The sequence below is a fragment of the Zootoca vivipara genome, chromosome 7, assembly GCF_963506605.1.
Source record: "Zootoca vivipara chromosome 7, rZooViv1.1, whole genome shotgun sequence".
NCBI classification, from domain to species: domain Eukaryota; kingdom Metazoa; phylum Chordata; class Lepidosauria; order Squamata; family Lacertidae; genus Zootoca; species Zootoca vivipara.
In genome coordinates this window covers 8,024,350-8,094,605 of record NC_083282.1, presented here as the reverse complement: position 1 = coordinate 8,094,605, position 70,256 = coordinate 8,024,350, and the positions used below count along the sequence as shown (strand labels likewise).

Sequence of the window (70,256 nt, the reverse complement as noted above, 5' to 3'; positions counted from 1 at the left end):
GCTAATCATTGGAAGCTCCTATAAAAACTTCAATTTCAAAGTGTTCAATTCAGTTCAATTCAAAGTGTTGGTGCTGACCTTTAAAGCCCTAAACGGCCTCGGTCCTGTATACCTGAAGGAGCGTCTCCACCCCCATCTTTCTGCCCAGACACTGAGGTCCAGTGCCAAGGGCCTTCTGGCAGTTCCCTTGCTGCAAGAAGCAAACTTACAGGGAACCAGGCAGAGGGCCTTCTCGGTGGGTGGTGGCCCCCGCCCTGTGGAACGCCCTCCCATCAGATGTCAAAGAGAAAAATACTTTGCATTTTGAAACGCAAGTTTCTCAAAATGTGAATCACAGAATAATATTTTGCAGATTCTGAGTATTTGTTTTGATGAAGCTAGTAAGATACAAAACAATGATATACACATTGCGGGTGGCACTGTGGGTTAAACCACTGAGCCTAGGGCTTGCCTATCAGAAGGTTGGCGGTTTGAATCCCCGCAATGGGGTGAGCTCCCGTTGCTCGGTCCCTGCTCCTGCCAACCTAGCAGTTCAAAAGCACGTCGAAGTGCAAATAGATAAATAGGTACCACTCCAGCGGGAAGGTAAACGGCACTTCCGTGTTTGCCAGAAGCGGCTTAGTAATGCTGGCCACATGACCTGGAAGCTGTACACCAGCTCCCTCAGCCAATAGCGCGAGATGAGCGCCGCAACCCCAGAGTCGGTCACGACTGAACCTAATGGTCAGGGGTCCCTTTACCTTTACCTAAGCTCCTAATTTAAGACAAATTGCTTTCATTTTTAAATCTCACTACGGGTCTATGGTCAAACAGGTTTTTGAAGCACTATGGAAATCTGGAAAATGTGCTAGATCAGAAACCAAAACCTGGAGCCGTGATCCAACAATATCTGTACTAAGTACCTGGAGAAAAAAAAACATTATCTATGCTCAGCTTTAGAAGCCCTGTTCTTAATTCTGCAATTTCCTTCAGGAGCACGATATTGGGGGCCAGGCCAGCATTTATAAATCTCTAACCATCAATACCTCAAAGGAGATGATGAGCTACAGTGATTTCCCCATCCCTGCTGAGTACCCAAACTACATGCACCACAGCAAAGTGCTGGAGTACTTCAGGATGTATGCAGAACACTTTGACTTGCTCAGACACATACGTTTCAAGGTAAGAAGCCGGACCTCGTTCTTTGGCTACCGAGGCAGCACCGAGCATGATCACAGAAGGGATGGTGGAAAACAGCTGGGGACGGAAAACAGAAACAGATTCTCCTTTCCCCCCTGCCTCCCACTTTCTTACCTTTAAATGATTTTAAATTTAAATGATGCTTTTAATAAGATTTTTTGTTTTATTTAATTGTGTGTGGGTGTGTGTATCTTTTGTGTGTTTTTGAACTGTTTTCGTGTCACGAGCTGCCTTGGGGAAAAGGCAAGATATAAACAAGCAAACAAATAAAATGCTACAAAGGCATTTTTCAACATGTTTCAAGGGAAATTTGTAAAAACAACACAAATTATATACTCTAAAGAGACACAAAGTTACAGGCTCTAAAAACAGTTTTATTACAGAAAAATTTCAGAAACAGACAAGAAAGAGAAATTGCTGAATTGGGACTCATTACCAAGCTTAAAACCACGGAGCCACCTGGGATGAACAGAGATATCAGATTCTTATCTCATTATGCATGATCTAGCTTTCTTTTGTGCCTCATTATGCATGATCTAGCTTTCTTTTGTGCCTTGCTCCCCCCCCCCAGGACCAATTGCAGTCATCAGCAGTTGTTAATAGCCATCAACAGGTTCACCACTCCTATCAGCCCATCACCCATTCCCACCCCCCCACCCCCCACCCTCTGAATATAAATAAGGGTCTGGTTGATTCTGTTTCAGTGTATCTGACGAAGTGTGCATGCACACGAAAGCTCATACCAAAATAAAAACTTAGTTGGTCTTTAAGGTGCTACTGAAGGAATTTTTTTATTTTGCTTAGGCTCTAAAAAGACAGTCTCTGATATAATAAACTAAAAGCACTTTTGGAGTGGTTGAGGTGGGGACATTTTGACACCCCACCACAACCTCCCAGATTTGTTTGAGGTATGAACTTGATATTTCAAGCCATTATATTTTATTATACGTATATGTTTTATGATTTCATCATGTATGATATATTATTGGCCCATCCAGTTCAGCCTTCTCATCAGCTCTGACTGGTAAGCAGCGCTCCTTCGGGCGGGAGCTTCGGGCGGGAGCAGTTTCCCTCCCCTCCTGGAAGTGTCAAGTAATTTGCACCGGGGCCTTCTGAATGTGCACAGCAACTACAATCATGCTTTGTAAACTCCCTCTAGTATGGGTCGTACCACTTGAGATTGTAGCTGAGGGCTCACATGATTTTATGTGGATGTTCGATCTTTTCTCAAGTGGTACAGTCTTTATAAGGCTCCCGCACATTGGAAACTTATAGAATGGCTGTTCTTGTTTTCTGTGCGGACCACAATTTAGCCATGTAAGCTCCCACCTGGAACCTGATCTGGTCTTATCCAAGAACAGGTTTATAACACCTCATTGAGGAGCCGGGGGGGGGGGGGAGCCTGTATGTCTAGACAGTGACAGATTTACGTATAAGCTAAACAAGCTATAGCTTAGGGCCCCACTCTCTTGGGGCCCCCGAAAAAAATTAAAGGAAAAAATGGATGTACATTTCCAAAATATAAGATAAAAACAAATGAAATAATACCTACATACCGCAACAGTGCTTTGTGTTGTGTAGGCTCCTATGATGTAAGTAATGGGCCCCAGCTACTAGCCTGCTCCCTAAAATATCACTGGTTTGCTGATTTCTATATATAGGGTGCCTACATTCTGCATGTGCAAATGACTTTAGATACCTATTAGGTCTATAAATTACCATATAGCATATATTCAACACAAGAAACAGCGACAATTTGTTGTTGACAAAGGACAGCTGGACATATAAAGGGCCTCATTACCTTCAGTAGCTGAGGGCCTCATCAAACCGAAATCCGGCCCTGCGTCCAGATATTCATTGTATGAGCAGTTCCCAAAATGATTCAAAGGAACGTCATCAGGGCCGTCTTAAGCGCCCCTGGCGTCGTGGAGCGACGGATCCCTCCGGCGCCCCCCGCCCCATTTCCCAGCGCGGCGGGCGGGCAGGTGCAGTGCGCAGCGCGGTTGCCACAGGCGCTGCTGCGCAGTGGGCGGGCAGACACAGCGCGGGTGCCATGGGCGCAGCTGCGCGGCGGACCGGCGGACCGGCCGGCCAGCGGGCGAGCACAGCTTGCAGCGCCCTCCTGGCGGGCCAGTGCCGTGGTGCCCTGCGCCACCCAGCCTGGCCGTAGGGCCGGCCCTGAACGTCATCCCCGCGACCGCCCAACCTGAGGGTGCAACATCAATGCAACCCCACCCACTGGCCTTTGTGAGCATACTTTTTAATTCATGTGCTTCGTCGCTGTGAAATGTGCATATAAAGCCAAACATAAATCATTTACCTTGTCTTTCAAGGCCTGTGTCTGCAGCATAAAGAAACGGCCAGATTTCCCCATTACTGGCCAATGGGAGGTTGTAAGTGAAATATATGGGAAGCAGGAGTCTGCCATCTTTGATGCTGTCCTGGTCTGCACTGGACACCACATAGATCCTTATTTTCCACTGGATTTGTTTCCTGGTAGGTGGGATTTTTCTGATGTGGTCAATTGCTTGAGAATTCTGGGGAACCCATATGAAAGCAGAATCCGTGTGGCATGAATATGGTTCACCCCGCTATTCTTTTTAGGGTATTTGGGTGTCTTAGAATAATACATATAGTAACACCGACAACCTCAAATATTTAAGGCACTATGTGTAGGAACAGTTTACAATGCAGCTGAGATTATTAGGACGCCAACATTTAAGAGCAAATTTCTAGGCAACTTGGCTTTTGCCCATGCAAAGGACACATGCGATGCTTAGCCTAAAATGACAGGGGTTCTGCATGATCCCAGGGGAAGTTTTTATATGTGACATGGGTGTAAAAGACCCGGGTTCAAATTCCAACAGAGAAGGTTTGCTTTTGGTTAAGCTGCTTCAGATGCACTGTGTCTGTTGGGAAGAGATCTGGTTCTAGGATTTAAACAAATGACACTAGCCCAACTACTGTTAGTTTACTTTTTGTCCTAATTTGGGACCCAAGCCAGATATCAAGATGAGAACAAGTTTGCTAGGCAAAAAGAGGAGACCTGGGGAAATAGATTTGGCACTTTGGAACCACGCAGTGCTGCCCATAAAGCTGCAATTGTTTTGTTTCATTTAGAACACAAGTGTGTTAAAATCTCACAAGGATCCTGTTCAGTTGGTTGGGCTGAGAGTCAGTGACCTGCCTACAGTGACTTAAAGAGTTGAACCAGATGACATCCATATATATTTTTAATCCCTTGTATACCCCAGTCACATAAAAGGTGGAGGGTTTAGAAGGATCGAACTATGACACACAGAAAGAAGAAAATGAAGGAGACCCAAACCTTCTTTCTCCATATTACCTCCCAATGGTCAATTCCTGCTCCCCAACTTAGCTACATGTGAGCTAGAATGCAACCCATGTTTTCCACTCCAAACCTGACGGTCTGGGCCAACCTTTCTCAACCTTGGGTCCCCACATGTTGCTGGCCTACAGCTCCCATCAACCCTAACTAGCAGGACCAGTGGTCAGGGATGATGTGAGTCGTAGTCCAACAACATCTGGGGACCCAAGAATGAGAAAGGCTGGTTTAGACTCTGCTGCCCACTGCCTCTCTTTGGCTGTAGGGGCTGCAAGAAAAGGTGGTTCATCTTCATCTCATCTAGTGTCTATTTAGCCCTATCTGTCCCTTGCTTCTTGGGAGAAAAGCGATGACAAACCTAGACAGCATCTTAAAAAGCAGAGACATCACCTTGCCGACAAAGGTCTGTATAGTTAAAGCTATGGTTTTCCCAGTAGTGATGTATGGAAGTGAGAGCTGGACCATAAAGAAGGCTGATCATCGAAGAATTGATGCTTTTGAATTAGGGTGCTGGAGGAGACTCTTGAGAGTCCCATGGACTGCAAGAAGATCAAACCTATCCATTCTTAAGGAAATCAACCCTGAGTGCTCACTGGAAGGACAGATCGTGAAGCTGAGGCTCCAGTACGTTGGCCACCTCATGAGAAGAGTTCCTGGAAAATACCCTGATGTTGGGAAAGATTGAGGGCACAAGGATGAGATGGTTGGACAGTGTTCTTGAAGCTACCAACATGAGTTTGACCAAACTGCGGGAGGCAGTGGAAGACAGGAGTGCCTGGCGTGCTATGGTCCATGGGGTCACGAAGAGTTGGACAGGACTAAACGACTAAACAACAGCAACAGCAGCAACAACAACAACAACAACAACAACAACACCTATCCCAGGATGTAGAAACTGGTGTTGGGATATGCTAGGTAGCATGCAGTGAATATATATGGGTGAAGGATACAAATTGGCTGATTATGGTAGGTGTGTGGAAACCTTCACACTCCAGAAGTTGCTAAACTACAACTCCCATCATCTCTGGCTATTGGCCACACTTGCTGGGCCTGGTGAGAGTTTTGGTTCAGGAACATTTGGAAGGCCAAAGGTTCCCCACCGCTTATGGCATTTATACATCGCCCATTATGAAACCATCACGGTGGTTTACAGAAGAGCTTAGTTAAAGGAAATACAATTTAGCTGAAAGAACAAAAACTCTAAATAGATGCAGCAGTAAAGCTCCAAGCAGTATGAAAGAGAAAGAAATGCAGCCTGATGGGAGCTGGAGTCCAGGAACACCTGGAGGGTTTGCAGGTGCCCCATCTCTGCTCGGAGGAAGAACATTTCATACCTGGGGCGATGTCGGTCTTGACAATCCCTGCTAGGGGCACGGATAAAACTCTGTGAAACCTGTACGGATGTTTAAATCTGAGGCTTTCCCTTGACAGTCAAAGCAACAAGGATACACCTTGCCCAGCACCATGCAAATTGGCTTATTTCTCCTTTTCACAGGTATTGAGAAGTTTAAGGGGAAAATTATGCACAGCCGAGAATATAAGCACCCTGAAAAATTCCGGGACCAGCGAATCCTCGTGATAGGCTTGGGAAATTCTGGAGCAGACATCTCCGTGGACCTCAGCCATGTCACTAAGCAGGTTCTGCTCACTTAAGAAAAAGCAAATCAATCATTTGCCTTATATTCTCCTAAACACCTTTCTGGGGCACCTTTATCAAGCTTTGGGCCCTGTAGTGCCACTAAAACCAACAGAAGAGGTGACACTTAACTGCTTAATTCTGCACGTGTTTACTTGTAAGGAAGTCCCACTTAATTCAATGGGACTTGATGCCTCAGAATCTTTTTCCTAAATATGCAATTTAAAAACAAAACACAAAGCAATTCATGGGGGGCTTTGAGGTTGAGCAATGGACCCACAGAGTCCCTTAGCTGCCTTTTCACCCACAGAGGGAAATATACTGGAGTTCCCCCTGTAGGATAATATTCCAAAATGGTATTCCCCACCTGCAGTATACCAAAGGATAGTGTATCAAACCCCTACAAAGTACCCTGCCAGCACATTCTAGTATGTGTTGGTTATGCCTGAACATGTGAACATGTGATTCCATTACACTTGGCTCTCAGTAGGCATCTGTGGTGGGTTTTTCTTCCTTAACCTGCCCCTGTCTCCTCTGGATAGATCTTTCTGAGCACCAGAACTGGCACCTGGGTGGTGAATCGTGTCTCCGATGACGGGTACCCCTTAGACGTGGTTCATTTTACACGTTTCAAAAACCTCCTTCGCAATATGCTTCCTTGCACTCTGGTGAACCTGTGGGGAGAGAAGAAGCTGAACATGAGGTTTAATCATGAGAACTATGGTATAAAACCCCAGCACAGGTAAGGCAGGAGTCTTTTTTTTAATCTTGGAGAATTGTGAAGGGTGGGGAATTCTTCCTTTCTTTGCTGTTTTTAGCATTTTTTTCCTTTTTCATGTAAATATGCAAGGAACCATTTCCATTCTTCTATTAAAATTTTGTTATCTTGATTTCTTATTTTTCCGGTAAGTTTTGCCATTTCTGCATATTCCATAAGTTTTTGTATCCATTCTTCTTTTTCTGGGACTTCTTCTTTCCATTTTTGGGCAAGTAATAAATTTCAATACAGTTTGGGTAAGCTCTGTGCCTATAATTCCCCAAAGGAAAGCTTTTGGCTTTCCCCACAAACATTATTTTAAACATCTTTTTCAATTCATTATATATCATTTCCCAGTTAAGCTTTAACCTTACTACAAGTCCACCACATATGGTAAAAAAGAACCTTCTTTCTCTTTACACTTCCAACACTTATTTGATATTGATTTATACATTTTTGCCATTTATTCGGTGTTAGGTACCATCAATATAACACTTTCATATAATTTTCTCTTAGACCATAACATGCTGTAAATTTTATATTCATATTCCATGATCGTCCCCATGCTTCCATATTTATATTTTAACCAATAACTGTTAACCAATAACTGCAAACCACTGTTATAAATCTATACTGTCCTCCTGTTCTCGGGAAGATTCAGGAAGAAGGGGGCGGTCCCCACCATTCCTTCTCAGTCCAGTCCCTGACACATACACACAGAGAAGCAAAGGCTTCTCCTCTTGTGCTCCGTAAAGAGCCATGAACACTGGGGGTGACAAACAACCAAGGAATAAATCTTAATAAACTTCTGCAAGCACAGAACAACCCCCCCCCCCAACCCATCCAGAGGTTGCAGCACTTCAACATCTATTTCCTTCTTTGCCCCGTAGGTTCCTCAGTAGGTATCCCATTGCAGCTGACGACCTTCCAAACGCCATAATTTCTGGTAGGGTGCTCATGAAGCCAAACGTGAAGGAGTTCACTGAGAGAGGAGTGATTTTCGAAGATGGCAGCAGAGAGGAAGAGATTGACGTGGTGATCTTTGCCACAGGCTACAACTACTCCTTTGCCTTCTTTGAGGAGGGAGTCATCAAGACAAGGGACAATGGGATCCCGCTATATAAGTTTGTCTTCCCACCACAGCTGGAAAAGCCCACACTGGCAATCATTGGCCTCCTCCAACCTTTGGGCGCCATCATGCCAATAGCTGAACTCCAAGCTCGCTGGGCCACAAGAATCTTCAAGGGTAAGGAAGAGAGGAATACACTGTGGATTCCTGAGCTACTGCTCTGCTAAGGTCTCCAGCTTGGGCTCTGTTCTGTATAATGAACTCCCCGATCCATGCTGGAATGACAAAGAGTTATGGGTCGATTCTCATGGGGGTGAAAATGTGATTTCTAATCCAACCATACATTTCTATAGCTGTGTCTGGGAGAGGACTGAGTTATGAGAGGGGTTGCAGTAGGCAAGGAGACCAGGGCTTGAACCAAACCAGCGTTTTACCTAAGAGGACAGGAAAGGAATGAGCAGCTTTTTGCAGGAGAAAGAGCGCTGTGAAACAATTGGGCAGCCGATCCTTTATTTGAAATGCTTAACTGGTACATATGTGTGTGTTATTTTTCAGGCCTGCTCAAGTTGCCTTCAGAGGATGAAATGATGGCTGACATAACTGAGAAGATCAAGTATAATGAGAAACGGTAGGTTGCCGTCTTTCCATACTTACGGTGAGGGGTGCTGATTTCTCTCGGGACTTCAGCATGCTGAATTTCCTGGTCTTGGAAGCTTACTTCTTATTTCTAGCTTTGTAGAGTGTTCTTCAAATGTGTAGTTTGCCAGAGCTTCCCATTAGTTCATGTCATTTTACACCTCTACATTGCTGGTGGGCACATTGATAAAATGCGGCAGAAAAGCAATATTTGTGCCAGTGTACAAGCTTTTTTCCCTGCAGCATTCCCCCGTGTTTGAATAGGGTGGCAAGTGTGTGTGTGTGTGTGTGTGACCTTTGACCACCAATTTGGGAAGACTAGCATCCCTTGAGCAATAGGATGTGGGGCAGAGGAACAGTTTGGGGCTAGTTTCCATTTTAAACTGGGAGTCAGAGAAGCAGAAAGAGTTGACTGAGGTTGAAGCATCCTTCTGGTCCACAGTTGCTCTTTGGCAACCTGATGCATAATTACTAGCTTTGCTACCTGCTAAGGAGTGCATCTATTTCTGCTCTGCCCAGCCTGGATATTTGTAAGCAAAGCAAATATACGCAAGAGATGATAAGTCTCCAGTGCTCTCTCATCCACAGGAAGGTGAACCCTCCACCAGGGCTGTACCTAGGTCCGGGCTGGGTGGCACAAGGCGCCAGGGCGCCTGGCCATCAGGGGCACAGAAGGGGTGCTGAATGCTGATGTCTGCCTTCATGCACCTCTGCTGTTGAGCGGCTTCAGGCAGCTCTCCGGAGGTGCGTGGGGAGCGCTGGCCTGGGGCCGCCTGAACAGCTGAGAGGCGCAGCGCGGCGGCCCCAGGCTTGCGCTCCCCGCACGCCTCCGGAGCTTCGTGCGGGGAGCGGGAGCCTGGGGCCGCCTCCTCCGCACCTCTCAGTTTCTGAGCGGCTTCAGGCCGCTCTCCGAAGGCAGCAGGGAGCGCAAACCTGGGGCTGCCTCCTTTGCGCCTCTCAGCTCCCGCGCGCCCCTCCTGCCCGCTTCACTCACGGGGGCACTGGAGGGATCTTGGCACCAGGGCGCCAGATATGGTCAAGACGGTCCTGCCCTCCACTGCTGTCCTGAAGTCTCAGGAAGTGTGTTGCCACTGGAAATGATGGGTCTTGCTCCCGGGGATTAAAAGCAGCCAAATGGGCCAAACTTGGCAAAGGGGGGAGGGGGTGGCTGTAGGGAGACCAAGCCGGAGCTGCGTTTAAGGTCTCCTCATGGTCTAACTAATGCCTGCTGATTCCCTTCCTCTCTCCTCAGATATGTGCCAAGCCAGCATACCATGCTCCAGGTGCAGTACGTTGATCACATGGACGAACTGGCCTCCCTGTCGGGAGTGAAGCCCAACCTGTCGCGCCTCATCCTGACGGACCCAAAGCTGGCCTGGGAGGTGTTCTTTGGGCCCTGCTCTCCGGTGCAGTTCCGTCTGAGCGGGCCTGGGAAGTGGGAGGGGGCCAGAAACGCCATCCTCACCCAGAAGGAGAGGATTGTCAAGGCCACCAAGACCCGAGGCCTGCAGACCTGCGTGGGCACCAGTCTGCCTTCGACTCCTTGTTTCTTCATCAAAGTGCTTGGCTGTTTTGCCTTCTTTGCCATCCTAGTAGCTTACCTGTAGATTGGCGCCATTTCCTTGTACCTGTATACTCTTGTACCTGGCAAACATCTAGGATGCTGGGAAGAACAGATGTGGCATTAAAGAGAGCAGAATCTGTTACATGTTACATATCTGTTACATTGTACATCTCAATGTGTCCAGCACCCTAATCTGAGGACTCTCACATTCAAAAGTTCCCAAGGAAAGAAAACCTTGTTATGATGGAAGATCATAAAAATCTACCCTCTGACTTGTATGAGTTCTATGAACATCCCCCATCTTTTCCTCCACAGATCAGGCTTTTGAACTGCTTAGAAGTGAGGATAAACAGTTTTTGAAATTACAGAGCAATAGCCACGTCAATATTTTATTCATGCAGCTGTCAGTCTACAACAGCTTATAACACAATAAATCTGTCCGTCTTTTAAGATGTTACAAGGCCCTGAGCAACTCTATCAGCTTAAGCTTCTGTGAGACAGAGAAATGTCAAAACTGGAGGTCTGTAGAATTTCTAAGAAATAAAACATACAACATGCTGAGCTAATCACAGTGACTGTTTACTGAAGTGCATGAAATGAAACATTATCAGCAAGATATAAAGCAGGGATGGGCAACCTTTTGGGGGCTAGTACACGGGACCAGATTCAGCTTGCTAGTCCCACTTAGCAGAAGCCTACACAAATACTTCTGCTAGAGCAGTGCCACTTCTTTCCACTTCCTCCCCCCCCCCTGTGGGCCAAAATTGGGGTGTGTGTGTGAGGAGAATCCCAGGATAGCATACAGAAGAGGAGAGGGGAGATTATTCCACTGGGCAAGCAGAAGTGCTTACGCAGGCAGACATTTCTAATAGCGGAATGCTGAATCCCTCCCTAAATTTCCCTGCACCCCAGGGGTGGGGAGCACACACTTGTCAATCTCCTGATGCCATGATCATCTGATGTCATAATGACAGCAGGTGGTTGCCATGTGTCAGACCCAGGCGCGGTGCTAGGGCTTTTTGCGCCCTAAGCAAAACACTTTCTGCCCCCCCCGTGCATGCGTCATGACGCACGCACGCCCCAGCGTGCCTGCGGAGCTTTGCGTGGGGAGTGGGAGGCCGAGGCCGCCTCAACTGAACAGCTGAGAGGTGCAGCGAGGTGGCCCCAGGCTCACGCTTCCCCCGTGCGCCTCCGGAGCTTCGCGCCCGGAGCGCGAGCTTGGGGCCGCCTAGCCATGCCTCTCAGCTGTTCAGATGAGGCGGCCCCAGGCTGCCGCTCCCTGCGCGAAGCTCCGGAGGTGCGCGGGGATCGCTGGGAGCGCGAGCCTGGGGGCGGGGCTGCCTCCTCCTGCTCTCTGCTCCGCTGCAGCCTGCAAGACCCTGCTGATCATGCTGGCTGGCGGGCCCTGCTGCCGCTTCTCTGCCGCTCCCCGCGCACCTCCTGAACTTTTCGCCGGGAGTGCAAGCCTGGGGCCGCCTCGCCCGCCTTTCAGCTGTTCAGAGGAGGCGGCCCCAGGCCCGCGCGCCTCCGGATAGCGGCCTGAGGCAGCACCGGCGGTGGGCGGTGGGCGGCCTGGTCAGCGCCCCCTCCATTTTGGCGCCCTAGGCCGTGGCCTAGTTCACCTTAATGGAAGCGCCGGGGCTGGTCAGACCATAGCGCTTTGCGACGCACATCCCAAATGCCCAACAATAAGCTGGTTGCCAGGCGCTCTGTAAGCCCCGAGCTTGAAAGTTAGAGAGAATGAAATGTGCAGAATGGGAGAGGAGCAAAAGTTGGTCTCTGCATCCTGCAATTGAGAATTCTCTGAGAGCTGCTTCTACACTCCTCAGAGAACTACAGTTCTCACGAGCGCCAGAGGTCCAGGCCCAGGGAAGGGCTTGAGAATTAAACCCATCCATTCTTCTGCCTTCCACAAGGTGTCGTCTGAGATCCACAACAGATTGGGCTCTTTCTGATGAAAAATCCCCGCTTTCATTGTTAATATCCAGTCTGGAGTTCTAGGGAACACAAACATTTGCACACTGCTTTGTAACATTCAGTTGGCCACATAGAGATACACCTTTAACTTACATCCATGAAAAAAAAATGCTTCCAGGCGTTTTCCAGGAACTCTTTAAGTCTGACGCAGAGAGTTGGTGGTCCTAGCCCTGCTCACAGGTTTGCGGCCAGGCAGAGATCAGATGTAGGAACCAACACTTGGAGCCTCTCTGCCACAATTTGCTCAGATGTGGCAGTTATACGGTCTGACATTAAGTTAAATCTTGGTCGAGTGTTTTTTTTTTTTTTTAAAAAGAGAGATTTATGTCTGTTGAAATAACTTTGAAATTTATATTTGATTGCACGTTTAATGAATTGGCCCAGTACTGAATTGCTTCCAGGATTTATAAAAAACACATACTGTACATCCACAGCTCAAAAAGCCAAATTACACTGATGACAGTATTTTGAATAATGGTAATGTGAATGAGTGTGGAGATTAAGTCATATATTACAGAGCCGATTCCTTTACAAATCCATTTGCACTCAAGCATAGGTGTTCCAGGCAAAAACAAACAAACAAACAAACAAACAAACAAACAAACAAACAAATGCATTTCAAAGCATGCCCAGGAGGCTATTGACTTGCCGGCTGGGTGTTCTGCTTTAAGGACAAAGAAGATCAGAACATGCTGTAGGCTGCTTTGGAAAGCCACCATCTCTGCTTGCAGGGGGTGAGGCTTCATTTTTCTGCATGTTTAGTGATTGGTGCTACACATACAATAGACACATCTGCATAGACTATAGCTATGCCATTTACTGCCACGGCTCCCAATTTAGGGACCTTGAGCAGTAGCACCATTGTAAAGCTCCAATTCTGCTGTGGTTCTCAATGCTAAGCGCAAAATTATGACATGCCCCTGGAAATGGAACCATACTGTCAAGTGGCATGTTGTCTTGCAGGCATTTCACATATGCCTTTGTAGATGTTGTGCAAGGAAAAAATATATATATACTGATGTGTGTGTGTGTGTGTGTGTGTGTGTGTCTCACACACACAGAGACAGAGAGACAGAGACTTCCTCTCACAACTGAATAGCTGAGTAGCTTGCCACAGCCTATCCACAATACAATTAAGGCTAAAATGTGGTGATTCCACATCTTGGTGTTCAAGCAACTTGGTCCTTAACAGTTCAAGTCCTTGCTTTTTGCACAGGAAACTCCCTGTTTGTTTGTTTGTTTGATTGATTGATTGATTTTATGTTTCCCTTCCCAAAACCCCTTTGCAGAGCAGCAGAGGTCAGATCTGTCTGCGGTAAACTGCTGCTTTTGCAAGATTATTTTATTCGTGGGATCTATTCACAACACAGCTGAGATTTAATCACCAAGCACATAGTCGCAACGGAGTAATTGCCAACTGCCCCAATGGCCACCTATAATTTCTACCAGACCTAGCAATTAGCTCCCACAATTAATTGCATTAACTCGGTTAAACCCATAATTGAGTAATTTTAGTTTTGGGGAAGTATAAACAAGTTCATGTCTGCAAATAAAGTGAGAGCTCTTTTTTTGTAGGTATTCAATAACAAGAGTATATGGAGCTGGAAAAGATTATAGCTTTACAAGGCAGAGATTTTATGGGTCACATCACATGTTTCGTGGCTTGGTTTTCACATATTATCTTCAACCTGCTCCAGTGTGTAATCAAAGACTTGTGGAATCGAATTGCCCCCATGTTGTTAAACACGTAAACAAAATAACTGACCATTTGCTAGCTTATAATGTTGCCTTATATCCACCACCTGAGGGAAGCTGCCCAATAAGAGGGCTGGCGATTTTATGAGCTGTGGATGATCAATTTATATCCATGTTATTCATTTTTGCGCAGATTCCTACCTGTGTTTCATAAGTGCAAACTGCAGCATTAATGTGTTTTTTAATAATAATTTTATTAGTTTTCAATTACAGTCCAATAATAGCCTCATTATAACAATGCCAAATTATAATACAATTGCTAACACCAATCATTCAGATACCAAATTATATAATTTAGGTGGCCCCCCACGTGCTAGAATTGATGGCTTGGTGATTTTCTTTATTTCTGCATTCCAAATTCTTATTAATTTCAATTACACTCCAGTCAAGATAGCAATCCCTTATATAACAACTGCAATATTAACAACTTCCATTTGTATTAACACATTAAGTGATTTATGGAACTACAGGTGAGGCACTCAACCTATGTCCTTATTCTACCTGTGTGTGGCAATTATTCTGTCCGTGATGTTTCTTCCTGTACTGCAGCATTAATGTTGGCCAGTTGACTTTACAAAAATGTCTATTTGGCTTGAGATACAGCAGGACCCAGGTGGCGCTGTGGTTAAACCACTGAGCCTAGGGCTTGCTGATCAGAAGGTCGGCGGTTCGAATCCCTGTGACGGGGTGAGCTCCCGTTGCTTGGTCCCAGCTCCTGCCAACCTAGCAGTTCGAAAGCACGTCAAAATGCAAGTAGATAAATAGGAACCGCTACAGCGGGAAGGTAAACGGCGTTTCCATGTGCTGCTCTGGTTCGCCAGAAGGGGCTTTGTCATGCTGGCCACATGACCTGGAAGCTATACGCCGGCTCCCTCGGCTAATAATGTGAGATGAGTGCGCAACCCCAGAGTCGGTCACGACTGGACCTAATGGTCAGGGGTCCCTTTACCCTTTACCTTTACAGCAGGTTTAATGCTCATTTTCCAATATCTTTCAGAAAGAGACACCCACAAATGTTGGGTTCTGTGATTCTACGTATTTGCACTGATGTGCCTATTCTTCAAAAATAGGAAACTGGGCACGTTCCAAATATTGTCTGGGGGTGGTTGCTCAACTGGAAACACTGCTGAACTTATGATAACTGCTCCCATCCAAGTATGGTGAAAGAAGGCATGGCTGCAAACTTTGGCAAAGTTGTTTAGGTTAAAGGAGATTTTGGGTAGAGGAACAAAAGGGTTCAGAATGGCCATACTGAGATGCTCAGAAGTGGCTAATAACATATGTTTAGAAAAAAAGAGTAAAAGATTATAGCCATACAACAGACTAATCATTGAATTGTAGGGTTGGAAGTGACCCAAAATGGTCCTCTATTCCAGCCCTCTGCAATGCAGGAATTGCAGCTAAAGAATCCCTGACAGATGGCCATCCAACCTCTGCTTGAAAACTTCCAAGAAAGTGCCGGAAGCACTGGGGGGCACCGCACAGCCCCCAGATCAAGATAAGCCTCTCCAGGAGTCTTCCTATGGAACACAGTATGAGACGGTCATAACTCTTTAGTCCCATTGTGCAGCATTCCCAAAATATGTGCACATTCAGATAGCATAGCTACCAAGTCTCCCGTATTCCCCGGGAAACCCCCGTTTTTCCAGCCGTTCCCAGCTGGAAAAACTGGGTTTTTTGTTTTCCCCCGGTTTATTTACCGACCGAGGGAGGTTCCTTCTGCGCATGTCTGGAATCTCTGGACATGCGCAGAAGCGATTTCTGGCGCGGCGGCCATTTTGGAACTGGGCGGAGCATGCTCAGAAGCGACTTCTGGTGCTGCTCTGCCCAGTTCCAAAATGGCGGCAGCGCTACTTCCGGTCTGCCGATCCCTTATTTTTCCGGCAGGAACTTGGCAGGTATGTCAAATAGCAGAGTAAAGCTGGAAGCTGAGGCTATGAGGTGTGTCATCTAAGTAATTTATTAAGCAATATATACAGGACAAAGCAATAATGGCTTCCTCTCACATCTTCTCCGAGAGAGAGAGAGAGTGAGAGAGAGAGAGAGAGAGAGAGAAGAAAGCACAATACAATGGAAGAGATAGGACTGGCTTCCGTTTCCCACACTTTCCAAGCATGGAATGTAAACACAGACATGTGATATAACAATCACACATCCAACAATGGGAGAGAATGAAAATACTGACAGGAAGGAGAATCCACCACCTCTGGAGGGAGAACGTTCCACTGTTGAATAGCTCTTACTGTCTGAAAGTTTTCCCTGATGCTTAGTTGGAATCTCCTTACTTGCAACTTGAATCCATTGGTTTGGGTCCTACCCTCTAGAACAGGAGAAAACAAGCTTGCTCCATCCTCCATGTGACAGCCCTTGATATATTTGAAGATGGCTATCATATCTCCTCTCAGTCTCCTCCTTCCCAGGCTAAAAATACCCAGCTCCTTCAACTGTTCCCCATAAGTCTTGCCTTCTCCAACTCCCTCAACACTACAATTCAGATAACAAAGCAGCATGAGTTAGCAACAGTTAGTTAAAAAGCCTATCAGACTAAAATAATAATAATAATAATAATAATAATAATAATAATAATAATAATTTATTATTTATACCCCGCCCATCTAGCTGGGTTTCCCCAGCCACTCTGGGCGGCTTCCAACAGAAAAATAAAATACAATAATGGATTAAACATTAAAAGCCTCCCTAAACAGGGCTGCCTTCAGATGTCTTCTAAAAGTCTGGTAGTTGTTTTTCTCTTTGACATTTGATGGGAGGGCGTTCCACAGGGCGGGCGCCACTACCGAGAAGGCCCTCTGCTTAGTTCCCTGCAACTTGGCTTCTCGCAATGAGGGAACCGCCAGAAGGCCCTCGGTGCTGGACCTCAGTGTCCGGGCAAAACGATGGAGGTGGAGACGCTCCTTCAGGTGAAAGTTGTAACACTTTCACCAGGAATCTAGATGAGATGAGAAACGGGACCAATTTGATCTCCAGGTACAGGAAGTTCCACAACTTCAGTTGCATGACAGAGAAACTTCTCCTTCACATGCCCACCAACTGCACCTTTGATGGTGACGATGGACACAGAGCAGAGACTCCTTCAAAAGCTTGAGTAGATAGGTAGGATCATGTGGGAGGAGATGGTTCTTCAAACAACTTGGTCCTTTCAGGTCTTCACAGGTACTCAGCACAGCTCTTGGAATTGGAAATGTTTGTTAAGTCAGTGTGGTTGGAGGAGTTGTGCAGAGCCACAAGCTCCATGAAAGCAGCCCTGGTCAAAACTGTAGTTTAGTGGAAGAACCATGCAGAAAGTGAGTCCATTTCCCAGGCTTCCCCTTCAGTCTAATATCCAATTTCTATGGGTTACGATGATAAATAAAGAGTAGTCCAAAAAAAGAAGAAGCTGGAAACAAACGATTTTAATGTTTCCAAAAAATGTTTTGAACTTCATTCCAGAAGATTTAAGTCTCTGCAAGGGAAATGTCTGCATCTAATTAGGATAGAGGGAACATTTTTGTTTACTAGCCCTGTTTATGTAACTGGGCCTGGCAACGCAAAGCTATTCCTTACACCAGAGCAGTAACACTGAACTCAGAAAGACTACTGGGGTGTAAGTGCTTTGAGAACTTGTCTTTCTCTTGCCCATCAAGCCCTTCAGTTTTCCTGTCACAAGCTATATTTAGATGTGTTGGATGTTCTTAAATTTGCACGTTTGACGGTTCAATGGCAGCATAGAGTACAACTAGAAAGAGAGGAAAATAAAGGAGCATTGATAAAAATCAGCTCCCAATCCTATACTTGATGCCAAAGGCTTGAACACGTATTGAATTAGTATGTCATGCACGAAACAGCAAAAGTCACATTCCTGATGCTTCTCCCTGGAAGCAAAAATGGGATAAAAACCCCTCATTGGCAATGTGATTTGCTGACCAGATCATTCTGAAGAGCTGGGGGGGGGAGTAAGGACTACACATTCTTACCTTTGCCAAAGGGTCTGATGACTGTTGCCTTCTTCCTTTCCATCAAGGCCACCTTTTAGTGGATAAGGTAAAGGTAAAGGGACCCCTGACCATTAGGTCCAGTTGTGACCGACTCTGGGGTTGTGCGCTCATCTCACATTATTGGCTGAGGGAGCCGGCGTATAGCTTCCAGGTCATGTGGCCAGCATGACAAAGCCACTTCTGGCAAACCAGAGCAGCACATGGAAACGCCATTTACCTTCCCGCTGTAGCGGTTCCTATTTATCTACTTGCATTTTGATGTGCTTTCGAACTGCTAGGTTGGCAGGAGCTGGGACCAAGCAACGGGAGCTCACCCCGTCACAGGGATTCGAACCGCCGACCTTCTGATCAGCAAGCCCTAGGCTCAGTGGTTTAACCACAGCGCCACCTGCGTCCCTCCTACGAACCCTTTCCCCATCCTTTGGACCACCTGGGAATCTCAATAAACTTGGTGTACCTGGAACACAGCTGAGGGCAACCTGAGCCTCACCCACCTTGAGCCTGCCCATAAAAAGCAAGTTCAGAGTGAGACACCGCTGTTCCCAGGAAATCTTCTCATCGTGAGACTTTTGTGGGTGAGTGGAAAGTTTGTTTGGACCCTGGGTGAGAACCTGGAGGCTGAGAGGGTGGGTATGTCAAAAGGAAAATGGAATAATATTTATTTATATATATTAGTAACTTTGTATTAGTGTAACTTTTTGATAGGTAACTGTAATATTTTTGTTTTTTGTCTTGCTTGTTTTTTTTAAATAGAGTTTATTTATTCATTAAAAACATATACAAAAATAGAAATAGAACAAAAAAGCAAGAAGCAAAAATAGCCAAAATACAAAGAAAATATAAACACAAATTAACAATAAACTAAATTAACACTAGAATATAAACACAAATTAATAATCAACTAAATTAATGATAAAATATAAACAAAAACAAACAATACACCAAAATCTGCCTTCTCAAAATAATTCCAAACAAACTTTTTCCAAGATAAATCCCTTTCCCCACCCCCCCTCCACCATCTGTGACTTCCAGCCTCTCCTACACTCTGCTTTATATCTACTTAGCTAATTGCATACCTTATTTTCCTATAATTTCCTGTTATTTTTTAATTTTGTACCCTTCATATTTCTGCTATAAGATTTGCTTTTTCCACTTGTTTCTTTAAATATTGCTTAAAGGAGATCCAATCTTTCTCTACTTTTCCTTCACTTACCCCCTTTGCTACCCCAACTTTAATAGCCAATTTTTGTTACATTATTAATTTTGTAAGCCATTTCATTTTGGAATGAAATTTATAAAGAATTAAAAAAGATAGTCAAATATTCCTTTAAAAAAGATCCGGAAATATTTCTTTTGGGGATGTTAAAAGAAGAGATTAAAGCGAAAGACAGATGTGTTTTGATGTATGCTACTGTAGCTTAGAGACTCCTGATAGCAAAAAATTTGGAAAGTCCAAAGCAAAGAAAACTGTAATATTTTTGTAATGTTTTGTTTAAGTTGCCTGTCCTTGCTTCTTCTTTTTTGTACTCTGCTTGGAGACATTTTAAATATATTAAGTGGTATGGAAACTAAAATTAAATATTCACTCAATCAATGCTTACTGAAAAACAAGTGGACAGATTTGAACTTTTGCATAAGGAAGAAAAGATTCGTTCTCAGCTGGAAAGCCACAACGGGAAGTGAAGGAAGCTGGTTTCCTGGGATAGTTTTCAGGGTTTTCATGCATACCTCTTCAGTAAATGTTCTGATTGATCTGAAACTTCATACATAGAATTAGTTACTGGATGCCCAAACACAGAAATAGATTTCACTGGAAGCACTACAACAAGAACTTGTCCCCAATTCTGTATTCCTTCATTGTGTTAGAAAAAAGAGTTACAGCCATTTTGCTTTCCCATTTGGATCTTACCTTCCAAGTCCCGGACTGCAGAATCCGGGACCGGCAGCCGTGTGACACCGGAAGTTGCGTCGACGTAACTTCCGGTGTCGCTCTGCCCATCTATGGGCACCAAAAATGGCCGCCGCTGACACCGGAAGTCGTGTCTATGCACTTCCGGACATGTGTAGATGCGACTTTTGAAGCCGACGGCGGCCATTTTTGGTGCCCATAGAAGGGCAAATCGGAAAGAAAAAAATGGCCGCCGGCAGGGGAAAATAACGGAGAAAAACGGGAGACGAAGTGATACGGGGGACCACCGGGAAAAGGTAAGTAAAAACGGGGTACTTGGCAGCTATGATTTGGGTTTCTGAATTCTGATTTGGATTCAAGGGTCAGGTCTGAATTGCCCAGACTGAATTCACTCAGCTCATTCTCAACCACTGAATCAGAGGAGTCCTGTAGTACCCTAGTAGAAACTTTCCTTGATTTAGAGAAGGCAGCTAGGTCAGCATAAACATCTGCCATAGGCTAACTCTTATGCAAAACATTTGCTTTGCCTTTTTCACCATTAATTTCCATTCTAAAAGTTCTGAACCTTTAGCCCAAAGCTGAGGCCAAGACATACCAAACGCACGGCCAAGAAAAGCAATCGTCTTTTGTTCACTCAAAGCCTAGCAAGCCTGAACAAAGGGGAACTGGGTCCCAATGTAGGATAAAGTGAATGGTTTTGGGGTTGAGTGGGAGGAAAATGCTGTAAAGAATGCAGTTAATATATACAGTGGTACCTCGGGTTACAGATGCTTCAGGTTACAGACTCTGCTAACCCAGAAATAGTACCTCAGGTTAAGAACTTTGCTTCAGGATGAGAACAGGAGGCCCCATTAGCTAAAGTGGTGCTTCAGGTTAAGAACAGTTTCAGGTTAAGATCGGAGCTCCAGAACGAATTAACCCAAGGTACCACTGCCTTTGACCAGCTTGCCACCAGCCTTTGACCAGCTTGCCACCTCAGGTTCCTATTTTATCCACCTTAGGGTGAGAATCAGGCTGCTGAGGCAGGCAATTTAGCAAAACAGTCTGGTCAAATATGCTTCATTATCCAGACCAACATCACCCCTCCTCTGAAATGTCACCCCTAGCTGCCATCATGTGGGCTAGAGGGTCCCAAACTTATTTGGCCTACCGCCCCATTTTCAGAAAGAAAGAAAAAATACTCAGTGCCCTACTGGAATTCTACCTTCTTTAAGCAAACGCAACAAATTTTATGTATCTACATTTCTACCTATATCCTACGACATAGCAAAGAAAGATGTGAACAGCTTGGGTTGCCAACCCACTGCCACGAAGCCAGGGGCCAGGAGCTGAGACCTGTGATGTATGGGAGAGGGAGCATGAGGGGCTCCTGGTGCTGCTCCCCCCAGGTAAAGGTAAGGTAAAGGACCCCTGAACAATTAAGTTCAGTCAAAGGAGACTCTGGGGTGCGGCGTTCATCTCACTTCAGGTCGATGGAGCTGGCGTTTGTCCACAGACAGCTTTCTGGGTCATGTGGCCAGAATGACTTAACTGCTTCTGGTGCAACGGAACACCGTGATGGAAACCAGAGCGCATGGAAACGCTATTTACCTTCCCGCCACCTGTTCATCTACTTGCATTGGCGTGCTTTCGAACTGCTAGGAGGGCAGAAGCTGGGACAGAGCAATGGGAGCTCACCCCATCGTGGGGTTTCGAACTGCCGGCCTTCTGATTGGCAAGCCTAAGTGGATCAGTGGTTTAGACCGCAGTGCCGCCTGTGTTCCCCCAGGACTGCAGCTGCTGCATCAATCCCCGGACAGCTAAGCCCCAGGAGCCTGCCACTGCAGATCAGACCCACCCCCCCCAGTCCATCCGATGAGTAATTTGTTTTGTATTGTCTTGGGTTGCTTGGATTGGTCGCATTTATTTATTTAGGTGGGCGAGTGCAGAGGAGACTGAAAATGGCAGCACCCGTGCGGGAGCAGTGGCGGAGGAAGCCGCTTGGGCGCCTGGGGCGGCGTGCCCAGCGGCGGGGCGCACTGCAGGGCCTCGGGAATCTGCCTGCCTCTCCCCACTCAACCGCCCCACAGCTGGGGGTGGGGGGTGGGCAGCGGGCGGACTGTTTGGGCAGTGCGGAGCCTGCATGAGCCGAAGCCACCGTGCCTTTCAAGGAGAGACGCGTGGCTCGGGCACGCTGCAGGCCCCGCGGTGATTGCTGCCCTGCATTTAGTCACCCCCCTCAGTGGTGACACCCGGGGCAGACTGCGCCTACCACACACCCCTTCCTCCGCCACTGCTGGGGAGGCCTGAGTTGACGAGAGCTTCCCCTTGATGATGCAATCCTAGCCCTCAGGAACGGCTCCAACCTCCAAACATGGCGATAACCATCCTCATCCTGATTTTGTGTGTGTGTGTGTGTGTGTGTGTGTAACTCTCCCCCTTTTTGCGTCCGTTTTTGTATTTTTAGCCATTTCCCCCCTTCCTTTTCACTTTAAACCACTTCCGCGCCTGCGACGGAGGTGGTGTTGTGGGCAGGCCCAACCACACTCTTGCGATGGGGGCTGAGAGCTCAGCCCCTTCGTGATTGGTCGTCCCCGCCTCCGTCAGCCCCAAGCCGACCAATGAGGTCGGCCAGGGGGCGGGGCTTGTCTCCTTTTAAACAGCCCGGAGGCGGGAACTCGGCCTCTTTGCCCCTGCTCGCCAGCGCAATCGGTTCACCCGCCCGCCCACCCTTTAGGTTAGGCTGACGCTGCTATGGACTTTGGTCGGTCGCCTGGTTGGCCAGGGGCCGGGTAGGACTTTTCCCACATGGGCTAGCCATGATGGTTTTTTTGCCTACCTCGTAGCAATCTGTTTGGCGGTAGGCATTGGAAATTTGCATAAGAAGAAGAAGGGGGACAGGTTACATCATCACCTGCCCAGCAAATGGAGAAGTATTCCTTGAAAGGTGCCCGGGGGCGGAGCTTGGTCCTGAGCCTCGAGAGGTCAGGGCCATAAGGCACGCCCCAACGGTGGCCACGGGGGGGGGGGGCCCTCCGGTAGATGTACATCACTGGGCCCCTTTCTGGTGGTTAATTTCTCCCAGACTCCAACACACAGGTTGGTGTCAGATATAGTCGGTTAGGTTCCAATGCCTAAGCCAATACCGCTCAACATCCGTAACCAATAAAGTTGCGGCCTTATTCGCCCACTTAAAATCTATCATTTGTGTCTTGTGTATTATTCTCACGGGGAGGGACATTGCCACACATCCCTTTCTCAATTTCTCTTTCTACTCTATTTTCATTGACACCTCTTAATTATTGCCGCCCCATTTTTATTTTTAACTTTCATTTTCATTACCCTTATTAAACATTTCCATACACCTTTGTCTTTTACTGCACACACACGCAAGTACTGCTTTGCCCCCCTTTCTCCCCGCTCCCCCCTGCCCACCTATAAATGTGTCCTGGCACATCTGACCTGCCCTCTTTTTTTGCTCTTCAAAATATGGCAGTGCTAGAACACGCCTGTACAGGACTTTAGGTGGAACCTAAACCAACATTTTCCTGAGGACAGGGAATGGATATAGGACCAGAGTCAGCCCAGATAATAATGTGTGCCTCCTGGCTTTCAAATCAACTCCTCCCACATTTCCAAAGCTAAGAGGGAGAAGCTTCGCCTTCTCTTGCAAATCACACTTGCCTGCAGACAGGGAGCTGGCAGGACTGGAAGAAGAGGAGCAGCAAACAAGGACAAGTAAGGTGAGACTAGCGAAAAGTAGAGCTGGAATGCAAGGGGGAGAATCACAGCATCTTTCCCCAGGCTCATTCAGTCTGTATCTGCCAAATCCTCATTCTCTTGTAGTTACAGCCCTAACAGGCTGCAGCTGGAGGAAAGGGCAAGGTTCATGTAAGCAGTTCTGCTGCTCGTACAGATGTTCGTGTTTCAAAGCCCTGTAGCCACAGGGGTTTCTGCAAGCCCACGGCATCTCTAGGCCTTGAATAGGGTTAAAGGTAAAGTAAAGGGACCCCTGACCATTAGGTCCAGTCGTGACCAACTCTGGGGTTGCGGTGCTCATCTCGCGTTATTGGCCGAGGGAGCCGGCGTACAGCTTCTGGGTCATGTGGCCAGCATGACAAAGCTGCTTCTGGCGAACCAGAGCAGCGCACGGAAACACTGTTTACCTTCCCGCTGGAGCGATACCTATTTATCTACTTGCACTTTGACATGCTTTCGAACTGCTAGGTTGGCAGGAGCAGGGACCGAGCAATGGGAGCTCACTCCGTCGTGGGGATTCGAACCACCGACCTTCTGATCGGCAAGCCCTAGGCTCTGTGGTTTAACCCACGGCGCCACCCGCGTTAACCCACAGCCTAACCCTAATACCAAAAATGTGGTGGGAGTACAAGGCTTGCTCTGCTGCGGACTTTTTGAGGCACTTTCCAGCGGCCGTGTCCTCCTTTTCTCACATTGAATGGAACTGATCTGCAGAAAAGACCTGAAAAGAAAAGAGACGATGCATGTAACCTTTTTGCAACCTAAGAAATGTTTTAAAGAAATGGTGCAGGACATGTTTGCAGCTGTGGGAGCCTAGCCAGACTGGGAATGCCAACTATTGCTGGTCGCTCTCGAGTCAGGAGGTGAGGTGGGGAAACTTTGCATGCATGCTGTGAGTGTATGGTCCCGGTTTGCAAGTGTGTGTGTGAATGCTCACAAAGGCAAGCACAAGCTTTTTGGGAGCCCAAGATCCTTTTTTGGGGGGGTGGGTGGGTCTTTGGAGACTAGAAACATGAAGTGGCAAAGGAGATACGCTTTCGTTTCGTTTCTCTGCATTTTTGCTTCCCCTTATTTTTTAAAATATTTTTTCTATTTCATCTGTTTTAGATTTATTGGTTCCCAATGTCCTCAAGTAGTCCTTGGGGGTGGGGAAAAACAGAGAGGGGTGGGTGGGTGGTTCATGGGGAGTTTACACAGGTACACCAAACGAGTCATAATGGTGAGTAGGTATCACTGGGGCAGGCGGAATGTGCTGAAGTCGTTGTGTTTTATTGTACTATTTTTTAATGAAATAAAGGGGGAAGGTGTTGATTATTATTATTGTTACTATTATTGCTGTTTAGTCGTTTAGTCGTGTCCGACTCTTCGTGACCCCATGGACCATAGCACGCCAGGCACTCCTGTCTTGCACTGCCTCCCGCAGTTTGGTCAAACTCATGTTCGTAGCTTCGGGAACACTGTCCAACCATCTCGTCCTCTGTTGTCCCCTTCTCCTTCTCTCTTTCCCAACATCAGGGTCTTTTCCAGGGAGTCTTCTCTTCTCATGAGGTGGCCAAAGTATTGGAGCCTCAGCTTCACGATCTCTCCTTCCAGTGAGCAATCAGGGCTGATTTCCTTAAGAATGGAATTATTATTATTATTATTATTATTATTATTATTATTATTATTATAACTGGTTCTGAGGAAGGATCTGTACAATTCCCCCTGTTCTAGGTGACCATGGTAAAAACAGTAGCAGTTATTGGAGCAGGAGTGAGTGGTCTGGCATCCATCAAATGCTGCCTGGAAGAAGGTCTGGAGCCTACCTGCTTTGAGAGGAGTGATGGCATTGGGGGACTGTGGCGGTTCATGGTGAGTGTGTATTCAGGGACAAATGTCCCACCTGTCCACTGAATGTGCTGGTCTTGTAGCTTGTTACATAATTCCCTCCTTATGACTGAAGCATGCAATCCCAACCTATTTGGCTGGCAGGATCTGACCTGATGTGATTTGGTCTTGGATCTAAGCACAAGACATGGACAAGCACAAGACATCTCATGCTTAGAGATTTTGACTTGTAAAGGACCCCTGGACAGTTAAGTCCAGTCAAAGGTGACTATGGGGTGCGGCACTCATCTCGCTTTCAGGCCAAGGGAGCCAGCGTTTGTCCACAAACAGCTTTCCGGGTCACGTGGCCAGCAGGACTAAATCACTTCTGGTGCAACGGAACACCATGGCGGAAAGCAGAGCGCAAGGAAACACTGTTTACCTTCCCCCCCCACAGCAGTACCTATTTATCTACTTGCACTGGTGCGCTTTCGAACTGCTAGGCTGGCAGGAGCTGGGACAGAGCAATGGGAACTCATCCCGTTGCGAGGATTCGAACCGCCAACCTTTCGATCGGCAAGCCCAAGTGGCTTGGTGGTTTAGACCACAGCGCCACAGATATCTAGTTATAAAAATGTGTCAACTTGATGATTACAAAAAAACTCATTTTGTTGGAAATGTCCATTTGGCTTCCAAAAATTATTGTGGGGGATGAACCCATGGAATAAACTTCTTAGTGTTGCTTGTTCTGTCCATATGAGTTCCTTTGCCATCTATTGTGCTATGTGCCAGATTCATCTGACAATTTTTGGTGGGAATGAAAAAGGCAGGAGGAGTCAGTTTAGTCTGCAAACACAAAAGACCTTTGCTGCAGTTCAGCAGTTCAGCCACAGTCAAATGCATCAACTGAGAACAGTTAATAAGTTCGGGAAATTTCACAGCATTGCCAATGTGACTATTGCCCTCAAGGCTGGTTGTTGCAAAACCCGGAATGACCTTTATTGCTGCTAATCATGTGGTTTTAAGGCATTTTGCAGTTTAAGAGAGGCATTGCTTCTCATGCTTTCTTTTGCAGACAGTTGAAGCCCCTGCAAAACTTGTTTAGCATGGAAGAAAGTGGGATTGGTATACAAGCAATAATCCTTCTTTCAAACTACCTTCAGCTTTCTGAAAACAACTGTTGCCTCTCTCCACCTGAAATAAGCCTAGGTCTCCATTTTAAACCTGTGTCAGGGGTCCAGGCTTCAGGATCCCCAGTATACAAAAAGTCCCTGCTCATAGAAAGCTAGTATGGCAGGGAGAAGACTCGGTGGGACCTCTTCTTCCTAGTAGTTTTCTGCGTGAATGGGATTTTAGCAGCAGAGAAGTATTCACTCGTGCAGCCCCAACCTGACATCTAAAGTGGAATGGTTTGCAATAAAAGTTGACCATCTCAGCATGACAAGAGTCGTTCCACAAATTCTTATAAGCAAGCATTTTGAGCAGCTGTTTCACGAACTGTTTCTAAAATGTACCCTTCCATTTCAATAGCAAAAGAGTAAAAGAGGATATTTGTAAGTTAGATATTGTGATGTGTTAAACATAATTCTCTCTCCTCCATGGAGTCAAATAGTGGCAACAGGGAGATGACGTCCTGGGCCATATTAGCAAAATAAAATAAAAAAAGACAAATTATCAGGTCCAGAAGGCATTCACCCAAGAGTTCTAAAAGTAGTCAAATGTGAAATGGTTGATCTTCTAACAAGAATAATAAACTTGTCTCTAAGATTAACCTGCATATACTAGAAATTGAAATGTGTCCAATATATCAATATAGCAACCAATTTATTTATTCTTTAAGTGAATCTAGGGGATCAGATGCCCAGAGTGGCTGGGGCAATCCAGTCAGATGGGTAGCTAATAATAATAATAATAGCAGGGGAACCTGAAAATTGCAGGCTGGTTTGCATAAAGTCTGTTCTGGGGTGGAGCTCCAAGAGTATTGCTCCAAACTGGGTGAATGGGCAGTAAAATCCCAAATGCAGTTCAAGGTGAGCAAGTGTAAAGAACGAAAAAACCTAGGCTGTGTACACATTACCATTTACTCTGGCTCCAGTGTGCTCCCAGTGCTGGTGTTTGAAACCACATGCTCATGATGTCAGCCAAAACCCCACATGGTGCATGTTCCCTCAAACCAGCTGCTCCTCATTTAAGGTCCCCTTTACCCACTGTCCTTGGAATGGCACGACGCCAAAATGAAATTCTTGCAGGGCAGGTGTGCAGGGAGCTGACGTACGTTTGTATACATGCAGCCCACCCCGAGAGGCCATAGAAACCACATAAGCCTCTTTACCTGCCTTTAAGCGTGTAGTTAAGAAGCAGCCAAGAAGCACTTGGGTTCCTCCTTTTTCATTGCTTGTGAATAGGCTGCTGTTTTTTGTCTGTTATATAACCATTCTGAACTATTTACAGAAGAGTAATCCTAGAACAGAGAACACGGAAAAACTGCCTGCGTAGACAATAGCCTGCCATAATCTTTAGAGTGCTTACAAAGTGGCAGCATGGTGTGAACTGTAGGCACACAGGGGGAGCAGGGGGTGGTGCCTGCTGTTCCCGCCCCTGACTTGACCATTGTGCGTCCCCTTTGTGTGCCTGGAATATATGCAAGCTTGGGCATGTGTAGGCTCTCTACATACAACCTGAGACTTTCCAAAAAGCAAGGTGCCCAGTTGCATGGGGCATTTATAGAAAAAATTATGGAAAGTGTCATGTAACCCCAACCATTCACCACTGGTGTGTTCCGGACTTTTGAAAGGAGGTGGGCAGCATAGAATGTTAGAAACATACGGTAGAACTGTAGAGTTGGAAGGGATCCAAGAGTCCATAGCTGCCAAGTTCCGGCCTGAGAAATAAGGGACTGGACCGGAAGTAGCGCTGCCGCCATTTTGGAACTGGGCGGAGCATGCTCAGAAGCTACTTTTGATGCTGCTCTGCCTTGTTCCAAAATGGCCGCCGCACCAGAAGTTGCGCTGCAGCCATTTTGGAACTGGGCAAAGCAGCATCAAAAGTCGCTTCTGAGCATGCTCCGCCCAGTTCCAAAATGGCCACCGTGCCAGAATAAACCGGGGAAAAACAAAAAAAATCCATTTTTTCGGCTGGAAACAGCTGGAAAAACGGGGGTTTCCCGGGGAATACGGGAGACTTGGCAGCTATGCCAAGAGTCCTCTAGTTGAGGCATCCCCAAACTGCGGCCCTCCAGATGTTTTGGCCTACAGCTCCCATGATCCCTAGCTAACAGGACCAGTGTTTGGGGAAGATGGGAATTGTAGTCCAAAACATCTGGAGGGCCGAAGTTTGGGGATGCCTGCTCTAGTCCAACCATTGCAAGGCAAGAATCTCAACTACATCATACCTGACAGATGGCCATCCAGCCTCTGCTAAAAACCTCCAAGGAAGGAGAGTCTGCCGCCTCTTCTGGGTGCCGGTTCTACTGTTGAACAGCTCTTACTATCAGAAAGTTCTTCCTGATGTTTAGTCGGAATCTCCTTTCTTGTAACCTGAAGCCACTGGTTTGGGTCTTACCCACTGGAGGAGGAGAAAACAAACTTGGTCCATCTTCCAAAAGGGCAACGCTTTAGATATTTGAAGATGGCTGTCATATCTCCTCTCAGTCTCCTGTTTCCCAGGCTAAACATACTCAACTTAGTCCTTTTATTATATATCTTATATATTAAATTTGTGTATTGCTGTTCATCCATAGATCTCAGGGTGGTTCACAACATCTGTTGACACAGCCTAGAATAGCATTATAGTGGTACCTCTACTTACGAATTTAATGCGTTCCGAACACACATTCGTAAGTTGAAAAGATTTGTAAGTCGAATCCCATAGGAATGCATTGGGAGAAAAAAATCGTAAGTCGAAGCAACCCTTTCTAAAAATTCGTAAGTAGAAAAAATCCTATCTAAACCGCATCTAAGATGGCGGACGGAGCTCCATTCGTAAGCAGAAACATTCATAAGTAGAGATGAGAAATCCACTGTATTGTATTGGAAGGAAAGCTGGGCATGTAACATCCCAGTTGCACATTAATGGTAAGGATTTTCACCTCCTGAAGCTGTGCTTATTTTCTATTGTTCATGCTTTGTCTTGCCTTCCCCATTAGGAGTCTGCAGAGGAAGGCAGAGCCAGTATTTACCACTCTGTGTTCACCAACTCTTGCAAAGAAATGATGTGCTATCCAGACTTCCCCTTCCCAGAGGAATTCCCAAATTACATGCACAACTCCAAGCTTCAAGAATATATCCAGTTGTATGCCAAACATTTCGATCTTGTAAAATACATAAAGTTCAAGGTAAGAAATTGCAATCTAAGTGACAGGAGATTGTGGCTATGTATGGGACTTGTGTGTCATGACAATTATCTGTGGATACAAGAATTGGCCCCAGCAAGGCAAATCGTTTTGCAAGAGTGCAAAAAGGTCCTGCAGAGCATTTGAAAATGTCAGCACCCGTGATCTGGGCTCTCTTCTTCAGGTCCAGGGTGCTGAAAAGCAGTGCTCGATGGGACAATTGCTAAGGGCTTATCCACATGTAAGCTATTGCTCTTTGCAAACACATGCTTTAAAGCTCCATGTTGGACCATTCTTTTTTTCTTTTTTTCCCTGGAGCACATTAAAGCTGAAGCGCAGCCAATGGCAATGTGGGTTTTTCCACAGTTTGCCGTTTGCTCCAATTCGGCAGTAAAGAGCAGGTTTTTGTGAGATCTCCGGAGCAAAAAAAAAAAAGGGGGGGGGAGCATGCTTGGACATGGAGCTTTAAAGTGCCTGGAAAGCATGGAGTAAAGGCCTAAGTTGAGGTTACTTTAGAAGCAGCAGACCTACAAACAAGCAGCATCCAAATTAGAAATATCTGGAGACTGGAGCAATCTCTCCACAGGAAGCTGTGTTTACATGGTTCCAGAAGTTCCGTGTATGGAGGCAGAAAGAGCAAGTTAAGCCTGTAATCCATCAGCATGGTTGCCATGGGCTAAACTTTTGTGTCTATGTGCTCTTCTCCTCTGTCCTGCTGCTTTTGGCCTTTCTGCCAAAGGGCTTTGCATTTTAGCTTGTGCAGGACTAGGAAGAGAGTGTGGATCTCGATGCAGGATTACTGTATTTTGTCAAATCCCTTACTCCAATCAGGTAACATTCATACAAGACCTGCCTGATACGGCCCTTTCTGGTAAATCAGACCCTGGACTCACAACTTAATGATGTCTATCTTTCAAGCCCAAACCACACTGATACACTTTCTTGAACATTTCCTCAAAGGCTCTTGTGAGTAAAATTAGGAAACGCCCGGATTACCCTGTTACTGGCCAATGGGAAGTCGTCATAGAAAAGGATGGGAAGGTGGAATCAGTTGTATTCGATGCTGTTATGATTTGCTCCGGACATCATGTTTATCCGAATATTCCAACAAATAGCTTTCCTGGTAAGTGACTGTACAAAAATATATGATTAAACATAATGCGATCTCCAGTTCACGAACTGCTGGGGTGTGAGAGGCCTCTATGCTTTTTACTATCATACATGACAGAAGGCATTATTGTAGCTTCCTCTGGGTTAAGGGTGAGGAACAATGAAGTGGTCACCTCATGGAGCACATTCAGTGGGTCAGTTTTGTTTGCTGCTATATTTTGCCACAGCAATGGCACTGTTTCAGATTTCCCACCTCAGGTGCCCAAATGTTCAAGTCTGGCCACACCCCCACCCCACCTCAAGAAAATGTAAAGAGTGGCAGTCACTGAGAAGGATTCAAGTTAGGCTAATAACAGGAGGTGAGTCAACAGTGTGATGCAGCAGCTAAAAAAGCCAATGCAATTTTGGGCTGCATCAATAGGAGTATAGCATCTAGATCAAGGCAAGTAATAGTACCACTGTATTCTGCTCTGGTCAGGCCTCACCTGGAGTACTGTGTCCAGTTCTGGGCACCACACTTCAAGAAGGATACTGACAAGCTGGAACGTGTCCAGAAGAGGGCAACCAAAATGGTCAAAGGCCTGGAAACAATGCCTAATGAGGAACGGCTTAGGGAGCTGGGTATGTTTAGCCTGGAGAAGAGAAGGTTAAGGGGTGATATGATAGCCATGTTCAAATATATTAAAGGATGTCATATAGAGGAGGGAGAAAGGTTGTTTTCTGCTGCTCCAGAGAAGCGGACACGGAGCAATGGATTCAAACTACAAGAAAGAAGATTCCACCTAAACATTAGGCAGAACTTCCTGACAGTAAGAGCTGTTCGGCAGTGGAATTTGCTACCAAGGAGTGTGGTGGAGTCTCCTTCTTTGGAGGTCTTTAAGCAGAGGCTTGACAGGCACATGTCAAGAATGCTTTGATGGAGTTTCCTGCATGGCAGGGGGTTGGACTGGATGGCCCTTGTGGTCTCTTCCAACTCTATGATTCTATGACAAACAAATACAGCCTAGAGTTTATTACAAGGTCAGTTTGCAGGACTTGTGAAATTAACAGTTTTGCTACCAAAGTCATCAAGAGCCCAGACAATCAAGTCTTGCAGTACACAGTGCCTTAATGCCAATGAGATGCATTTATAAGTCTTTATTCCCCTAAAACATTTGTTCGTTTTCCACTTTTCTGCGTAGGGATAGAGAAGTTCAAGGGCAGCGTTTTCCACAGCCGAGATTACAAGGGGCCTGAAAAGTTCAAGGGGAAGAAAGTCCTGGTGATTGGCCTTGGGAATTCCGGCTGTGACATTGCTGTGGAGCTGAGTGCCACAGCCTCGCAGGTACCTTCTCCCGCATCCCTTGGGAATTCTCCTTCTGCTTAATAATCGGCAGCCAAAGGGTAAGCACTTTTAAGTCCCGTCGATTTCAGTGGGAGAGATATTAAGTGCCCCATTTGAGTCTAATGGACTTGGAAATGCTTAGGTTTTGGATGCTGTGGAGGCTCTAACTGGTGGGGGGGAAATGTGGGGTTATAGGGAAGGGATGAATCCTATGTCTTGCATGCAGGACACTGGTGGCGCTGTGGTCTAAACCACTGAGCCTCTTGGGCTTGCTGATCAGAAGGTCGGCGGTTCGAATCTCTGTGACGTGGTGAGCTCTTGTTGCTGTCCCAGCTCCTGTCAACCTAGAAGTTCGAAAGCACACCAGTGCAAGTAAATAAATAGGTACCACTGCAGGGGGGGGGGGTTAAACGGCATTTCTGTGTGCTCTGGTTTCCATCACGGTGTCCCGTTGAATCAGAAGCAGTTAAATCATGCTGGCCACATGACCCGGAAAGCTGTCCGCGGACAAACGCCAGCTCCCTTGGCCTGAAAGCGAGATGAGCGCTGCAACCCCATAGTTGCCTTTGACTGGACTTAACCATCCAGGATTCCTTTACCTTTTTTATCTATGCAGGGACGTAAGGTCTGGAGTGCAATCTCCAGCACCTCCAGCTTTAAGAGATCTCAGGAAGTACTGGAAAGACGGGGGGCAAAGTAGGCAATACTGGGTTTGCTTTGGCTCAGGGTAAGGGCAGTTCCTTATATCTATTCCCTGCCAGACTGAAAGGTTATAAATTCATACTGAAACGAATGTTTAAAACAGAGATGGGAAACTCGTGGCGCTCTAAATGCCGTTACACTTCCAGCTTCCCTCAGCCCTAGTCAACATGGCCAATGGCCAGGGATGATCAAAGCTGTAGAACGAGACGATCTGAAAAGCCACAGGTTCCTCATTCCAGATCCCTGAACGGAAGCTTGTACCCAGTGTAGCATCCTGTCAGCACAAGATTTTACTTTGGAGCCATGGGCCTTTCCTCCCCTCTCCAAGTCTGCTCCAGAGGGTAGGAGAAGCTGCAGAAGAGTTTTAGGGGGGTGCTCAAATGAAGAGCATATTTGTGCTACAGAACTGTAAAGCAGGTGGGGGAATAGGCCTCAACTATAGGAAGGAACTTGGGACTCTATCTTATACCAGGTCAGACTACCGGTATGTGTGTCTAGCCATGGGCGTACCCAGGATCAAAGCTAGTGGGGGCACACCAGCCACGCCCCCAGCCACGCCCCCAGCCATCCGATTGGCTAGCTGGCAATGACATGACCAGGATCTCCCCAGGAGGCATGGTCAACCTCCACGCCCCCCAGAGGAAAGGGGGTCATTTGCAAGGCAGCACACAGAGCCACCCGCACTTGCACTCCTGCCTCGCCCGCTCCTTTAATGGCAGCGGTGACTAAAACGAGGCAGCAGCAGCAAAGCTGCCTCCGTTAAAGGAAACCTGGACCTGGACCTGGGCTAACTTCAGCCCACACTCTTTCAATCACAGTGAGCATACATGCAAATGAAGTGCCATGGAGCATTGTGGGGCAGCACTTTCTGTGCTGTGCTCGCTGTGACTTGAAGGAGTGTGGGCTGAAGTTAGCCCAGGTCCAGGTCCAGGTTTTTTTCAACGGAGCCAGGTTCGCTGCCACTGCTGCCGTTTCACTTCAGCCAAGCAGGCCGAAGCGGAGCACAGCAGGCAGCGTCCCTGCCTGTCCTCTCCAGCTGCCCTGCTTCTAGGGGGGGCAGCTGCCCCCCCTGCCCCATGCTGGGTACGCCCATGTGTCTAGCCCAGAATTGCCTACTGAGTTAGCCAGCTTGATGTCATTGAGACACTGTTGGACTAAATCCCCACGATTCCCAACCCCTGGCCATGCTGGTTAGGCCCAGAGGGGAGTTGGAGTCCCAAAACAACTGGATGAGCACAGGTTTCCCATGTGTGGTTTATACCGTCATCCGTCTCTTGAAGCGGGCAAAATATGTTCATGCTAGAGCACTGAAATAGAAGAGTCTTGGGAGACTTCTGTTGCAGTCATTTTGCAACCTTTGGGCCCACTTTACCGGGACGCAATCATCTGCGCCCGCTCATGTGCAAGCTCCGTTGAATGGAGTGAGGAAGATGTTAAACTAGAATGATGTTTGGTTAGCGTGAGCCTCTTTTGCTTGTGTCTCTTGCCTTGTCTCTTACCTGTTGCTTTTTTAAGGTTTATCTCAGCTCTAGAAGTGGATCCTGGGTAATGAGTCGTGTTTGGGACAACGGCTATCCCTGGGACATGGTGGTCATCAGTCGCTTTGAAACCTTCCTCAGGCACATCCTCCCAACAGCCATCAGTGACTGGTTGTATGTGAAGCAAATGAACAGATGGTTCAAACATGAGAATTATGGCCTGATGCCACTGCATAGGTAATCTGCATAGCTGTCAACTTTCGTATTTGAAAATAAGGGATCAGCAGCCTCACCTGTCCCGGGGACAGTCTATCTACGGTATATCTAACAATCCAGGATAGCAGTGAGAAACGGCACTGGAATAAGGGAATTTCCATCAAAAAAAGGGAAGGCTGACAGCTGTGGCTTGGAATAAGGGAGTTTCCCGCAAAAAAGGGGAGGCTTGGCAGCTATGGTAATCTGGGAAACTAAAGAGGCTGTAGGTTGATTGGCTTTGAAAACGCAAACCCTTTGGAGCCAAACCCCATGTTGGTGGGCAAATGAAATAACCTGGAGCATTTGAATGCCGCTTTTGAATGTGCAGAGCACTTCACATACAGGATCTTGTGATAAACTCTTTACAACAACCTGCAAAGCAAGTTAAACCACAGCAGCTTGTTAAACGCAGCTTTGTGGCTGTGCGTCCCTGAGGGATGTCCTCTAAAGGAGGTGTTTGTAGCTTCAGGTTGAGTGGCAGGACTGGAAGAGGCATGGGAAACGCTTTCTTTGCCACCCATTGTTTTGTTCAAAATCTTCCCCTAGCTACTTTCCTCCCCGAGAGATACGTAAATCTGTTTCTTTTCATCCATCAGACAGAAAGGCAGTTGAAGAGATGGGTTTTTGGATGTGGCTTATCTGATTTGTAACTTTTTCTCTGAAGTGCATTGGTTGTGCACAGCGAGGCACAGTGGAGTCTGTAGTGTCTTTATGATATATGCATACCTGCCAAGTTGCTGTCAGAGAAATAAGGGACCGGGCCGGAAATAGCAGACCGGACGTAGCGCTGCCACCATTTTGGAACTGGGCGGAGCATGCTCAGAAGTGACTTTTGATGCTGCTTTGCCCAGTTCCAAAATGGCCACCGCGCCAGAAGTCGCACTGCAGCCATTTTGGAACTGGGCAGAGCAGCATCAAAAGTCGCTTCTGAGCATGCTCTGCCCAGTTCCAAAATGGCCGCCGTGCCAGAATAAACCGGGGAAAAACAAAAAAATCCGTTTTTTCAGGTAGGAACAGCTGGAAAAACGGGGATTTCCCGGGGAAAACGGGAGACTTGGCAGCTATGTATATGGCTTATTTACACACACACACAGAGAGAGAGAGAGAGAGAGAGAGAGAGAGAGAGAGAGAGAGAGAGAGAGAGAGCTTGTGTCTAGTTGGAGAGAGTTCAGCACATTCACATCCCAAGAGGGTCCTGTTCCTCCCATTGCTGCAGCCTCAGATTCCAAGAGGCTCCAAACATCATAAAACAGACTTCAAAAGCAACACCTTTTCTTCCTGCTCAGTTACCTCACCCGCCCCCGCCCACACTGCAATTCTGTCCATCAATCCCGGAACTCTGGCCTTTTGTCTCTGCTAACTACCGGTATCTCTCACCTCAGGGAAGGGCTTTCCCTGTTTTCTGCCTGGCCCAGAGAGTCTTTGTCAATGGCATTCTTAATGGGACCCAGGTGGCGCTGTGGGTTAAACCACAGAGTCTAGGGCTTGCTGATCAGAAGGTCGGCGGTTCGAATCCCTGCAACAGGGTGAGCTCCCGTTGTTCGGTCCCAGCTCCTGCCCACCTAGCAGTTCGAAAGCACCTCAAAGTGCAAGTAGATAAATAGGGACCGCTCCGGCGGGAAGGTAAACGGCGTTTCCGTGCGCTGCTCTGGTTCGCCAGAAGGGGCTTAGTCATACTGGCCACATGACCTGGAAGTTGTCTGCGGACAAACGCCGGCTCCCTCGGCCTATAGAGCGAGATGAGCGCCGCAACCCCAGAGTCGGACACGACTGGACCTGATGGTCAGGGGCCCCTTTACCTTTTACCCTTTAATGGGTTAATGGCTGAGTCATTCTGATATATACCTCTTGATACTTTTAGGGGAGTCTTGCCCCCACTTTATAACAATACATTAATTAAAACTGCATTATACTGTAAGTGCAAAAGTGCAGTAGCAGATAATTGGTGCAGAAAGAGATGTGCCCATAAGAGAACAACTCAGGAAAGTTGATGTATTTTGTCCTGTTGCAAACTTTTGATGCCCAGAGGCCGCTTTCAGTCTGGTTGGAGTCTTGTCACCTGTATTCTCGAAAACTTGATTACATATCTATTCAATGAAAATAAAAATGATAAAGCAAGACAAAGGTCTGCCAAATCAGAAACCATGAAAGGACATGGGGGCGGGGACCCAGGTTTTATGCTACGGGCAATTATAACCTTCATACTATCTAGAAAAAAATATAGTTGTTAACAAACAAAATATTCAACCAATATTCTAGCCAAGAACATTTATGGGATCAAGCAGCAAACATCTATCTTTTCCTGGAAAGACATTAGGAATTATTTTTCTTATGTAAATAGCCAAGTAAGAGGTGTGGCAGAACTGCAAAATATTTCAAATACTCGTCTGAAGTGAATTTGATTTGTACATACTGTTAACTTTATACAAACTTTGAGATTAGAAGAGAATAGCCAGTGCTCACAGAAACTTTTGAAGAAGAAAAAAATCATCTTGGCCAGAACCCAACCAGGAAAACATGCCCTACAAGCAATGTCTTAAGACTGACTTGCCAAACCCCAAGAAGCCAACATAGCTCAAATCAGCCACAAAGCTCACTTCAATCCCAAACTGCTAGAGGAGGACCACTGTTTTTGTTTTTCTCAGAACTTGTTTTCCGGATCCATGACCCTAGGCAAAAATCTCGAGTGATTTTAGGAATGCTTTCTGGGTGGTTGGGACCTGTTCCTTCCAAGATAATCCCGAGGCAGAAGAGTAGGATTCTGTGCCACATTAGTTCTTGGGCCTTTTGCATGAGCCACAGCACAGATGTAGGAATAAACTGCAGCCAAATTGCAAAAGATACTCGATTTCTTCAGTACCTACATATTCTCTGGACAAAAGAGAAATTTCCCAGGGTGTGAGGTCAGCTGCAGTCCACTCCTTTCCACAACCACCAAGCACCAGGTGGCTTCTTAACCTGGGTTGGGGGGAGAAGAGAGCCTGTCTGGATTTTGCTTTTAAGCCCCTTTTTCATTGATCTCTTTAAAAGTAAAAAAAATAAAATCACTTTTTACTGGGAGAAAGAAAGCTTGAGCCCCGGAACCCCTAGCTTCCCCAGAAATAAATACACAAACACAAGTATATTGGTTAATGGGATGAATTAGGCCACAACTATATTGGTTACAGATGTGATCGGTTTGGCTTAGGCAATTGGATGAAGCAAACTATATCCTGACTCCTGCCCGACTGCAGGAAGTCTCTTAAGGGTTAACCACCGGAAGGGGGAGCCCTATGGGGTACATCAATTGAGCCCCCTGGTCACCGTTGGGGACATGGCATGGCCCTAGCCCATGCCCAGGCTTCGGACAGGAACCACACCCCTGGATCCCTTTAACGGGATACCCTTAACGTGGAGGGGCAGGCGGAGGAACAACCACGAATGGAGGCAAAAGGAGGCTGCTTCCCCAGCTGCGCCACAATTTAAACAGGCGTAGCCACGCCCCCAGCCAAACCCAATTGGCCGGCTGGGGACATGATGCAGCCGGGGAACCTGCTGATGTGGGCAGCATTCCTCCGCCCACTCCTGGGTTGCTGAGTGGACCCGGATTCCCGCTAACAAAACAGCCCCTCCCAAAAGGTGGAGCTGACGTCTGGGAGCACTAAAAGGCCATCTTCTATGGAACAATGGAGCAGCACAATGCCTCTCTCCCTTACAGTGGAAAATGTCGCTTTCCAGGAGGCAGCCTACAGCCCTGGCTCTGGTTTCTCTCTCTCTCTCCCCCCACCCCAGAACCTTGCGCAAGGAGCCTGTCTTCAACGATGACCTCCCAAGCCGCATCGCATGTGGAACCGTGGTGGTGAAGCCGAACGTGAAGGAGTTCACGGAAACGTCTGCGATATTTCAAGACGGGACTGCGCAGGAAGGCCTTGACTATGTCATTTTTGCAACGGGCTACAGCTTTGCCTACCCATTCATGGAGGACGAGTCCATCATCAAGTGCAGGAATGACCAAGTCACCTTGTACAAAAGCATTGTCCCTCCTCTGCTGGAAAAACCCACCCTGGCGGTTATTGGCTTAGTGCAGTCCCTTGGGGCAGCTATCCCAACCGCAGACCTTCAGGCTCGGTGGGCCGTGAGAGTGTTTAAAGGTGAGCATGGCATCATGGCGAAGTAATGGGCCTGTGATCGGGAAGCCCCTGGTTCAAATCTCAATGTTTCCATTACCATACTGTGGGAATGTTCAGGGAGGAAGGAGAGGATATATTGTTTATTAATATCCTTCCTAACTTGTGCTAGGAAATTCCTATACTTAGCAGAGTTTTCGATTCCCCTTCTAAATGCACAGTGGGTAGTTGGTTGCAGGCTTGTGTAAGCCTCTCACTATTAGGTTCCTGGTAAGTTCCCTTATATCCCTCTTAAAAGAATAAACACACGATAATCTTGTTTAAAATTATAAAAGAAGTTTACTCACAACATCAGTTCACAGTTGGATCCCTAAAGGCAGACTTAGTTACCAAGTATATACATGTGGATCTATCCCACATGGGGATAATCCCAGTGTCCTCTGTTGGCTGAAAGCCAACAGAGCATTTCTAGATAAAAAGCTGGTCGAACGACAGAGGAGTTAGAGAGAGAGAGAGTGCTGCGTGCCTTGTCCTTTTTGTTACCTGGACAGGTAAGGTCACACCCACCTCTAGTCATGTGCAAAGGAAGTATGTCCCAGCCAGGAGGAAACAGGAAGTTTTCTACTGGCTGGACCAAACATCCCCCTGCATGTCCACTCTAGGAAAACAAGGAATGTTGTACCTGACTGCTACTTATGTATCACATCCCACATATACTAGGTGGCAATAAACAAGCCTCTATCTCCCATCTTAATATGAACATAGGAAGCTGACTTAAACTGAGGGTTTAAATTGGAGATCCATGATCAAGATCTCCCATGTTTATTTGCTTGCTTAAAGTTAAAAGTAGCCACCAAACCAATTTGGACAGGCAGCACTGAGAAGGGACTTTTAACAGCCCCCCTCCCCCACAAAAAGTCTGCATTTTATTTCCCCTCGCTACAAAAAATAGCCTGGTGGTCTGATTCAATATAATAAGGGACCTTCCTATGTTCCAGTAACCTCTTATGCTTCTTCACCTGGGTATTCCAGATTGCATGTGCTTTTGTGCATATGTTTGTTATGCATTTGGGAAAGTGAGTTACAAGGGACACAGGGGATCATTAGTTCTTTCTTATTGTTCAGGTTTATATAAGCTGCCCCCGAAGAGCAGCATGATGGATGACATAGATGAGAAAATGGGGAAAAAGCTCAAATGGTGAGTTTTAAGTACATGTATTAGATTTTTGGGGGTTTTTTTTTGCTTTCTGCTCACATAGGAGGAAACGTCTTATTCTTCCTGCATTTTAAAGGATTCTTTGCAATCAGGTGGTTTGACGATTCTGTGCTAAAATTTACAATATGCTTCAATCAGTCTGTTGTCCACACGTATATATGCTACAGTTGTCCCAGCTTATTCTCCAAGCAGATCACAAAAACGTTCTTGGAAATATTAAAAGCATCTGTCAGTATTTGAAAAAGAAAAGGTTCTGATCTCCTTTGCCTCCTTTGCCTGGTCTTCAGACCCTATTCGGCACAAAGAGTCCTTGAAAAAGAGTACTTTGTAGAATGCTGCTTTTATTCTTAAAAAGTCTTTGTATTAAACAAACAGCGGCAAATTCTAAGCTGTGACAGCATCAACCCTGAAGGACCAGCTGCTCCTGTATGAAGCTGCCTGCTTAGGTCACTATCTGTCCCAACTCTATGCGAGGTGAAGGGCTCACCCCCACCTGTCCCACTGCTTTCCCCTGGCGAAAACCGCTCTTTGGAGCTCAGTCGGAGCAAACAGCAATTGGGGTTTTCCGCAAACTGACTTTTGCTCCAATTGAGCTTTAAAGAGCGGGTTTTCGTGAGGAAAGCTCCGGAACAAAAAAGAAAGAAGGGGGGGGGGTGTTCTTGGACATGGAGCTTTAAATCGTGGGCCTTGCCTGGAAAAAGCAGAGGAAGGGAAAGTATGGAGAAGCCGTCAGCAGACACAAAGGAGAGGTACTTTTCAACAGCAGCCCCTGTGTTGTGAAGCTCCGTAACCCCAGGTATCAGAGCTTTTGAAGGGGGATAATCACTGTTGTTGAGTGTTTTAGGCTGCTGCTCTGGTTTTACGATTAATATGTTGTTTGGTTTTGTTGGCTTTTATGCTTTCATTTAGCTATGTTGGATTTTTACCCCAGTCACAGACACTACTCCATTGCATGAGTGGTATCCACGGCCAATCAGAAAATTATGAAAAAAGATAGTTATCTCCTAAATGATTTTGCATGCACGTGTCAAAAGAGGTAGCCAATTCCAGCTAGACGTAGAGTTCTTTCAATGAGCTTCTCTCCTGCTTACTCATAGGCAAAGGACTGGATAGCTGTCTATCTAGGCTTCACTGCGGGGTGTGTAAAACCCCAGACATTCTAGATGGCACAATTTAGCCAGATGGGAATAAAGTTTCATGACAGTATTCTTCCCCCCTTTTCCTGCTCTGCTTAGAAATACATCTACCAAACGTCCCCTTTCCTTTCCTTTAAGGTACGGCCAGAGCGATACCATACAAACAGATTACGTTGTCTACATGGATGAACTTGCCTCCGGTATTGGTGTGAAGCCCAACATTCCAGTCCTCTTCCTGACGGACCCCAAGCTGGCTCTGCAAGTCTATTTTGGCCCCTGCAGTCCATATCAGTTCCGTTTGTCGGGACCAGGGAAGTGGGCCGGAGCCAGAGAAGCCATCTTGACACAGTGGGACCGAACGCTGAAGGCCACAAGAACCCGTGCCGTAAAGGGCAATCAGAATTCTTTCCCGCTCTTTTCTATGCTCAAAATACTCGCACTCGCCCTTCTCCTTCTTGCCATTTTCATGATGTTCAACTGAGCAACCTCAGTGCCAAAATATACGTGACAGAATGCTGTGTGGTTTTTATTGAAAAAGCTGCGTTTTTATTGAAGATGTAAACTTTTTCGTGCAAGAGGGGGAAAAGCCCAAAGCAAATAGCATGCATAATAGGGTGATGACTTTTACAATTTTTTTCTCAAAAAATATTTCCTGTAGCACAAATGGATGAACTTTTGCCTATTAATGACTAAAATGAGGCATATTCCATTGAAATATTTAAAAAGGTTACGCACAAACCATTTAAAAAAATTTTGTATGCCGTTTTACTATTTCATAAAATTGTATTAACAATTCTATATATATATTGTATCAAATTTGGACACAACACCACATTCCACAATGGGGAGTGTTCTTAGCAACATAGGGTATACAAATGTCACACCTGCGCAAGGTAAAAGCCCCTTTTTGGGACCTCAAAACTCAGCCAGCAGACCCTGCCAGACATGCTGGGAAAAGAACCTACGGGAGAGGTAGCAAAACATCGTCCTCTAGCGGCGTCTATACTGTTACTGCAGCTTAAAAAAGCTTCATTGTGTGTTTGATGACCCTATATAATGTTGTATATATGTGACTCTAAAGCTTGGGTTCAATTTTATATCTGCTTACAGTGACTTCAAAAATGGTCAAAAAACTGATAAATAAATTTTTTAAAATCATTTTGTGCGTGAGGTTTTTTTTTTAATCAAATCTCTTTGAGAGTAATATTTTATCTAATCTTTAATATAAACTCATCAAATTATGATACAGGGAAATGAGGTTGTAAAAAAAGTCATCACCCAACGCATAAACATAAGTGAAGCATGATAGGGAAGATACATAAATCAGTGCGCATGATGTTAAACATGAAGCCACATAGGAAAGGCGGGAAAGAAGGCTAACAATGGTATGATAATAGTAATAATAGTAGTAGTAATAAATAAGGCACCCCTCCTACTTGTCAAGTACCTTTTCCCCTGCTCAGAACATTCCCAGCTGGTCTAAGGAGAAAAGGATTTGGGGACAGAAGCTGCTCAAAGGTAAATCATTGACGGGGAGTCTGTATTCTTTATTATTTTACAATTATTCTCATTATTCTCATGCATGCAAACTGGAGGGACAGCTCTCAGCTGAACTGATACAAGCAACTCCCCATTTTATGCAATTTTGCACACATACTCAAAATGCTTCCGCCTTGTTTCTCTGTAATCTTTCTCTGTTTAAGCCTTGTACCTCTCTGGTACCGACACATAATTTGTCAGAAAAGAGGCAGCATCTTAGATTATAGCAGGTATAAAATGTCAGCATGCCACAGAAACCAAACATGAACTATTATATCCTTTTGGGGTTGCCAACTTTCCATATTTTATCTGACCATTCCGTATGGGCTGAACATCCTCTCTCCATTTGGAGAACTATTTGTCCCTTGTGAAAGAGATATTTTCAGGAGTCGGGAAGGGCAAATTTTAAGAATTTGAGGAGAAAGGTTCGTGCTTTGACCTACGGCTGAGGTTATTCTCTTCAACCTACCAGAGAAGCAGCAGCAGCAGCAGCCTTGTCACAACTTCAAGCCACAGCGTGGGTGCTCCAGCCACGTTTTGGGGGCAGAATACCCCTTGGAGTGGCAACACAATATGCCATAGCATAATTCCTAGGGGTATTATTAGGGGTGAAGCTGCCCCCGACATCAGCTCAACAACGTGGCGAGAGGAGTTGAGTTGTCACAAAGTAGTGATAAGGCTTTTGCGTAGTTAAACAAAAAGGGGGGGTGGGGCAGGACTCTCAGCTACCTCAGATTTTAAAACACGTCCACCCGCTGCCCACACATTCTTCAGATTGCCCACTCATCTCCCAAGATCACTGAAATTCATTGAGGGCATATTCTATCCACCCCAAAAACTAATACAATAATGCTATACCAAATACTGTGGGGCCTGAATACTGCTACACAGCACCCTAGTGTCTGAGAGGTGCAAGATTCGGGGGGGGGGGGGGGTCAGGTGTACTTACAAGGGTCTGAGTTTCCTATTGGACAGTGAGGCACAGTGGAGACTGGTGTCCAAATGGTATAGACAGCATTCACATCCCAAGAGGGCCTATCCTCTATAACAGGCATCCCCAGACTTCGGCCCTCCAGATGTTTTGGACTACAATTCCCACCATCCCTGATCACTGGTCCTCTTAGCTAGGGATCATGGGAGTTGTAGGCCAAAACATCTGGAGGGCCACAGTTTGGGGATGCCTGCTCTATAAGCACATCACTGGATTCCAAGAGCAGCACTGGATTCATGAAGTTGTAGCAAAGTTCTTGGGCAGACTCAAAAAACCAATAAATCACTGCCGGCATGGAAAGTTTTGAAAAGTTTGATTCAAGCTGCGGCAGGAAAGGAACAGATGTGTTAAAGCACCAAAGCACACCATTCCGAGGCGCAGGGCTCATATTTCTATGGCTCCTCTACAAAGCTTCACGTGGTTGGCCAGGGGGCGTGACGCTGCCGGGATTCCCAGTGATGCAGGTGGCATCGCTGCCACCCCCCGCCCCAACCTGGGAAGGGGGCAGCCTTACAAACTGAGCTTATCCTGCTGGATCTCTCAGCGGCTTTTGACACCAGCGACCATGACATCCTTCTGGACCGTCTAGAGGGGTTGGGAGCTGGGGGCACTGTTATACAGTGGTTCCACTCCTTCCTCCTGGGCCGTGTTCAGAAAGTGGTGGTGGGGGATGAGTGTTCAGACCCCTGGCCTCTCACTTGTGGGGTGCCTCAGGGTTCTGCCCTCTCCCCCATGCGTTTTAACATCTATATGCAGCCACTGGGAGAGATCAACAGGGGGTTTGGGCTGGGTGTCCATCAGTATGCGGATGATACCCAGCTCTACCTCTCTTTCAAATCACAACCAGTGAAGGCAGTGAAGGTCCTGTGTGAGTGCCTGGAGGCAATTGGAGGATGGATGGCGGCTAACAGATTGAGATTGAATCCTGACAAGACAGAGGTACTGTTTGTGGGGGACAGGAGGCGGGCGGGTGTGGAGGACTCCCTGGTCCTGAATGGGGTAACTGTGCCCCTGAAGGACCAGGTGCGCAGCCTGGGAGTCATTTTGGACTCACAGCTGTCCATGGAGGTGCAGGTCAATTCTGTGTCCAGGGCAGCTGTCTATCAGCTCCATCTGGTACACAGGCTGAGACCCTACCTGCCTGCAGACTGTCTAGCCAGAGTAGTGCATGCTCTAGTTATCTCCCACTTGGACTACTGCAATGTGCTCTACATGGGGCTACCTTTGAAGGTGACTCGGAAACTACAACTAATCCAGAATGCGGCAGCTAGACTGGTGACTGGGAGCGGCCGCCGAGACCACATAACACCGATCTTGAAAGATCTACATTGGCTCCCAGTACGTTTCCGAGCACAATTCAAAGTGTTGGTGCTGACCTTTAAAGCCCTAAATGGCCTCGGTCCAGTATACCTGAAGGAGCGTCTCCACCTCCATCATTCTGCCCGGACACTGAGGTCCAGCACCGAGGGCCTCCTGGCGGTTCCCTCGTTGCGAGAAGCCAAGTTGCAGGGAACTAGGCAGAGGGCCTTCTCGGTGGTGGTGCCTACCCTGTGGAATGCCCTCCCAACAGATGTCAAAAAGGAAAACAACTACCAGACTTTTAGAAGACATCTGAAGGCTTTTAATGTTTAATAGATTATTGTGTTTTATTCTTTTGTTGGAAGCCGCCCAGAGTGGCTGGGGAGACCCGGCCAGATGGGCGGGGTATAAATAATTATTAATTATTGTAAACAACTAGTAAATCCTGTGTTTGACCATAGGATGCTGTACTACAGGGAGAAGCAAGAGGCGCCTTTCCCTACCTGTTCCCTGCTTCCTGTGCTCAGCACCTAAGATACAAGAGCAGATATTGCTTAATCAATACAGCTGCATGGAAAAGGTGCCCTGCGACGCCAGCTTCCTCTTGCTCCTGGTTCTACCTGCAAAAGTGAGTCAGCTAGGAAGAAGTGCATTGAGGCTGTGCCAAGAACCCCAGGGACAAAGGGAATTCAGAAGCTGGCTGGCTTGCTTGCTAGGCAGCCCTGGTGCAAGGGAATGAATCAATATTTATTCTTGGAGAGGCTGGGTTCTGGTTGACTAAAACCACAGTTACTTTGCTACCAGCTGGAACTCGCCTAAGTTGAATGTCCTTTGTTTGGCGCAGGCTGTTCTTCCAAGCTGTAGGCAGAGCAAAGACACGGCAGCTGCTTCTCAATTGTCCTGTTGTCTTTTCAAGGGAAGCCAGCGAGTTCAGCTTCCACTGCTCCACTACCTATAGCTGTCATTAAAGCGAGAAGATATAAGCCCAAATGCACAGTCTCACATTCCAAGGGATTGTGTAACCTTAGCCCTTGGCAAAGACTGCCAAACTCCTTGTGTTTTCAAACAATGTTGCTTGCAAACATCCACAGGACATTTTAAGGCAACTCTGTTTATCACGCAGGCACACCCCAATACCCCTAAAGGCAGTTCCAGGGGAAAGGGGCATCTATCTGCAACAACAAGTTAAGTCCTAGCGCTCTGTGCCTGAGAGATAAAGAACCACGTGAGCATGTACAGTACTGCCTGCTTGTCAAAAGTCCCTGGAGCTCAGCTGGAGTGTGGATTTCCCTCTAGACAGTGAAGGGACAATCTGCTTAACCCAGGCAACAGAGGAAGACAGGTAAGAAGTGCCATTTGCCTACGGTAAGCAGAAAATCGATGTCCAGCCGCTTTTGATTGATGGAACCTGTGTGGAGAGGGTGACAACGTTCAGATTCCTGGTCATTGAGATACAGGAGGATTTGTCCTGGAATGATTGATCAATATAAGGGGGATTGCAAAGAAGGCGCAGTACAGACTGTATTGTTTGAGAATTTTAAGGAAAAACCACCTTCCGCAAAAGTTGCTGCTTGCTTTCTATCACTGTGCCATTGAGAGCGTGCTCACTTATGGCTTATGTGTGTGGTACGGAAGCTGCACTTGTCAGGATAGGACAGTGTCGCGTAGAGTTATCAAAACAGCAGAGAGTATCATTGGTTGTTCTCTCCCTAAGTTAGAACATATCTATACCATCAGGTGCCATAGAAAGGCACTAGACATAGAAAGAGATTCATCGCATCCTGGTCATCGTTTCTTTGAGCTCCTGCCATCGGGACAGAGATATAGAACAATGAAGGCGAGAACGAGCTGTCTCAAGAACAGTTTCTTTCCTAGAGCAATTTTGGCCTTAAATGGAAATTCTGGACTTTGAAGTCATTTTATTTTATTTGTTTATTGTTCTGTATTGTATTGTGCTTATTAGTACAGTGGTACCTCACAAGACTAATGCCTCGGGCAACAAAAAAACTCGCAAGACGAAAGCGTCTTGTGATGTTTTTGGTGACTCGCAAGACGAAGTTTTCTATGGCCGCGCTTCGCAAGACGAATGTTTTCGGCGGTTCCCCCTCCCCCCATGGCAATCTGTGCATCGCAAGATGAAATTATCGCAAGATGAAGCGACCCACGGAACAAATTAATTTCTTCTTGCGAGGCACCACTGTATTTTAATTCATGTGGAGTCTCTTATCTGAGTTGATACAGCAACTGAGAAATTTTGTTGTTCCCACAAGGGGACAATGACAATAAAGATCTATTCTATTCTATTCTATTCTATTCTATTCGACTTTGGCTCTTCAATCTTTTTATCTCTTGACTCTTCAAGTCAAACTGCATATTTGAGAAATCTGTGACCAGATCAGTCATCTCTCTCTCTCTCTCTCTCTCTCTCTCTCTCTCTCTCTCTCTCTCTCTCTCTCTCTCTCTCTCTCTCTCTCTCTCTCTCGTCAGAGCAGCAATGCTGGGGGCAGAAGTATTTAACTCCCCCCCCCCATTGTGCTATTTTCCAGATCTACCTCTCGCACCTACAACGCTCACACTCTCTGCTTCCTCCGTCAAATACAAACACCTGTAATCTCTTAGAAACCCATTCAGCAGTACTGCTGCGCCAATCAAATTTAATGAAGGGGAGATCTGGTCACAAATCTCTCACCACATGTGTGGTTTGACCCTTTCTTTCTGAATGCTTAGTTAGGATTTCTGTGCCCCCGTTGAGCATATAAAAATGGTTTTGCTTTTTCTGTTTTCCGAAGAGAGAATGGGGAATTTCTGTCTTGTGTGTCCTGAAGTACTCTGATTTATAGCCATTGTTTGATTTAGGTCATTATTTTATCTCATATGGTACCAGAGCAGATACAGCTCACAATCGAAATCATTAAACAATGAACTACAAACATTTCACAATACTAAAATACAGAACATCAGCGGTGCATGAAAGCAGCTGATAAAAATGATATCATAAAAACGATCCAAATGTCAACCTTTCCCAAAGTCCCAAGTAAACACACCTGGCAGCCAAAAGTTAATAATAATTTCTGCATGACAAGTTGAAGTAACATTAGAAAGTTTACTTGAATGATTTTAAGAGACATTTATGAGTATTGTACAAATATATCTACTATACACTATTATGTAAAGTACAAACTTAAGTCATATAACTTACGTTTTCAAACTCCTCAATCATGAGCTTTCTTGGACAGCAACCACTTCAAAATCTGAGATGTCTCTCTTGCACCCTCATAGATTCTTAAAGTGCTACCAATATTTACTATTAAGGGGTACTACTGTCATAATTCCAATTCCTATTTCCTATCTACATTTCAGAAATCAATATTTGGCAAACTCTACTAAGCTGACCCATCACACAAAATTTCATTAATTTTCTTTCTTTTTCCCCATAAGGAAATATAAAAATATCACATTGGTTACATTTTTCAAATAAAGAACGACAAAACAGATCATAATTCTCCAAAACCAGCTATACTTTAATCTTATCTGCTCTTCCTTTAAGCAGATTTTATACTCACTTTCTTAATATCTCATTTGCATTATCTGACTTACATAATTTACATGATACAGATTAAATCATTCCATATTTCTCCTTCATTTCCTTCCCAACCCAGGGAAACTCATTCTATATTTCTTCTGTTTTTATTTGGGTCAATGACTTTTATAAAAGGTTATCCTCTCCTCTTTTTTACTATGACAAATATGTTCATTTTGTCATTATAGCTATTTTCCCTTGGTTTTATCAACTAGTTTTTAATGCTGCTCTCACTATGTGGCTATTAGTATACTGGCTGTTGGCTAGGAGTCCAGATTAATTCTGGGTACTGCTGCAAAACATCTTCCTTCAAATATCCAAGCTGTATAAATATTAGCTGAATATAAATCATGGCAGTGGTGCTCACCTGAGATGTGCCGAAACTGAGTTCCGACCAATAAAAAGCCCTGCCTGTAAGCATGCACACTTGCCTCAGAGCAGACATGTGCAGCTTTGCACTGCAAATTTCTCACCAATGGGAGAAGTGGGTATAAAATTAATACAAGTTAATGGCAAAAACTTTCTTGTTGCAAGTTGCACAGTCTCCTTTAGTTGCTGTATATCAGACAAGGCAGTAGCTTGCGTGATCGGCGGTCGGATTTTTGTGATCGGCGGGCAGTGCTGGCCAGCCTGGGGGTGCCAGGCTGATCGCTGGGCACATTTGCGGGATCAGTGGGCGGATTTTCACTATGACGATCATGCCAATCACAAAAACCCGCCCGCTGGGGGTGCGAGCACCGCCATGATGATCTACCTGGGGGGGGGGGTTGTCACCCCCGCAAGGCATGACACCTGGGGTGGCCACACCCTCCGCACCCCCCTTGCAACGCTTCTGATTTTAGTAGCTTGGAGCACTTTCCAATACCATTAAGCTTTCGTTAAACTACTATCTTGATTTCAGCAAGGTCTTTAACAAGGTGCCCCATGAGATTCTTGTAAAGAAGCTGGTAAAATGCGGGCTAGACAATGCTACCATTCAGTGGATTTGTAACTGGCTGGCTGACCAAACCCAAAGGGTGCTCATCAATGGCTCCTCTTCATCCTGGAGAGTAGTGACTAGTGGGGTGCCACAGGGTTCTGTCTTGGGCCCAGTCTTATTCAACATCTTTATCAATGACTTGGATGATGGTCTTGAAGGCATCCTGAGCAAGTTTGCCGATGACACCAAATTGGGAGGAGTGGCTAATACCCCAGAAGACAGAATCACACTTCAAAATGACCTTAACAGATTAGACAACTGGGCCAAAGCAAACAAGATGAATTTTAACAGGGAGAAATGTAAAGTACTACACTTGGGCAAAAAAAATGAAAGGCACAAATACAGGATGGGTGACACCTGGCTTGAGAGCAGTACATGTGAAAAGGATCTAGGAGTCTTGGTAGACCACAAACTTGACATGAGTCAACAGTGTGATGCAGCAGCTAAAAAAGCCAATGCGATTCTGGGCTGCATCAATAGGAGTATAGCATCTAGATCAAGGGAAGTAATAGTACCATTGTATTCTGCTCTGGTCAGACCTCACCTGGAGTACTGTGTCCAGTTCTGGACACCACAGTTCAAGTAGGATACTGACAAGCTGGAACGTGTCCAGAAGAGGGCAACCAAAATGGTCAAAGGCCTGGAAATGATGCCTTATGAGGAACAGCTTAGGGAGCTGAGTATGTTTAGCCTGGAGAAGAGAAGGTTAAGGGGTGATATGATAGCCATGTTCAAATATATAAAAGGATGTCATATAGAGGAGGGAGAAATGTTTTTTCTGCTGCTCCAGAGAAGCGGACACAGAGCAATGGATTCAAACTACAAGAAAGAAGATTCCACCTAAACATTAGGCAGAACTTCCTGACAGTAAGAGCTGTTCGACAGTGGAATTTGCTGCCAAGGAGTGTGGTGGAGTCTCCTTCTTTGGAGGTCTTTAAGCGGAGGCTTGACAGCCATCTGTCAGGAATGCTTTGATGGTGTTTCCTGCTTGGCAGGGGGTTCGACTGGATGGCCCTTGTGGTCTCTTCCAACTCTATGATTCTATGATTCTAGTGTGAACGTGCTTTCTAAATTGTCAGGTCAGAGTCCGGTGAGTTTAAGATGTGATGTGGCTACTACTTGGATCACTGTGGGGAGAGTCATGTGAACGCTGCTTGGAACATCTGCCCTTCACTTCCCTCTCCCCTATGCAAAGAAAGCCAGTGTGAAGGGTCATGTGCTCGGGTCATTTGAAATGTGATATGGACGTTTCTCGGGTCATGCTGCTTGCAATGTGATGTGAGCATTGCTCGAATCATCTGCCCGGATTGGCACAATGTCACTATTCTTAACTGTGTTCTTCTTGGCAAACACTCCCCAGAAGGGGCATCAACGCAAACACATTTCATCCAAATTTGCCAACAAATCAAAAGTTACATGCCTTTTTTTGGTGTCCCCATTCCAGTCAATGGGAAAGACATCTAAGGCTTTGGGAAATGACTGCTGACCGCGGATCTGGGGTGAAGCACAGTGTCTGTCCAAGCCTCTGAGCAAAGGTAGCACACTCCCAGCATTAATCAAAGGACAGAAGTGGCCTTCTGAATCAAGGGAGAAATTTTAAGCTGTGCCTTTGATCTTTCCTTCCCGCGTAGAGGACCATGGCTAAGAAAGTTGCCATTATCGGTGCTGGAGTGAGCGGCTTGACATCCATCAAAGGCTGCTTGGAGGAAGGCCTTGAGCCCACTTGCTTTGAGCAAAGCAGTGACATCGGGGGACTATGGAGATTCACAGTAAGTCCGGAGACTTGTCGCTTGAAAGGTTAGAACACTGAATGACTGTATCTTGGGAATCTTCCACTACAACCCACAGAGGGATACGCCCCGATTCTGATAGTTGTGTTCTGTGGCTAAGCTCCTTTCGACCTCAGCTGCCACCAATATGTCGGGAGGCACCTAGTTCTAAAAGTCTGCATCAACTGGCCGTTGTCCTCACCTTCACCAGCACTCAAGTTTCTGGCTGTGTTGCAGTGCTCCAGAAAGGATGTAGCTGAAATTGTGTGCATAGGTGCCGGGACATTGCATGACAGAATATACTGCCAGACTCGTCCTCATCCTGCGTTGGTCACTATGAGCCAAACCAGGTGTGAAATATATTTTCAATAATGTTAATAGTTTCATACCATTCATGTCTTCCACATGGGTGTAGCCAGGATTTTTTGTGAGGGGAGGGGGCAGGCAGATCTGCCTGAGGTAGAAATTTCATCTTGCCTTATGACACAGCTGCTTTTCATCTTGAATTGTGCCAAGATAAAATTGGCTTGTCCCTCAGCAGTCACAAACCAAACAATGTGCCGATGGTTTAATACAGGGGTGGCCAACTCCCAAGGGACCGCGATCTACTCACAGAGTTAAAAACCAGTGGTGAGTTTTTGGGGGGGGGAGGAGGAAAGGCCAATTTTTTTGGGGTGCAGGGGAAAATGCAATGTTGTTCAGCTGCTTTGGGGGGAGCCGGTGATCTACCAGTGATCTACCAGAGACGTCCAATGATCTACTGGTAGATCACGATCTACCTGTTGGATGTACCTGGTTTAATAAATGCCCTCCACTTTTGCTGAACATAACTAGGTGGATTGTTTCACCCTCCCTCCTAGAACTGGAAAATCTGTGACCAATTGATTGCAGTCATGTGCAGGGCCGGCACGTCCATTTAGGCAAACTAGGCCATCGCCTAGGGCGCCAAAATGGAGGGGGTGCTGCCCAGCCTGCCCCCAAACCCCCCAGCCACCGCCTGCCACTGCCCGCCGCCGCCGCCCTCGCCTGTGGCTTCCTTTCTTATTTTTTTCTTCTCCCGCCGTGGCCGGGCGAGGGGCGGGCTAGCAAGGCGCCACGCTAGTGGCTGACTGGCGTGACGCCCTTCCTCACTGGCCCTCCCCTCGCCCGGCAACGTGGGGAGAAGAAAAAATAAGAAAGGAAGCTGCCGGCCGAGTGAGGCTCCTGGCTGCAGCTTCCTTTCTTATTTTTTCTTCTCCTGATGTTGCCGGGCGAGGGGCGGGCTAGCGAGCAGCCAATCAGAAGCTGCGGGCACCTCTGGGCCCAGCGGGAGGAAGCGGCCAGAAGTGGCCGAGAGCAGAAAGGAAGTGGCGCCGGCAGCGGCACGGAGACAGCGTCCGCTGCCCAGGCCAGCAGCATGGGCTCTGTGCCCCTTTTCATCCCTCCTGCCATTCACACTGGGGGGGGGGGCAGAAGGTGACCTCACCTAGGGCGCCAAAAACCCTAGCACCGGCCCTGGTCATGTGGATTATTTACCCTCTACTGTGCTTTTTGGAATAATGGCATCCTAAGAACATTGGGGGCGCCCCATTCAATTTCTTTATTGTATGTAAACAGCTTTCAACTGAGGATGAGCTGGATTCCCTTTTGGTAATGGCGCCTCCATGTTCAGAAAGAGTGAACCACCTGGCAACAGTTGATTGAGAAGCAAACAAGGGTGAAGAGCTTTTGCCTTCATGCTATGTGTGTGGGATTCCTGGAGGCATCTCCCTCACCTTCACTGGAATTGGGACGCTGGACAAAATGGAACTAGGGTCTGATCAAGCATGGGTCTTCTTATTGCTCCCTAGGAAAAGGTGGAGGAAAACAGGGCTAGCATCTACAACTCTGTCATCACCAATTCCTCCAAAGAGATGTCCTGCTTCAGTGACTTTCCAATGCCTGACCACTTCCCAAACTTTCTGCACAACTCCAAGTTCCTGGAATATTTGCGACTGTATGCAAAGCACTTTGGTCTGCTGAAGTATATCAGGTTCAAGGTATGTTGATTTAATTCACCCCATACTATCTCCTGTTTCTTTCTGGGAACTACATTCAGAATAACGTCAAGACAAGAGAATCTATTAGCTTTAGTGTTGTTGCTTGGACAATTCTTTTTCAAAATGTTTGATGTCTGTAGAACGTCCACCACACATGGAACGAGTCTGCTTTTTTTCATGCAGTACCACTTATTAGCAGTTACAACCATGTAGTCCAAACCCCTGCAATGTAGTAATCTCAACTAAACCACCCATGACAGATGGCCATCCAATCTCTGCTTAAAAACCTCCAAGGAAGGAGAGTCCACCACCTTCATTTGAAGATGGCTATCATATCTCCTCTTCATCTCCTCTTATCCAGGCTAAACATACTCAATTCTCTCAACTGTTCTTCATAAGTAGTTCCTGGGTTTCCAGTCCCTTGATCATCTTGGTCACCCTCCTCTTCCAGCTTGTCAATATCCTTCAAAAGCTCTTCAAAATCCCCCCCCCCTCAGAACTTCCCGCTGTTCGACAAAGTGGGGAGCGAAGAACGTGGTGTCAGAGAGAACTGGTTGCAAAGTAATAGTGTCATTTTTTTCTGGCTTCATGGTAGACCACCGTCATCAGTTTAGAAAAAAGCCAAGATTACAGTACCACTGGCCAATGGACCATGGTCACAGAGACAGATGGAAAACACGAGTCATTCATCTTCGATGCTGTCATGATCTGCACTGGCCACCAGATAGAAGCATACACCCCAGTGGAGTCTTTTCCTGGTAAGGCTTCTTCAGCCTAACAGAGAGTTGAAAACCCTGAACTTATTTCAGTTGCCAACACAACACCGTCTGGTTGGGTTTGTGAGGTTCAGTGACCAGGCATGAGGTCCTGCTGGACCAACTGGAAGAGGCAAGTGAGGCAAGCATCCAGGGTGACAGAATTCAAGAGACTCTTCTCAACTTAGCTATATGAGCTTGCAAGGAGAGAGCAGCTGAGCAGATCAGCACCATTTCAGGGGGGATGATAAGATCAAGAGCATTCTGATCTCCACAATTTGCCTCAGGCACAGACAGCTGTAAGTTGAAGGAGGGGGAGAAAGGAAGCGACAAAAATGACAAATGTAAACAAGAAAACGGGTTCTCTGTCAACTCTTATTGAATGTGCTGTAGTTATTCTCTGCAGGGGGAAGGGCTGGGAATAAGCAAAAGAAAATTTCAGGTCAGCCCTGGGCAAGGATTAAGGTGATCTTTCATTTGCCTGTCCAGATAAATATCCTCGTTCTCCTGCCCTTACACCCCCACAATTCCACATGAGAAGTCTTTTCCTATCTCATTCCCTCAAATATATGATTTTGACATGTCTCTTCATCCCCAATTGTGCTTTGTGATGAGAACAAATCATGCATTGTTGCCTAATTTGTTCAACTTTTGCATAATTTGTTCCAAATTCTGGATTTCTCCCCACCCATATCAGAGCTCCAAATGTATTTCTATTAGCCAACTCACACATGGAATTCCTAGGGGAGGGAGGGGATCCACGGATAGAAGATTTGGCAGAAAATGATGGCTCAGAGGGAGAAAGAATCAAGCTCTCCCTTCTGCTGCCAGAAAAACAACAACAACCCTCTACTGCAGGGATCCCCAAACTGCGGCCCTCCAGATGTTTTGGCCTACAACTCCCATGATCCCTAGCTAACAGGACCAGTGGTCAGGGATTATAGGAATTGTAGTCCAAAACATCTGGAGGGCCGAAGTTTGGGGATGCCTGCTCTACTGCTTTTCTTAGAAGAGGCCATACTTAACATGTTTTTGTCCTAAGCATGCTCTTTGGATGTAAAATAAAAATAGGAATAAAAAAAATACCATAGCTCCACTAGATCACTGACTCTACAAATATATACTGATTTAAAGTCATTGACTTTAATATTCTAAAAGGCTACTTTCTTGTACTGCATACTGCACCAATGTTTGATCACAAAACAGGTAGCCACTTGGCTAAAGGTACAGTGGTACCTCTACTTACGAATGTTTCTACTTACGAATGGAGCTCCGTCCACCATCTTGGATGTGGTTTAGATAGGTTTTTTTCTACTTACGAATTTTTTCTCCCAATGCATTCCTATGGGATTTGACTTACAATTTTTTTCTGCTTACAAATGTGCGTTTGGAACGCATTAAATTTGTAAGTAGAGTTACCACTGTATATTGTTTTTACCAGTTTTTTCCTCTTGTGAGAAGATAGATTTGAGGGAATAGCATTCTTCTGCTGCAGATGAGCCAAGCAAAGTTCGTCTTGTACCTGAATGCCGTGATATCCCGATCTGGAATCTACCCAAAAAGAACTTTTTGCAACTATTAAGTTACTCTGCAAGTGCTGTAGCAACTCTTTGCTTCATGGCAGGTTTTGAAAAGTTCCGGGGGAACTATTTCCACAGCCGAAATTACAAAAACCCTGATGGGTTCAATGGGAAGACTGTTGTGATCATTGGGATGGGGAATTCGGCTGCTGACATCGCTGTGGAGATCTGCAGGAAGGCAAAGAAGGTAAAGAGGCTGTTTGGGGAGAGGGGTGATGCGAAGATTTAGAAATCTTCTTGATAGGCATGGATTATAAAATAAAATAGATAGAATCCAACCTAAGGTGGTCAGTAGCAGCACCCACTGACTGAAGGAAGGAGCAGAGAGGGAGGAGAAGGAATGGGAAGAAGATTTACGGTAAGAAAGAGGAGGATAGATGTAGACAGATATTGTAACAGCAAACATTATTTTATATATACCCTGCCTGTCAAGGACTCAAGTCCGTTTGCAGGTAAAGTAAGAACAGCTAAGAGCACAGCAGGGGAAATCATTAAAAAGCAACTAAACATACATATACAAAAACATATATTAATATGTCCCAGGCGCAAAATTGTTAGGGGCACAAGATTTCAACACCCCGTGCTGCTTCAATACAGCTGTGACCTTCCAACACAGGGTTCTGTGAACCAGGAAGCGACCTCTCCAGACAACAAAACAACTCTTCTTTTCTTATCTCTGCAGCTGCAATCTCCTGGGCATACCTGCCAAGTCCCGGACTGCAGAATCCGGGACCGGCAGCCACGTGACTGTCGCTTTGCCCATCTATGGGCACCGAAAATGGCCAGCACCGGCAACGGAAGTCGTGTCTACACATGTCTGGAAGTGCGTAGACGCAACTTCCGGTGTCGCTCTGCCCATCTATGGGCACCAAAAATGGCCACCACCGACACCGGAAGTCGCATCTACGCACTTCCGGACATGCGTAGACGTGACTTTTGATGCCAGCGCCGGCCATTTTCGGTGCCCATAGATGGGCAAAACAGGAAAAAAATGGCCGCCGGCAGGAAAATAATAAGGGAGAATAACAGGAGATGAAGAGATACGGGGGACCGCCGGGAAACGGTATGAAAAAATGGGGGTTTCCCGGGGGAAACGGGGTACTTGGCAGCTATGCTCCTGGGTGATGCAGACGCTGTTAGGCAGTTGAAGTTGCATGCATACTAAGTCCGTTTCCCTCTCTCCCTCTCCCCCCCCCTGTGTGGCCCGGGACTCTTGCAACCCACGCTACACTACTGGATTGGTGGAGGAGAGAGGAAGAGAGTTCTGGAGGCTCATCGGCTTCTCTTGCTGCCCCGCAGGTGTTCCTCAGCACAAGGGGAGGCACCTGGGTGATGAGCCGAGTGTATGACAATGGCTATCCTTGGGACACCATCTTTCACACTCGCTTCAATGACATGATCCGAAATTCTGTCCCTTGGTTCCTTTTGCAATGGATGACAGAACGGAAAATGAACCAGTGGTTTAGCCACGAGAACTATGGCTTGGTGCCTCGAAACAGGTATATCGTTCAGGCATAGGCAAACTCGGTACTCCAGATGCTTTGGGACTACAACTCCCATCAACCCTAGCTAACAGGAACAGTGGTCAGGGATGGTGGGAATTGTAGTCTCAAAACATGCCTATGCCTGCTATAGTTGATCATTTTGCTTCAAAAGGGGGTTGATGTGACCTGGGTTTGTTGCCATGGTTATTGCAAGACATAATAAGAGAAGAAAAGCAGCTTGTGGCAGTTGGACACAAATTTTGTCAGTCCTATGCTTCCACCCATCTCCTTTTTGAAAAGGCAGGCAGTCCCTGTGTTTAGACTGGGAAATCTGTAAGAAGAGATTCACACCATCTGAGGGTGCTGCTGCCTGTTGTGCCTCTGCGTGGATCGCTGATCTGGGCTTCCCACCTTCCTTCCAGCCAGCAGAGTAAACCTAAAATAGATTCACACGCAGAAATACAGAAACTGGGCTCCTTTGAGGACAGGTGATCCTTACTTCTTATAAGCATTCTTATAAAAAGTACAGTGTTACTTCTACTTACAAATTTAATGTGTTCCAAACGCACATTTGTAAGTAGGAAAAAATTGTAAGTCGAATCCCATAGGAAAGCATTGGGAGAAAAAAATTCGTAAGTAGAAAAATCCTATCTAAAAATTCGTAAGTAGAAAAAATCCTATCTAAACCGCAACCAAGATGGCGGACGGAGCTCCATTCGTAAGTAGAAACATTCGTAAGTAGAGTTATTCGTAAGTAGACGTACCACTTTACATGTTTAGGGGTGTAAGTGTAACAGGTCCATTCTAATTTGAATTCAAGGAAAAAGTTTGCAACTTGCCCCAACACTTTGGGAAATGCAAGTACCGTATTTTTCCATGTATAACACGCCCCTGTGTGTAAGACACCCCCCTATTTTCGGGGACTCCAAATTAAGAAAATGGGGGGAGATTACCAAGAGTTGTTAAGCTTTTGGGGGGGGGAGGATTGGCCAGAGTTGTTGAGCTTTTTTGGGGGGGGGGAATCGCTCACCCGCATGACCACACGTGTTGCCAAACACACCAATCGTGTACCCGCTCGCCACCAGCAGCCTCCAATTGGCCACCCAATAGCAGCAGCGGCAGCCAATCAACAGCAGCCATTGACGCAGTCACCACTCACACACCCAATCACCGCTGGCAATCTCTGGACCGTCACAGCAACCAATTGACCATCCCGCCAATCGACTGTCCGTGTATAAGACGACACAAAATTTATAACTTTTTTTTTAAAGAAAGAAACCTCATCTAATACATGGAAAAGTATGGTATGTGAAGCACTTTGAACCCTATGAAGCAATGTACAGGAGTTATGTTCCAAGGATTCCACCTAAAGCCAAAATTGCATATACAAGCAATCCTTGTTTTACATGTGGGTTCCATTCCAGGCACCCCTTCGGTGGAGCGCACATAAGCCCATTCAACCCCATTCCAACCCTGCCCCTTTTCATGATGTCTTCATGACATTTTAGGGACGCCTGCCCTCTTTCCACCCCTGAAGAAGAAGAAGAAGAAGAAGAAGAAGAAGAAGAAGAAGAAGAAGAAGAAGAAGAAGAAGAAGAAGAAGAAGAAGATAACCTATATATGCTGGCGATGTGGGGAAAATAACGGTGACCTCTACCACATGTGGTGGCTGTGTAAGAAGATAAAAATCTTTTGGGGACAAATTTATGATGAGTTAAAAAAACTTTTAGGAATTACTTTTCTTAAAAAACCTGAATTATTTCTTTTGAGCATTTTTGATAAAGAAATCCCCAAAAATTTGAAAGAGATGTTTCTATATGGAACAGCGGCTGCCCGAACCCTCATAGCCAAAAAATGGAAAGAGGTAGAACCCCCGACAAAAATCGAATGGCAAGGCAAGCTCCAAGAATATCTAGAAATGGCCCAATTAACAGGTAGCCTAAGAGGAGAATCAAAACAAAAATTTCAGGAAAAGTGGTCAAGATACAAAATATACGTACAGAAGTACAGCAGAAATCAGCTAATCACACCAGTACTTGAATAATTAAGAAAAAATAGACACCGATGGAGATATAGTAAAGCAAGAGCGTATCTAAAATGTTCAAAGATAGGGTAATGAGTTGGATCCTACGCACAGGTAGGCTTGGAATATACTTTCGGGTTTGTTAGGAAGCCAAAGGGGGACTAGGCTTCTTTTTTGTTCTTATTTTTCTGTTAAAATGTAGAGAAAACAAAGTGTTTAAATGGGCAGTACTATGGGAACTGGTTTTATTTATCCTTTTGGATATCTGGAAAACATGTCGGAAAAGGTTTGTTTGATCCTGGCAGAATGATGTAAGAGGAAACAAACTATTGTATTGTTATTGTGTATTTTATTTTTGGAAACAAATAAAGTCTTTTTTAATATTAAAAAAAGAGGAGGAGGAGGAGGAGGAGGAGGAGGAGGAGTTTGGATTTGATATCCCACTTTATCACTCCCCTTAAGGAGTGTCAAAGCGGCTAACATTCTCCTTTTCCTTCCTCACCCACAACAAACACTCTGTGAGGTGAGTGGGGCTGAGAGACTTCAAAGAAGTGTGACTAGCCCAAGGTCACCCAGCAGCTGCATGTGGAGGAGCAGAGACGCGAACCCAGTTCACCAGATTACGAGTCCACCGCTCTTAACCACTACGCCACACTGGCTGCACCATGCACCAACGCCACACTACGCCACACTGGTCACATGCACAGAGGTTGCTGGCTTTACTGTATTACTGGTGAGAATAAGAATGGTGTTATCCCTTCCAGTTTCTGTTGCATGTTTCTCCACTCTCTTTTGCCTTCCAGATCCCTGATGAAAGAGCCAGTGTTCAATGATGACTTGCCTAGCCGTATCCTCTGTGGTGCTGTGATGGTGAAACCACTCGTCCAGGAGTTCACCGAGAGCTCCGTCATTTTTGAAGATGGAACTGTAGAGGACAATGTGGATATTGTCATCTTTGCAACAGGCTACAGCGTTGCGTTCCCTTTTCTGGACAAGTCGGTGATCAAGGTGGAAGACAATCGGGTCCCGTTGTATAAACACATCTTTCCTCTTCATCTGGAGAAGCCAACGCTGGCTGTTATTGGCCTCATCCAGCCCCTTGGGCCTATCATGCCCACTGCAGAGCTGCAAGCTCGCTGGGCAACCAGAGTCTTTAAGGGTAACTCATTATATTCGCTACACAGGTTAAAAAAAGCATTCCAATCTATGGTCAAACCACAACAAAGATTTCAAAGCACATGGTTCCCTCCCCCCAAGAATTGTGGGAACTATAGCTCACCCCTCACACAGCTCCAGTTCCCAGGATTCTTTGCAAATGTAACTGCTTTGCAGTATAATAAAAAAATTCCTTCAGTAGCACCTTAAAGACCAACTAAGTTTATATTTTGGTATGAGCTTTCGTGTGCATGCACACTTCTTCAGATACGCATGCACACGAAAGCTCATACCAAAATATAAACTTAGTTGGTCTTTAAGGTGCTACTGAAGGAATTTTTTTATTTTGCTTCGACTCAGACCAACACGGCTACCTACCTGTAACTACTGCTTTGCAGTATATTAACCTTCCATTATCAGAGTTAAATAAATCAGTAATAAATATTCCGGAGAAGCATTTTATGAAGGTGGGGAAAGCTACACATCATTCTTATTAAAGAAGTATATAAAAGCAAAATAGGGTTGCACGCCACTCCAGTCTCTGGGTGGAGTGAGATTCCAGGGATTCTAGGAACTTAGGCTCTGTGTTTCCTTCTGGGAATGAGACACAGTGGGGACAGTGGTGTCTTTAGGATATATGGGTTATTTACACATGTATTTGGACCCTGAGATCTGGCAATAAAGGGAGGTATATAAATCAATCAAACAAACAAACAAACAAACAAACAAACAAACAAACAAACAAACAACCTGAGCCTACAATGAAGAGGTTGATAGCACTAACCCCCCTAAAGGGTCTTGCTTTTCCCATAGCTGCAGCAGACTTCAGACATTGTGCTATGCCTCTGCCTTTTCAGCCTTCCGCTTTCCTATCCAGCTTCTAGCTCACAAAACCCAACTCTTTCAATCAGGCCCATCCTAGCCATAGAGGCTAGTGGCGCGGAGAACCACGGCGCCAGGCGCTGGAGGGCGCTGGAAGGGTGCCAAGTGAGCGCAGGGTTCCAGCGATCTGGCCAGGACTGCGCTCCTTCTCCGAGGACTCCGCGCTGAGCCTCCTTCTCGTTTCCCCAGCGCTGGGTTCCGCTCAGTCGAGCTTCGCCACCAGCGCTCGCACAGCACCCAAGAAGCTCTTGCTGGTCCCGCGGTGCGCGTGCTGGTGGCCAAGCTTGACTGAGCGGAACCCAGCGCTGGGGAAACGAGAAGGAGGCGCAGCGCGGAGTCCTCGGAGGTGGCCTCCCGCTGCTGCCGCGGTGCACTTGGCACTCCCGGGCCCTTGGAGAGGCTCTGGAGGGGGGCGCTGGAGGGACATAGCGCCAGGGCGCTGGGTGGGCTTAAGACGGCCCTGCTTTCAATCCTAAACTCTGGTTTTTGTCCTTCTCACTGCTGTAAGCGTTGAAGGAGGGGCCCCACCCATTTGCTATCCAGCACACAGCCCACCTCTTCTTGCTTTCTTAATGGCTCATCACCCCAGGCAATGACCTCATCAGAAAGTTAGCCTGGCTTATACCGTATTTCAAGACTTGTTGGGTCTAGGTGTTAGAAAGAGCTGGTCTCCTCTGTCATAACTCCCCTCCCCCCAAGAATATATATTGTAGACATGACCTCAGCCCCAACTCTTAATCTTTTTAGGGCTAAGTTTGCTGCCTTCAGAGAGCACTATGGTGGCTGACACCACCAAGAGGAATGAAAAGAGGATCAAATGGTAAGAGAAACATCCAACGCTTTATGGTTAATATCAGCTCCAGATCACATGTTAATAATAATAATAATAATAATAATAATAATAATAATAATAATATATTTCTACCCCGCCATCTGGCTGGGTTTCACTAGCCACTCTGGGCGGCTCACAACAGAATATTAAAAACACGATAAAACATCAAACATTAAAAACTTCCCTAAACAGGGCTCCCTTCAGATGTCTTCTTCTAAGAGTCAGATAGTTCCTTATCTCCTTGACATCTGATGGGAGGGTGTTCCACAGGGTGGGTGCCACCACCGAGAAGGCCCTCTGCCTGGTTCCCTGTAACCTCACTTCTCTCAGGAAAGGAACTGCCAGAAGGCCCTTGGAAGTGGACCTCAGGGCTGAATGATGGGGGTGGGAAAAGAATATAATAGAAAGGTGGGCGACCTATAGAAATTTATTAAAACAAGAGGGAGGAGAGTATCAACTGAAAGAATTTAAGGAATAATCAGGGAAATTAGGGAATCATCAGGGAAATTAACAACATGGATACAATACCAGCATTTGAATGAAGTATTTAAGAAAGATAGGCTACAAGGGCTTGGGGAACAAATATGGATAGCCTCCATCCGCCAGGTTCAAGATGAGTGCCCCCGCCTCCGCTTTTCTGCTACTAGACTTGTTCTTGCCTAAGTTATGTGCTCTAGATAAAATCATATTATGCCTTCTCCGCCTTAGATATTGGTGTGATTTATGTCTTTCTTCACATTTCAAAGGTTTGGCACCAGCCGCAGCCAGTCAATCCAAACAGATTTCATTGAGTACCTGGACGAGCTTGCTGCTCTCACAGGAGCAAAGCCACACCTGTTCACGCTCCTGCTGACAGATCCCAAGCTGGCCTTGACCACCTTCTTTGGACCCTGCAGCCCATTCCAGTTCCGCCTGATTGGACCAGGGAAGTGGGCTGGAGCCAGGAACGCCATCCTTACCCAGACACAGCGGATCATCAAGCCCACAAAAACTCGAACAGTGGGCAATTCTTCGAGTAACGCTCTGCTCTCCCTGCTTAAAATCCTCGGCTTTCTTGCTCTCTTGGTTGCAGTTTTCCTATCCATTGGTCAGCGCTGAGCTCTACCCAATGATGCAGCAATGGCAAATTGCTGCTTTACTGATGCCTGCCTGCTCTTCAATGCATCTATAGGGGTCACACGGGGGCAACTTTAATAAATAATAATAATCATACATTTTTATTTATACCCCACCCTCCCCAGTCAAAACTGGGCTCAGGGCGGCTCACACCAATAAAATTACAATAAAACATAAAAAGCAATTAATTAAAATACAAATTAAAATACAAGATTAAAATTTAAAATGCAGCCTCATTTTTAAGTAGTCCATAAATCCAAGCCATGAGGGAGGAAAACACAGGGGTCAGACTAAGTCCAACCCAAAGGCCAGGCAGGACAGCTCTGTCTTGCAGGCCCTGCGGAAAGATGACAAATCCTGCAGGGCCCTGGTCTCCTGTGAGAGAGCGTTCCACCAAGTTGGGGCCAATACTGAAAAGGCCCCGTCCCTAGTAGAGGCCAATCTAGCCACCTTATGGCTCGGGATCTCCAGAATGTTGTTGTTTGTGGACTTTAAGGTCCTCCGCGGGGCATACCAGGAGAGGCGGTCCCGTAGGTATATTTGCACTCTCAAACTTGTGTCTCGCTTAGGGTCTCCTGTTTCCTACAAACTTTGCAAACGGAAAGGAGGAAATGTCTGGGAAACAATGAAATGGGAACATACAGGCAAAGTATGGAAGGGCAAATCTGTCAATTTCGGTTTCTCTTGATTTCTCATGCGTTCCTATCAAGTTTACTTTGCACATATCCCGATCAATTTGCTTTTTAAAAAAGTGTCTCGTGAAAATTCATCAAAATTTTTTGTGAGCATTCCTCCTAATACATTTTTGCTAGGATTTTCCCCTATGCTATTTCCGCAAATATATGCATTTTAATGCGCACCTTCTCCCAATGGTGTTGTTTTCCAACAACAACAGCAAAGTGAACAAAGGGGCATATATTAGGAGAAGCGGGAATTTTTGAAGGGTAGCTGTTTCAGGACCCACAAATTAGGCAGGTTTGCCTGAAAATGTGAACTGAATGGGCTTCCTTCCCATTTCTAATAGGAAGTCAGGGGGAAAAAAACCACACACACACACACACACACACACACCAGGGAGAATGGGCTAGTAAACCAGCTGACAAGATCAGCAAGGTCTTGTGCCTTTTAGAATTGTAGCTTTTTATTTTTAGAAAAGTATGTTTCTGGTCCTTTGAAGGGACATTTGAACTGTGTGGTCCAGGGGTCAGCAAACTTTTTCAGCAGGGGGCCGGTTCATTGTCCGTCAGTCCTTGTGGGGGGGCAGACTATTTTTTGGGGGGGGGGGGAATTAATGAATTCCTATGCCCCACAAATAACCCAGAGATGCATTTTAAATAAAAGCACACATTCTACTCATGTAAAAATACACTGATTCCTGGATCTTCCACGGGCCAGATTTAAAAGGCAATTGGGCCGGCCCCAGCCCCTGGGCCTTAGTTTGCCTACTAGGGTGATGACTTTTTTACAACCTCATTTCCCTGTATCATAATTTGATGAGCTTACATTAAAGATTAGATAAAACCTTACTTTCAAAGAGATTTGATTAAAAAAAAACACCTCACGCACAAAATGATTTTAAAAATTTTATTTATCAGTTTTTTGACCATTTTTGAAGTCACTGTAAGCAGATATAAAATTGAACCCAAGCTTCAGAGTCACAAATATACAACATTATATAGGGTCATCAAACACACAAGGAAGCTTTTTTTAGATGCAGTAACAGTATAGATGCCGCTAGAGGATGATGTTTTGCTACCTCTCCCGTAGGTTCTTTTCCCAGCATGTCCGGCAGGGTCTGCTGGCTGAGTTTTGAGGTCCCAAAAAGGGGCTTTTACCTTGCGCAGGTGTGACATTTGTATACCCTATGTTGCTAAGAACACTCCCCATTGTGGAATGTGGTGTTGTGTCCAAATTTGATATGAAATATATATAGAATTGTTAATGCAATTTTATGAAATGGTAAAATGGCATACCAAAAAATAAAATAAAAACGGTTTGTGCGTAACCTTTTTAAATATTTCAATGGAATATACCTCATTTTAGTCATTAATAGGCAAAAGTTCGTCCATTTGTGCTACAGGAAATATTTTTTGAGAAAAAAATTGAAAAAGTCATCACCCTATTGCCTACCCATGGTGTGGTCTATGTAAGGCTTCAGAGAGTTGGTGAGGGTGAATCTCTTGTGTGCTGCTTCCCTCTTTCTCGTGAGCCCCCCTGAGCTCTAGTTACCCATTGCAGCTGTGCCACTAAAACCATCTGCATGCCTGAGACATGCCTAAAATGCAAGAGTTTACAAATAAATCATGCACAAAGAAAACTGTATGTGTTTTTAACCACACATTTACAGTTCAGACCAGTGCATCGTTCTGTTCTATAGGAGCTGAGCCCCTGGTTCCTTCAAGTTTATTTCATGCCGAGCATCAAGGACTATGCTTTGTTACTCTTGCTATGAAGACAGGGCTCCCAGCACGTTTCCGAGCACAATTCAAAGTGTTGGTGGCAGGTGCTGACTTTAAAGCCCTAAACGGCCTCAGCCCAGTATACCTGAAGGAGCATCGCCACCCCCATTGTTCAGCCCGGACATGGAGGTCCAGCTCCGAGGGCCTTCTGGCGGTTCCCTCGCTGCGAGAAGCGAAGTTACAGGGAACCAGGCAGAGGGCCTTCTCGGTGGTGGCACCCACCCTGTGGAACACCCTCCCAACAGATGTCAAAGAGGAAAACAACTACCAGACTTTTAGAAGACATCTGAAGGCAGCCCTGTTCAGGGAGGCTTTTAATGTTTAATAGATTACTGTGTTTTATTTTTCTGTTGGAAGTCGCCCAGAGTGGTTGGGGACAGATTGTGGCTGGGGATTTTGTTCAGGGACAGATTGATGAATCCGGGGACTGTCCCCAGGAAGCACGGACATTTGGTAACCCTAGTTTAGAAGATATCTAAAGGCAGCCCTTTTTAGGGAAGGTTTTTTTCCTTTTCTTTTAATGACTGATGTTTTAATGTATTTTTAATCTCCTGTTGAAACAAAATAAAAAAGTTCTTTCCAGTACCACGTTAGAGACCAACTAAGTTTGTCATTGGTATGAGCTTTCATGTGCATGCACACTTCTTCAGATACACTGAAACAGAATCACCAGACCCTTATGTATAGTCAGAGGGTGGGGAGGGGTATTACTCAGAAGGGTGGTGGGAGTGGATGATTGGCTGATAGGTGTGGTAAACCTGTTGGAACCCAGCCAGATGGGTGGGGTATAAGTAATAAATTATATTGTTGTTGTTGTTGTTGTTGTTGTTGTTGTTGTTGTTATTATTATTATTATTATTATTATTCTGCCCGGACACTGAGGTCCAGCGCCGAGGGCCTTCTGGCGGTTCCCTCGCTACGAGAAGCCAAGTTACAGGGAACCAGGCAGAGGGCCTTCTCGGTAGTGGCACCCACCCTTTGGAATGCCCTCCCACTATAGGTCAAAGAGAACAACAACTACCAGACCTTTAGAAGGCATCTCAAGGCAGCCCTGTTCAGGGAAGCTTTTAATGTCTGATAGATTTCTGTATTTTAATGTTTTGTTGGAAGCCGCCCAGAGTGGCTGGGGGGACCCAGCCAGATGGATGGGGTATAAATAATAAATTATTATTATTATTATTATTATTATTATTATTATTATTATTATTAGGCTTGATAGATGGGTTTCATTTATTTGGTGTGTTATATCATACTTTATGTTACTACAAATCTGTGATCTGATACCCCAGTCTTCAAGGGCAAGACCACAATGCATTCTCCATGTTTCTTGATCCTTTTATAATAGGTTTGTGATGGAGGAAGGAGAAAAAAAGGGGGGTAAACAGCCTCTTCCCTCTCTTAAACTCCCCTCCACACCTCCTAATGTTCAATCAACTTGAGATTACAGTGAATTATTGTGCATTTCCCCTTCAGCCATCCTCTGTAAAGAAGAGAAGAAGAAGAGTTTGGACTTGATATCCTGCTTTGTCACTACCCGAAGGAGTCTCAAAGCGGCTAACATTCTCCTTTCCCTTCCTCCCCCACAACAAACACTCTGTGAGGTGAGTGGGGCTGAGAGACTTCAGAGAAGTGTGACTAGCCCAAGGTCACCCAGCAGCTGCATGTGGAGGAGTGGAGATGCGGGGAAGTGAACCCAGTTCACCAGATTACGAGTCCACCGCTCCAAACCACTACACCACGCTGGTGATGTGGGGATCAAATTTCATCCCATGCATTCAAATGCAGGTCTGCTTAGAAGTTTCTAGAGGACAATTGCCATTCTCTGACAGAAGTAAACTCCCATCAGTACACTGACATTAGCATTACAGGTTGGACATGGGTTGTTGTGGAGTCCTCTGCTGTCAATGTAAAGCTTAGTTTTCACCCTTAGATTGATGTGCTGTTGACTTCCTTGGCTTACTAGAATAATGCAAAAGTAAATACTTCCACCAGCGACCGATAATTAACTTTGGAATCACTTTCCAGGAAGGGGGGGCGACAGAACAGTGTAGTTAGTCCAGTTTTTGTACTCCTGGGCTTAGCACAAAGGTCAGAGTGTGTGGGTTTTCTTCCATTTAAAATCCTCCATTTTTTGCCCATCTGTAACATTGCCAAACACCTCCTTTCAAAGCTAAAAGCTGATACTCTCCTCCCCACCCAGCTGGGAAACAAATTCCTGGCAGCTAAAGAAGCCTAGTTTGGGGCACTTGTAAGTAAAAGAATGAGGGGACAAGCAGCCAAGTTCTTAGTTTTGCCCCTGAGGAACTAAACATTCACATTCCAGAGATGTTGCTGCGTTAAAACTGTTAAAACAAAACTAACAAAAGGCACCGCTGGCACTTTAAAGACAAACATTTGAAAATCATATCAGGCATTCTTAAAGCAACAATATCCACCTAATGAAGTGAAAAAGAAACATCAATGAGGCAAAACAGGTACTCAGGATGAATCACCTAGACCGGAAGTTCTAGAACTGTATCTCCATGTTTCGCCATCTCCTTTTGCCTAAATTTAGATCATCTGCCTCCTCTCACACATAACCAATCCCATCTTTAAAGGTAGAAAGTAATTGGTATGAATATAAAAAAGAAATGTATTTCCACACATGTCCCATGTGCCTGTCTCCCTCTGCTGAGCAACTGCAGCATAAAGATAAATGGGTAAGGTAAAGGACCCCTGGACGGTTAAGTCCAGTCAAAGACAGCTATGGGGTTGTGGTGCTCATCTTGCTTCTCATAGAATCATAGAGTTGGAAGAGACCACAAGGGCCATCCAGTCCAACCCCCTGCCAAGCAGGAAACACCATCAAAACATTCTTGACACGTGCCTGTCAAGCCTCTGCTTAAAGACCCCCAAAGAAGGAGACTCCACCACACTCCTTGGCAGCAAATTCCACTGTCGAACAGCTCTTACTGTCAGGAAGGTCTGCCTAATGTTTAGGTGGAATCTTCTTTCTTGTAGTTTGAATCCATTCCTCCGTGTCCGCTTCTCTGGAGCAGCAGAAAACAACCTTTCTCCCTCCTCTACATGACATCCTTTTATATATTTGAACATGACTATCATGTTGTTGTTGTTGTTTAGTCGTTTAGTCGTGTCCGACTCTTCGTGACCCCATGGACCATAGCACGCCAGGCACTCCTGTCTTGCACTGCCTCCCGCAATTTGGTCAAACTCATGTTCGTAGCTTCGAGAACACTGTCCAACCATCTTGTCCTCTGTCGTCCCCTTCTCCTAGTGCCCTCAATCTTTCCCAACATCAGGGTCTTTTCCAAGGATTCTTCTCTTCTCATGAGGTGGCCAAAGTATTGGAGCCTGAGCTTCATGATCTGTCCTTCCAGGGAGCACTCAGGGCTGATTTCCTTAAGAATGGATAGGTTTGATCTTCTTGCAGTCCATGGGAGTCTCCTCCAGCACCATAATTCAAAAGCATCAATTCTTCGGCGATCAGCCTTCTTTATGGTCCAGCTCTCACTTCCATACATCACTACTGGGAAAACCATAGCATTAACTATACGGACCTTTGTCGGCAAGGTGATGTCTCTGCTTTTTAAGATGCTGTCTAGGTGCCCTTCATGGATCAATGCCTTGTCGTGGCGAAGGGGCTTGAATAACTCAGAGAAGCTATGAGCTATGCCATGCAGGGCCACCCAAGATGGACAGGTCATAGTGGAGAGTTTTGACTAAACGTGATCCACCTGGAGAAGGAACTGGCAAGCCACTCCAGTAACCCTGCCAAGAAAACTCCATGGACAAAGACAACAGGCATATAAAAGTTATGACTATCATATCACCCCCTAACCTTCTCTTCTCCAGGCTAAACATACCCAGCTCCCTAAGCCGTTCCTCATAAGCCATCATTTCCAGGCCTTTGACCATTTTGGCTGCCCTCCTCTGGACATGTTCCAGCTTGTCCATAGCTGCCAAGTTTTCCCTTTTCTCGCGAGGAAGCCTATTCAGCATAAGGGAACATCCCTTTAAAAAAGGGATAACTTGGCAGCTATGAGCTTGTCAGTATCCTTCTTGAACTGTGGTGCCCAGAACTGGACACAGTACTCCAGGTGAGGTCTGACCAGAGCAGAATACAGTGCTACTATTACTTCCCTTGATCTAGATGCTATATACTCCTATTGATGCAGCCCAGAACAGGGTCTCAGACCAAGGGACCCAGTGTTTGTCCACAGACAGCTTTCTGGGTCATGAGGCCAGCAGGACTGAATTGCCTCTTGCGCAACGGGACACTGTGACGGAGCTCACAGAAACACTGTTTGCCTTCCCGCCACAGTGATACCTATTTATCTACTTGCACTGGCATGCTTTTGAACTGCTAGGTTGGCAGGAGCTGGGACAGAGCAATGGGAGCTCACTCCGTTGTGGGGATTTGAACCGCCAACTACAGTACCACCTGCGTCCCTGACTGCAGCATATACAGTTAAGGAGAAGGGATTCATCCCAGGAAGTCAAATTTCTAAGCACAGGTCCTGGCTTTCCAGGTCTCTGTCTGAGTGCTCCCCCCTCCCCCCTCTCTCTGCCCTGCTGCTTTCATTGCAAAAACCCAGTGGTGGAGAGTGCCCTGCCGGTGTGGGTACACGTGCACCAAGGTGTGCACACTGCACCGTGGGGGTGGGATGTGCTGTCAGAGTGTCTGCGTCCTTCTCGGGTGGCCTCCAGTTGGAGGGCGGTTGGGAAGGATGCAGCGGCTCGAGGGCCCTGTGAGCCAAGCACCCACTTGCAGGGC

The 70,256-nt window shown here is 46.1% G+C and overlaps 3 protein-coding genes across 8 annotated transcripts in view; all 3 read left to right on the top strand.

The window, feature by feature from the left end:
• Window positions 1-10,742, top strand: part of LOC118088642 (flavin-containing monooxygenase 5-like) — a 13,365-nt gene extending 2,623 nt beyond the window's left edge. The window contains exons 3-9 of the mRNA XM_035122525.2: window positions 973-1,161; window positions 3,513-3,675; window positions 6,021-6,163; window positions 6,704-6,903; window positions 7,809-8,164; window positions 8,543-8,615; window positions 9,876-10,742. Of these exons, the coding sequence (XP_034978416.1) occupies window positions 973-1,161; window positions 3,513-3,675; window positions 6,021-6,163; window positions 6,704-6,903; window positions 7,809-8,164; window positions 8,543-8,615; window positions 9,876-10,230 (1,479 nt within the window). The 3' untranslated portion in view covers window positions 10,231-10,742. The remainder of the gene's footprint in view (window positions 1-972; window positions 1,162-3,512; window positions 3,676-6,020; window positions 6,164-6,703; window positions 6,904-7,808; window positions 8,165-8,542; window positions 8,616-9,875) is intronic.
• Window positions 10,743-23,411: 12,669 nt separating this feature from the next.
• LOC118089188 (flavin-containing monooxygenase 3) lies at window positions 23,412-41,755 on the top strand. Of its 3 annotated transcripts, none has more exons than XM_035123627.2 (9): window positions 23,412-23,542; window positions 25,272-25,409; window positions 29,509-29,697; window positions 30,655-30,817; window positions 31,986-32,128; window positions 34,346-34,545; window positions 38,335-38,693; window positions 39,795-39,867; window positions 41,160-41,755. In XM_035123627.2, the coding sequence occupies exons 2-9, from the start codon at window positions 25,278-25,280 to the stop codon at window positions 41,500-41,502; spliced, it is 1,602 nt and encodes a 533-aa protein (XP_034979518.2). In that variant the 5' UTR covers window positions 23,412-23,542; window positions 25,272-25,277; the 3' UTR covers window positions 41,503-41,755. The 3 variants fall into 3 exon arrangements, with proteins under 3 accessions (XP_034979518.2, XP_034979519.2, XP_034979520.2); XM_035123628.2 differs by lacking the exon at window positions 23,412-23,542 and adding an exon at window positions 23,593-24,421; XM_035123629.2 differs by lacking the exon at window positions 23,412-23,542 and adding an exon at window positions 24,844-25,150.
• Window positions 41,756-45,440: 3,685 nt separating this feature from the next.
• Window positions 45,441-64,299, top strand: LOC118089176 (dimethylaniline monooxygenase [N-oxide-forming] 2). Of its 4 annotated transcripts, none has more exons than XM_035123597.2 (9): window positions 45,441-46,192; window positions 51,041-51,178; window positions 53,008-53,196; window positions 53,792-53,954; window positions 55,576-55,718; window positions 56,831-57,030; window positions 59,842-60,197; window positions 61,823-61,895; window positions 62,654-64,299. In XM_035123597.2, exons 2-9 carry the CDS (start codon window positions 51,047-51,049, stop codon window positions 63,003-63,005), a joined length of 1,608 nt encoding a protein of 535 aa, XP_034979488.2. In that variant the 5' UTR covers window positions 45,441-46,192; window positions 51,041-51,046; the 3' UTR covers window positions 63,006-64,299. The 4 variants fall into 4 exon arrangements, with proteins under 4 accessions (XP_034979488.2, XP_034979486.2, XP_060132612.1 ...); XM_035123595.2 differs by having other exon boundaries at window positions 45,441-46,215; XM_060276629.1 differs by lacking the exons at window positions 59,842-60,197; window positions 61,823-61,895; window positions 62,654-64,299 and having other exon boundaries at window positions 45,445-46,192; window positions 56,831-58,004.
• The last annotated feature ends 5,957 nt before the right edge of the window (window positions 64,300-70,256 follow it).

Coding starts and splice junctions, on each gene's coding strand:
- LOC118089188 (XM_035123627.2), top strand. CDS start 25,278: ATGGTAAAAACAGTAGCAGTTATTGGAGCAGGAGTGAGTGGTCTGGCA. Junction 25,410..29,508: donor GGGGACTGTGGCGGTTCATG/GTGAGTGTGTAT, acceptor CTTCCCCATTAG/GAGTCTGCAGAGGAAGGCAG. Junction 32,129..34,345: donor TGAGTGCCACAGCCTCGCAG/GTACCTTCTCCC, acceptor TGCTTTTTTAAG/GTTTATCTCAGCTCTAGAAG.
- LOC118089176 (XM_035123597.2), top strand. CDS start 51,047: ATGGCTAAGAAAGTTGCCATTATCGGTGCTGGAGTGAGCGGCTTGACA. Junction 53,955..55,575: donor CCCAGTGGAGTCTTTTCCTG/GTAAGGCTTCTT, acceptor GCTTCATGGCAG/GTTTTGAAAAGTTCCGGGGG. Junction 60,198..61,822: donor GGCAACCAGAGTCTTTAAGG/GTAACTCATTAT, acceptor TAATCTTTTTAG/GGCTAAGTTTGCTGCCTTCA.